The sequence below is a fragment of the Apteryx mantelli genome, chromosome 1, assembly GCF_036417845.1.
Source record: "Apteryx mantelli isolate bAptMan1 chromosome 1, bAptMan1.hap1, whole genome shotgun sequence".
NCBI lineage: Eukaryota > Metazoa > Chordata > Aves > Apterygiformes > Apterygidae > Apteryx > Apteryx mantelli.
Genome location: NC_089978.1, coordinates 181658880 through 181719827, shown reverse-complemented (window position 1 = coordinate 181719827; position 60948 = coordinate 181658880). Strand labels below are relative to the sequence as shown.

At 38.6% G+C, this 60948-nt stretch overlaps 2 protein-coding genes across 3 annotated transcripts; both read left to right on the top strand.

Annotated features, from left to right (window-relative positions):
- The first annotated feature begins 6929 nt into the window (after positions 1-6929).
- TMEM19 (transmembrane protein 19) lies at positions 6930-22632 on the top strand. Of its 2 annotated transcripts, none has more exons than XM_067313292.1 (7): positions 6930-6982; positions 7150-7292; positions 13166-13279; positions 14922-15059; positions 15383-15637; positions 16748-16957; positions 19854-22632. In XM_067313292.1, exons 2-7 carry the CDS (start codon positions 7175-7177, stop codon positions 20015-20017), a joined length of 999 nt encoding a protein of 332 aa, XP_067169393.1. In that variant the 5' UTR covers positions 6930-6982; positions 7150-7174; the 3' UTR covers positions 20018-22632. The 2 variants fall into 2 exon arrangements, with proteins under 2 accessions (XP_067169393.1, XP_067169386.1); XM_067313285.1 differs by having other exon boundaries at positions 7150-7304.
- A 24195-nt stretch (positions 22633-46827) lies between these two features.
- RAB21 (RAB21, member RAS oncogene family) lies at positions 46828-59616 on the top strand. Its single transcript, XM_067313275.1, has 7 exons — positions 46828-47202; positions 53676-53735; positions 53915-54022; positions 55598-55661; positions 56483-56537; positions 56965-57053; positions 57939-59616. The coding sequence occupies exons 1-7, from the start codon at positions 47059-47061 to the stop codon at positions 58076-58078; spliced, it is 660 nt and encodes a 219-aa protein (XP_067169376.1). The 5' UTR covers positions 46828-47058; the 3' UTR covers positions 58079-59616.
- The last annotated feature ends 1332 nt before the right edge of the window (positions 59617-60948 follow it).

The window sequence follows — 60948 nt, the reverse complement described above, 5'->3', positions numbered from 1 at the left end:
TGAAACTGACACATCTCCAGCCAATAAAGCATTTTCAGTTTTACCAAGATATACCTAGAATTGCTTTCCAAATTCAGTTCATTCGCTATTGCTGACAAAAAGACCAAAAAGAGAGATTTCTTTGTGCGTTTTTGTGCCTTAATTTTTTTTTACCTGAAGCCACCATTTTTTTTAACAAAGACCCAGCAAAACAATGTCATAGCACCCATCTGCCCTTCCTCAGGACTGCACTTCCCAGTATTCTCCCCTTAAAGGACTGCAGCTTACATCCTCTCAGATATTCAGGCACCCACGTGCGACTGAAGTCAATGGGAGCTTGGCAAACCTGTAAGAATTCAGGCCTAACTCCAATAATCTGGATAACAATATTTTTCATTAAGAGCATATTCTGTATCTATATTTAGGTTGGGTCATCCCTCCTCCCCCAGTATCTAACAAGTCATTTTAAACAAAGTAAAAATTTATGCATCTTAAATCTTGAGCATTATTTACCAGAAGGTTCTCCTCCCCAATTCTGCTAAGTAGAGACAAATATGGCATTATTCTTTTGCTAAAATCTTAAGTCTAACAGCCTGGTCTATGTAGAAAAATCTAAGTATATGTGCAGAGTTCCATAGGTTCTACGCAGTCGGCCTAAACAGATGAAACTGCTGATTTGAATCATTTGGTATGACAAGTTACACCCACTTGTGTTAAGATAGAAGTGGAAGGACATATGTTTTCACAGGCTAAAAATGTACGTATCTTAATGATTCTGAATTGTTTGAAAGTTATCTAAATCTAAAAGCCAGACATTCCTGTTCCCTTGCATAGCTATTATTCTGTCAACACAGGCTCTGCTCTACATAGCAAGATGATTCAGAACAACAGGGCAGTTTTGGAGCCAGTCCTGTGGTTGTTCTTATTTACCACATGCTAATGTTCATTTCCCAAGCAATTTTGGTGTGCAGGAGCTAATTCCTCTCGGAGGAACCTAACCTGCCAGTTCCCCTCCAAGCCCTGAGGGCTGTGACCCCACACATGGACCTGAAGTCATCTGATGCTCTACAGAGAGCCAAAAAGAGGCACAGTAAAAGGGCTTTCATATGAGAGCTTTTACATGAGTGATGGCAATATGGGCATCCCCCTTCCAGAGGGTCCCAGAGAAAAGTATGTAGACTATCTTCCTTTCAGAAAGTTTCAAACTACAAGTGTAGCAGAGATTTGCAGCACTGGGCCAGGTTATATCCCATATGAAATAAACTCCCCAGATCAAATATACTGGAGATATGAGAAGCTTGAACACCAACTGCTTTCAAAATATTGATCCTTTCCTATTTCACTGAGTTACTTGCTAAAGTAGACAGAGACATAGTAAAAAGTAGGTCACGTGTAATAAACTTCTACCATTAGAAAAAGACAATTTCCTGGATCATGTGGATATAGAAAGTTATCCTGGAATATAAAACTGTTTCTGGGCATATCATGCCATAATAAGCCTACTGAGGAAATGGGAGAAAGAAGGAAAGGAGCTCTACCTCCACAAGTACCCAAGAATCTTCCTCCAAGATCGGATAGTTTCATCTAATCAAAGGAACTGAAATAAATAGATCACTATCATCAACTGTAAGCTTGCAAACAATAAAAAAGCCTCGCAATATCATTGTCAGGTTGGAAACATTCATTTTATTTGTTAGGTAGGTGTGTAAAATGAAAGCATAAAAATCTTTTGTTGTTTACAGTTCACAGATCATCAGTGATCAAGTTAGGGAATAGGACTGAACCAGCAAAGCATTTTATCATAAACCAGTGGGACTAACAGGTTTAGAGTCAAGTATTTGCAGAAGTTTGCTAAACTGGGATAATAAATTGATATAGATTCATGAGGCCTTTCCCTACATCGCACCTTCTAACAGTTGTTTCCATTAGTACTCAAATGTGTTCACAGGCTTTACAAAAACCTCAATCCTTGTTCTGAAGCTAGAGATGGAGTCGGGGAGAAGGTGATTCTATCTGGTGAAAGTTCAGTATTGTACAGCGTATCAAGTACACAAAATGCTTATCTTGAAGTAAAATTCATACTTTTTTAAATGTGGCATGCCCAGTGAAATATCAAATCAATTTTGAAAGCTAAAACAATATTTTGCGTGCTCTGAAAAGGTCAAAACATTTTAGGATAATGCATAAATCTAATTGGTGTCATTATCCTTGGATGAACTGAACCAACACAAAGCTAAAGTCTATCAACAAATATTTAATAATCACTGCTTTTTAAAGCAACAGTCTGTGTTCTATTTTGTGCAGTGAGACAGTTTGATATTTATTTTGATCTTCACCATTTGTTGTTTTATAGCCCACAACCCAAATCCTGCTGTGAATGGTTTTTCTATAGTGTTATCACTGACATTTTGACTGCTTCAAAAATGTCATGAATTCATCTGTATAGCAACTTTTGTAGAATGGAAATGATTGTTTTCAGTTTGGTCCCAATTTGCACAGCTGACTACTAATTTTGGGTGTTCTACTTGAGACAAATATTCAACTGCAATATTATGCTTTTCCTTCTGTTTTCTGTAAAATAGCTATTATCAGCATAAAATTTTACTGTCTTCTATTTTGTATTTTCTACAAGTGTGAATACTATTTAAGGGCCTTGTAAGTGGTGATACTTAGAACAATGTTTCCAGCTTGTTAATCTTATGTATTTAACAATATGTTGTCTTTAATCAGTTTTTGATTATTGAAAAGACAAGTGTAAACGAAGAAGAATAAAGATGTTTAAATTATTATTTTTTATAAGTTTCTGGTTATATTATTCAGAATGTGCTCTATCAAACACAAAATCTGTAAGGCCAGCTGATAAAAAGTAGCAATATTCCTTCAGCAGCAAAAAAAAAAAAACAAATTGAAATTCTTGTGGAGTGTTACAAGGAAAATAGAGCATAGAAGCTCATGTTCAAGTATGGTGTTTTTTGCTGTAATAGCTAAGTAAAAGAAAGTAGTACAAATTAATGCTCTTAAACCATCAAGATCATCCATGGATTGTTTCCCTTATTGTCATAATAATTCTAAGACAAACACTACCTCTCTCCAATCCCAACTTGAATAAAATAATCTGTTCGGCTTTTAAAAAACAGTGCCTAGCTGCCTTTACCTTTCTTATTTTCTCTACTATAAACAATATTTCATATTCTGTAAAAAAAAAAAAGATTACAGAGGCAGGTAAAATGGATTACTCCATGGTCAGATCAACACTTCCTATTAATTTATAGCATTAAGAAAAAAAAAATGGATGATGGAAACAGAACCTTCATGAATATGAATAGTGTTTTAAATAGTAAAGAGAAATGCAGAATACTATCTGAGATATACAAAAAAGAGGCAGAAGAGCAAAGCAGAACAGAAAGTCTACATATAAGATCTTCAGGAAAATGTGGAAATTTTATATTATTACTAATCTACTAAATTCTGCTATATTTCTAAAAAGAAAATGAATGTTAAAGAGTTATTTTTAATTAGTATACTACGTATAGCAACATGCTATTATCTTCAGTTTGTCATGCTGCCTTTACTCATCTCACATTCCTTTCTCCTATTAAATCATCATATTTATTTTTACTTCTAGACTCTGCGCTGGTCTTGTTTTGCATCATATACATCTAGGTACAAGGTAAGAAGAAACTCTTGATCTAAATACCTGCGCTACTTATAATTTCTTTAACAAATTTTTTTAGATTTAAACTTGTCAGATTTTTCTTATTTTAGAGATGTATTTGTATATGAAAATGTAGGGAAAATGCTTTCAGATCCGTTTGTCTCAAGGAACACTTACTTGCCATTTTTTCAAATTATCTAGCTCATTAGCTACGTCAGTGTGAATAAGAATGTGTTTTCTTAAATGTAAGTAAAATTGTTTATTAAATGTTCACTATAATGTATTAAATATGCATAATACTCTCCTTACTGATTCAAGATGGTATTTTAAGTATGTGAATTCTAAATTCACAATATTCTAAACATCTAGATGGACATTTAAAAATATTTTCTTTAATTTTTGCCCATTAAAAGTGTTGCAATTTTTTTATTGCAGGGCTTAGTAAAAACAAAGGCAAAACTTAGAAAAAAAGGAATTTAAACATAATATTTGGGCCAATGCTAGAAACTGCTGTAGGCTCATTCCTTGTGAAAATGTAGCTACTTCTTTCAGTTTCTGAATATAGAAAGAAGTCTTCCTTTCTTTTTCATTTGCTAATCTAGTTGTAACATTTAATGTGTATTAAGCAAGTTATCTCTTGATCCGGTGTGCAGGAAAATATGTTGGGTTTATGTAATCAAAAACACCGGAGCAGGAAGAAGTCACATTTAACAAAAGTCTCAGAGTTGAAGGAGTTAAAGAAAGTTAAAGAGACAGAGTTAAAGTCAACATTCATGCAGTAATTGTTATAGTATCCATGATTAGAATCACCTTTGTAATGTAAAGCGCTGAGAGCAATATTCTGTTTTACTTTTCCTGCTAACATGGACTGCAAACAGCAGCAACATCTGTGGCTGTAAGCCAAGATGTAAAGTCTGTGGATAAGCCAACTTAATGGAGTCGTATTAGGCATGTCGCTGTAAATCAAGGGAAATGTTAACACATGTATGGGATCTGTGAAGGTGAAGGGTCCTTGAGAGCTCCCCAAACCTGCCCCATCTTAGCACGAGCTTGTGTGTTTGTATTAATCATAGTCACACAGTTGTACAGTCCCACTATTATCAACCAGGGCTGTACAATTTCTGCAAGAATTTTTGTTCCTCCACCAGAAATTCTAGTATCTTTCTACGTCACAGTTTAGAAAACATAAAAGTAAGTGATAAATAAAATAAAGCAACATTGCAGTTAAGAGTCTATTCCAAATAATAAATTTATGGGAACTGGTTACAGCTAAAAAAGCAGTTCAGCAACCAGTCTACATACAGTTGATCTTGTTCTGGTTTAAAAGTTTGGTTACCTAGACTTTGGTAGGAGCATCTAAGCTATGTTGTATCAATGTTATCCTTCAAAAGGTGTCCTGTTCTTACAAGGTAGCACACTTACTCAGCCCCTGATATTTAGATTTCAAATCTAAATCTCAGATTGCAGTTTAATGAAAATTTTGGAGGTAAGAAGGACAAGATATACCATAATCAGTTCATCTGCATTAGTATTAATGTTTTGGGCATCTCTACTTCAGAGAAAATTCTAGTGTTCCCAGTTTTTATAATCAACAAATGTAGTAGAAAATAAAGCCTGTCCTACGTTGCCTAAGGCACATGGTCCAAGAAATTTTTTTTTGGCCTAGAGCCCATACACTGTAAACACTTGCACAAGTACTTAACTTTAGTGGGCCTACTGTCTTCAGCTAAAACAAAGTATGTGTAAATCTCTGCAGAATATGGTCACTAGTTTAGACAAAATTAAAAAAAAAAAAGCACTGAATGATAACTGAATTTTCTTTCACAACAACACAAAATACACCTGAGTTTCTGTTGCAAAAGAGTCCAGAACCTGGATTATGGTATACATCCTGTTAGAAACTGCAGCTGCTTAATGAAACATAATAGAGCATGCCTCAAAGATGAATCAGATGCCAATATGAGCCAGAAATAGTCTTAAATTCCACAAGGAAATTATCATCTCTTACACAAAGTTTATACACTGGAATTTTTAAGTAGTTTTTAAGTACTCCCATTCCTCAAAGATCACCAGAGCCTATATCAAAATGTGCCACTTGTATAGAAAACATCTTTTACTTCACTTTTACCTATTAGTCTCTCACCAAATAAATAAATAAATGTTCTTCAAGTCTATGGAAACAAGCACACCCGAGGCTATTGATGCTCATAAAGTTACTGCTCCATACAAGTGCTTGTAAAATTACAAGTTTTTTATTATATATTCCATAGAACAAATGTTGAATACATATATATTAGTTCAAAATTATGTTATGTAATGCTTAAAATCTTGTTTATTTTATAGGTAGCTGCCCTAAAATGAAGGAAAGGTTTTTGAAAAGTTGTGGAGCTTCACATCTTTCTCTGCTTTGTTGACAAAGCCTCTTATGCATGGAAGCAGATGCTGTGGAGTCCTTCTAATAACTTGTATTAACTTCTTTACTGATAGTCAAGTGCTTTGCAAGTTATTTCTGGCACACCCTCAGAAAAGCTACTAGGCAGGTTTGGTCTGTTTTCATCTCAAGTTAATTTTAGGAAATGTTTCAAGTCTGTCTCTTCTAGTGTTAATGAATTAAGAGTTTCAAACCTTATCCAAATACTGGTCTGTATCACTAATTATCAAACGTATCACTATCATAATCTCATAGTGATGCCACTTTGTTTTTATTCCACAAAAAAAGGCAAATTAGATACATCTTTAACACATTTCTTCCTTTGGCCCGTACATTATCTGTGGTTATTTAAGCATGCCATGCAAACACCTAGAAACCCAGGCGGTGGGTGCAGCCGGCCCTCTGCCGGCACCCGTGGGCAGGGGCGATGGGAGCCGGCGGCTCAGGGACGGGCAGGCTCAGGAAGCCACAGCCAGGCGCCCTGAGGAGGATTTGCAAGGCCTGGGCAGGCCCCTGGCCGCAGGGCCGCGTCTCCAGCTCCGAACCGAGGTACCGGGTGGCATCACGAGCTCACCGGGCCACGTTTCGGGCGCATCTTTCCCGGGAGACCTGTGAGGAGAGGCCGAGCGACCGCAGCGCTAACGGCGGGGCATGCAGAAGGCCCCGCCGCCCGTGCCACCCCAGCGCCCGGCCGTTGGCGAGAGCCGCAGGGTCGCAGAGGCGCACGTAGCCCCGCGGCGAGGAAAGCCGCGCCCGCGCAGGCGCCGCGAGGCGCGGGCAGGGCGCCGGGCCGGGCCGCCTCCCCCTCGCCCTCGCTCTCGCCCGCGGGCGGTGACGCAGGCGGCGGGCAGCGCATGCGCGGAGCCGGGCCCCGTTGCGGCGGGATGGGCGGCCGCCGCGGAGGGCTGGGGGAGCAGGTCGGTGGCGGGGTCGGGCGGCGGGGCGCGGCGGGGAGGGAGAGAGCGCGGCGGCGAGGCCTCCCGCAGCCCGCCCTGCCTCCTCGCGGCAGCCGTTGGCCGCCCGGCGCGGAGCGGTGGCGGGGTCGCTGATGCTGTGCGCCTTGTGCTTCCTCCCCCCCCCGCAGGTGGTGTCCGTCTGACTGACTTCCCATGTCATACTACCAGGAGGACTTCTTCAAAGAGTACCTCAAAATGATGACGAATATTGTCATCCTGAGCTTGCTCATATGTATATCCCTGGCTTTCTGGATCGTGTCCATGACTGCAAGTACGTACTACGGTGAGTTCAAAGGCCGGGGTGCGAGAAGCAGGCCGGGCTCGGCGCCGGCCCCAGCGGCCCCTGGCCCTGCAGCCTGGCACGGGGAGAGCCGCACACTGCCCGCTGCCCTGCCCTCTCCGGCCCCCGCACTCTCATGGGGATGCGCAGCCTGGAAGGGGCATACGCATAGCCCCTTCCATCGCGTTAATGCAGCTGAGAACTTGAGTCCTGTCAGCAGCTGATAGCGGTTATTAACACCTTCCAAACTGTTACTTCACCCTTCTCTGCATCTCTGCCCAGGGATCCTGATGAATTAAAAGTGTTGGCATCCTGTGTGATTTTTCTTCCTAAAAGAAAAAAAATAAGAGAAAAACAAAAGTAACAGTGAAAACAAGGAGCAAGCTGATAGAGCTCTTCCTGTGGGGAGAGGAGTGACAGCATGTGAGGAGTCCATCAGCCTATAAAACGTATTAAGAATGCACATGCAGCCCTTGAATAGGGGTGTGGGGGAAGAATTCCCTTGAAGGAAGAAAGAAGTGGGGGAAGTGGTACAAGAAGAAAGGGATATATATGCATGGAGTCTCTGACAAGGGTGTATACAGTCAGCTCTGTGTTCGATGCAAGGCAACTCAGGCAGGCTGTGTTTTAGTTGTGTATAGTGGCAGGGACGCTAGTGCTGCTTCTGTGGTCATTTCAGTTCTAGGACCCTTTTTACAGCAATGCATGAATGCAGCAGTACTGCCTTCAGCATCAGTTCAAGCCTAGAAGAATTTGACTGCTTTCCTGGGACAGGTAAATCGGTCCTTAAGGCTTCACCTAATTTCATGCAGAAAGAGCTCCAGTGTTATTGCAATTTTGCTGCTGCTAAGAGTGCTTAGGTTTGCAGTATGAACATCCCCAACTGCCTTTATCTGGTGTCAGCTTGGATCCAGAAGGAGCCAGAAAGAATATCCCACTAGTATGAGCTGACTCTTGCAGTATCAGTTGCATGCCTCTACCATGTGTTCTTCAGTGCTTCAGGTTCTAGGATAAGGTATTAGTTCTGGTACACCATTAAATACTTATTGTCTGGACACTTCTTTGGGTCACCGTGAGATGCTGGACATGCAGGAAGTATGCAGAAGCAGGCTTGACTACCAGGTTTTGCTAACTTCAGAGCTAGCCGAGCTGGATTTAAACATACTCTTCAGTTTCATTTGTGTGTGTCTGCTCTGTGCTTTCCATAGGTATAGCTCTCTGAGTTTTTCCACTATTTAGTATATTCCAGTCCTTGTTGTCTAACGTAATTGAGAGTTGACAGCATAGAGTGACAGGGAGTGCTAGTATCAGAAGAATCAGGATGGGGACTGATACAAAGGAGGAGGAGACTGCACACAAACCCTCCTTTTTGTAGAGAAGGGTTAGGGAGTAAGAAGGATGTATAACTTGCTGTTCTCCATTTGCTTGAGACTATGTAAAGACCTTTGCTTGAGAAAGGGAATGAAACAAAGAGTAGGAACTGATTTAAGGAAGTAGGGGAGAGAGCTTCAGTAAGTTTAGCTTGCAAAAGCAATGAAACTTGCAGTCCTTAACCATAAATATACCGTAAATATACATTCACTAATTAACAGTTTATAGTTCATAATAGTGCTTAAGCACCAGTGACCAGAATATTGATATAATGGGAACATTAAAGAATCCATAAGAAATCAATTAATGTCTTCTATCTCAATCTTAACTAATTAAGATTTAGTAGAAATTTAATGCTGATCCTTAGGTTTTTCTCAAAAGAAATACAGAAAGGTCAATTTAAAACTAACCTTAAAAAGATGAAAATTTTGTTTGTTAACCCAAACAACCAAAAAAAAGAACCTCTTTGGTACAGCTCACATTTAAGTTTATATCAACTTTCTTGGTTCGTGATTAGTGAAACTGGACTGCAGTATTGCACGTTTCTTAATATACATTCCCAAGTGGTGGTTTTCTTTCAAATTTTTGAGTCAGTCCTTGGCAGTAAGACTTCCTTGCACACCTCCTACAGCGCTGTGTTTTTTCAGCACACAGAAGTTTACTCTTGTCGAGTGAATCATTATGTTTGCAATGACGAGTGTTACTGTGAAATAGGTTTGTCCTACTTTGAAATAAGGAACCTGTATATCTGCAGAGTTATAAGCACTGCTGGCAAGCATTTTTATGAAAGACTGTTATGTTCAGCAGCTTTTCATCGAGACAAGCTGCTGTGCCTGCGTGAAGTCTTTCTTCTGTGAGGTTGAGACTCACTTTAATGCTAGACTTGGGATGTCTTATATTTGTATAACTGATGCTTGATAAATAACTTCTCATCTGTTTTCATATTTTCTTTCTGGCCTCAAAAGCTGGATAAACTATTAGCCTTCCTTTTTGAAAGTTTGAGAGTGGGAGTTGTTAAACAAAAACTGTCACTTGAAATCTTGCTGAGATAGTCATCATCATAAAACTTATATTTGAGAGGCTCACATCAAGTTTAAAAGGATTGAGAAGCCTAATGTTTTAGAAGGCAGCCACACCACTTTCACCTAATAAACAGGGTTCCTTGTCGTTCTTCTGGAAGTGAAATTTCATCATATAACGGTAAGTTGTGTAGTTTAGGATATAATCAATAGCTTGCCTCTCTGACTGCAAAGATGGAAGACTTCTTTAACTGTTGTAGCATTCTAGCAACAATTTCTTCTTGTACTTTGGATTTTTGCCTTCTGTAAGTAGTATATACTTTTGCGTGTCTTTGCATGTCAATGTCTTTGCAATGGAATTTGTGTCTTCCAATTTAAAGTCAAAACAAGGTGATGGAATAAAAAGGTTTTATGTGTATTACTGCAAAGGCAGTGAATTTATTGGATCAATTATATAAAAATATATATTTTAACTGGACAGTAATAACTCCTTTATTGAGTTTATTAACTGATTTTTATTTCAGTGAGTATTTCTGAATTCTAGAAGGAAAAATATGTTTAGGACATTGATGATAAACTGTTTCCGTAGAAGACAAGTTGCTATGGACACTGCTGTTTTTATGGAATGGTGTGGAGTATTTTGAATAATGAACTTCAGAGTTTTAGATTGATGGTTTTCAATGTTGTATGATAAGTAGTGATATAATGACAGCTGAGTGGGATATTGTTTTCCTGTTCTGCAAGTTCTTTTGAACTCAAGTCATAATGACTTGAATGACTAAGCAGAGAGAGCAAACTGGAAACTCAAGAAAGAAAAGGATTTTACAAGGCACTAGATATTTTGAGGAGAAAAATAACTTGATTTTTTTTTTTTAATTCAAATTAGTTTTGTTTGCAAAAGTGAACCATTTGTAACTTTGAAAAACAGTATTTTTGTTTTGAAATTGTCCAAATAGTCTGTCCTGGCAGTTTAAGCAGTCAAATTAAAAATTGCCAATGATGAAGAAAGGTTTTAATGCTGAATAAGTGTTTTCCAAGTCATGAAACTTTTGGATGCAGCTTGCTTTAACAACCTTCTGTTGTTACCTGTTTTATGCCACAGCTGTCTATAATACATTGCATGACTGAAGAGATCAGTAGCCTGGTTCAATACAAGCAGATAATCAGGGGGAAGGGAATTACACCATCCAGGTTACTTAATATAGTCTCTTTTTTTTTTCTTTTTTTTTTTTGGAATCTGACATCTTTCATTTATCGTCAGTCAAAAAATTAATAGATTTTTTAGCACAGAAGAAAATCTCAGTATTTTTTAATTGTAGATCCCTGCTGTCTTCCCATTAGAAGTACTGCACGCACTTGTCATCCTAGCTCAACGTGTATATAGCAGAATTATAAAGGAACAGTGCAAGCAATAAAAATGATCACAGCAGGTAACAGCATCCATTTGAAGAAGACTTAGATACCTTTAGGTAAGATATTTTAGCATGGAAAGGGGACATCTATAAAGGTCATGAATGGCAGGGAGAAGATGAATAGGAAATGATCATTCAGTTGCTCATAAAATTTGGCAGATGTCTGATGAAACTTGCAGTAGGATCTTTGGTTTTTAGTTTTTTGGCTTTTTTTCTGAAAGGTCTTTTTCAGTGCATCTAAAACCAGAATTCATTTCTGAAGGTGGTTGTGGAGAGTAACATATCTGGTTTTAAAAAGGGATTGGGCATATTTATGGTGATTTTAGAAATGAGAGCATAGAAGTTCCTAATAAAACCAGCAAGATCAGTCTGTATCTGTTTCTTCTACTAATTCCTTGAGCATGTGGAGCTGGCCACTGCCAGATGGGATTCTGAGCCAGGCAGATTTTGACTTGACCCGGTTTGGTAGTTCTTGTTTTCAACCAGGTATAATGTGTAAACAAAACATTTTGGATGCCAATAAAATGAGTGTTTCTTTTTTAATACTGCAAAAGAACATCTACATGTTCCTTCTAGTGTTAGTGCAAACACTCATTAGTAAAATAAATTAGTTTAGCAGAGAAAGCAGGAAATTGGAAGACTACAAAATATGTAGTTTGGCTTAGGAGTATAGTTAAATGCTTTTCCTCCTTCAGTTTTCAATGTGAAGAGTGGTAGGAGTGTAGTGAATTGGTGAGGCCAGTCAGTAATTGATTTAATGAAGCTAAGATGCTATGATAGACTGATGATTCTTCATAGTCCTGCAGAAGGACAGAGTCAGTGTATTAAATCAGCATCAGCACAGAATTACATATGAACTGCAGGACTTACTGATAGTTTTATTACATGACATCAAGTATCACTGCAGCTGAATGAAGCACTTACATATATTAGATATTATGTAGAATTTCCAAAGTAGAATAAAAAATGATATAATGTTAATATCAAAACTGTAGAAACACAAGCAGCTAGCTAGCTTATATGCATGATGATGTTTTCTCTCTATATAGACATGAAAGTACTTCTGAAGTCTCCTGTCAACCAAGTAGAAGCAGTCCATCTATTAACGTAGTGTTAAAATTCTAGTTGATTGAATAGATAGCAAAATGACAACACTAGGCACATGCTAGGAGTAATGCAGAATGTGTACGCACTGCAAAAAGGGATGAGAAAAATTGCCTGCTCTTGGTAGCCAAGAGCTATCAAGCTAAAGCTTTTGATAAATAAGAATGACCTTTCCTATAAACGCTACTATTTAGAATGGTTTGAAAAACGATGTGAAGCTTCCAATATATTGTTCTGATTTTTATTACATTGGAGAAAAGTGCCAAAAAGCATTAGTGACTGAGGATAATGTTCATTGTCTTTATTGTTCATGTCTTTACTGAAACTTCATCAAAAATAAATTATTGTAATAATACACTGTTCAAATTTGTTCATATAGTTACCAGAGAATCAGTCGTAACATTGTCTATGATGGAAGTTCTTGGTTTTATTTATCTACTTAAAGTTTACTTTGCAGTTTCTTTATGTGCTAGGAACGCTAATGTTAACTGGCATTTTAGTTTGAATTTCATTCATATTTCAAACTGAATTCTTTCTACAAAACTTATTGTGATTATATGTTTATTGTAATTTACGTGTTCTATCCAAATCAGGTTTCAGCTGGTCTTACTTTTTCAATGTTAATTTTCAGAGCTCATAAATCCCTTTCAGAATGAAAAAAATCAGTCTTCATTTCTTGATGCATTTGCTATTTTTTAATAAATTAATTTTAGTTAATGTATTTTTTTGTTGCTGTACAGAAGCTGAACAATAGAAAATTTGAGTAGATAATTGCAAAAATTGAGTAGATATTTCTGTATTCTGTTTATATATGTATTTCTCTTCTGAAGAGTAAAGAAGTTTAACCTGTACTAAGATCAGATTCTAAATGCGTACTAGAAGAGAATTACTTTTCAGATATAAAGGCAATGAAAAGGCATGTAAGGATGATCTGTAACCATTTCATTTAATTTACCAGGCACTCTGCGACCCATTTCTCCATGGCGTTGGCTTTTTTCAGTCTTGGTTCCACTAGTGATTGCTACACAGGGTTTTAAGAAGAAGAGTCTTGATCACAGTGGTGCTTTGGGAGGTATGTTTTTTCCTGAAACTAGTAAACTAAATACTTAATGAACTAAATTAGGGTCCTTTTAAATGTATATAATATTTTTTTAAGACTTTCCTAGCTAGTCCTGTGATAACACAAAAATGTAAGTGTAAGCATCCGTATCTTGAATTCATACTTATTTTTCTTATACCTATTTAAATAGTCAAGTTAGTTTATGCTGCTGTTCATGATTTGTTTGATTAATATTGTCATTAGATGTATATAATTCTGGAAGATTGTTTTAAACTTAAGTACAATATTCATTTAAAACTGCATGTTTTAGATAGTAAAATGATTTGCAGATATGATAAGTAGACACGAGGTAATATATACTTTGGACACCACAGTGTCATGTATCTCTTGGGGGAAACTGCCCGAAACAGTTTTTTTTTGTTTTTGTTTTCACGTATTTAGAGATAATGGAGTGAAAGAGGCAGTGGTAAAGAAATACCATAAAACTGAGGCATGTCAGCAACCTACCTGTCTGGTAGGAAACCGGTAAAGACAATGTGGTTCTGCTTTTTGTAAATACAAGCAGTTCTGAGATGGTTTTTGCTTCCCAAAAATAAGAAGGAAATTTGAATTCATACTCCACTTTAGGCAGAAGACTGTTTCAAGAAAGTTTTTCTTGACCAGATGAAAATCCCCGCCAAGGTAGTGTACAGTAGTGTTCATTAAATTCTGATGAAAGACTTCTGGGTGAGGTGATTGACCTTTGTCTCATGAAGTTGTATGAATTGATAGTCAGTGGAAAGAAACAGGACCTCAAATCTTTTCCTCCCATTTTGCGAATCTTTTCTTTTGTCTGTGAGTTAAGAGGCAGTAGTTTCCTGATTAGAAACCATCTTTGCTTTTCTACTACACTTTTACCTCTTAACATATATCAGCTCTGTTAGACAGCTCATTTTGGCATTTAGTTTAAGAGCTGCCAATTTTCTTTTAGTCCTTAAGAATTATAATATCATGGTGGGCAGTGAGAATTGGACCTCCCTGTCAAAAGTGTGGAGGAGGGAGTAAGAAGGAAGCACATCTAGGAGCTCAAATACTTAAGAAACCTGCACAAAGAAAAAGATGGCAAAAAGCAATGAGAAATGTGAAAATGAAGAACTGAAGGGAGAAGCAGCAACTGTTAAGATATGGAGGGGATTTAACCAGATTATCTTAAAGAGACCCTGAAGGGGGAATTGATCCCCAAACTGAAGTTAAATTTGCTGATAGAACTACAGCCACAGCTGTATGTGTGCTTCACATACCCTGCCTGAAGAATTTTATTGTTTGTATGTAAATTTCAATTAGCTATCCTTCAGCTTTTTCTCATTGCTCTGTCTTTTATTTTTGCACAGCATTTCTGATTCTTGGCAATACTAGAGAAAGTCTGCCAAAAACCCATAAATTTTAGCCCTAGATAACATTTAAGAGAAGATGTTAAAGATAAGGGTTTTTTTAGTCAAGATGTCTCTGAAATTCTCATAAGGGTATCAGGCACTTCAGCAATTCTCTTATTGCATGATTGTCCTATTTTAGATTTATCATGCAGATATTATTGCTCATATTTAAGATATTCAAAACACTTTCATTGCTCTGCAGTGTAATAGGTACATGAAGTAACTTTTTTTTTTTTTTGTAGGATTGGTGGTTGGATTTGTCCTTACAGTTGCAAATTACAGTTTCTTCACTGCTTTGTTTGTATTTTTTGTTACTTCTTCAAAACTTACTAAATGGAAAAAAGATATGAAGAAGCAAATAGATTCAGAATACAAAGAAGGTAAGCCCTAACATTAATTCCTTCAGATCCTCTTTGAAGAATAAATGCTTCCTATTCCCCTTCGTTTCGAAGGGTGAGGCAAAATGTCACACCCAGAATAAGGAACGCTATTGTTTCCCCCACCCCCATCACATGAATTGTTAATAGGCTACTTGCTTTTGTATCTGGTCTGTTTGATAAACAAACTGTTAACTAGTTTTTGTTTTGAACGTATGTCTCTTTCTTAATTAATTTTAGGTGTTTGTGTTTTGCTTTTGCCTGATGTTGTTGCATGTCAAGATGTTTTGCTTGAAAATACTAAAATTTGTTTTTTGTCACTTTAGGTGGACAAAGGAATTGGGTGCAAGTATTCTGTAATGGCGGTGTTCCTACTGAGCTGGCCATCTTATATATGATAGAAAACGGACCAGGTGAAATTCCAGTAGACTTTTCCAAGCAATACACAGCATCATGGATGTGCTTATCCCTTTTAGGAGCGTTGGCATGCTCTGCTGGTGATACATGGGCTTCAGAGATCGGTAGTGTAATGAGTAAAAGCAAGCCAAGGTTGATAACAACCTGGGAAAAGGTTCCAGTAGGTGAGTAGGTGAACATGTCTGTCTTACATGTTCATGTCTTAATATTTTGCTGATTTGATTTGGACTATGCATCCAACTTAAAGTTGCAAAAAAGCCCGCAAAAAACATATCAAAATTCTGGCATTAGAAAATTTTAGTAGGAATTTGTTCTCTGAAATAGCAGCAAAACCACAGCTGAGTAAATGCAATCTCATTTGTGATATACACAAATATATAGCATGCTGTGAGCTAAAATCCTTAGTGAATTCTGACAATCCTTGTTTCTGGTACTACTGAAGTGTTTATATTGCTGCTGATACATAGAATACAAGCTGTCATCTGAGTTTTTTTAGTCATTAAAATTTTAATCAGTAGAAGATTATATAAAGTACATGCAGACACTACAGAAAATTCACTTCTTAACCAAATAGCTCATTTCTTATCAAGGGCAGGTAGAATAACCTTCCCTCTGTGGAACCTTGCCTCCACAGTGGGTGGCATTGCTAACTGGTGCGTGGTTTTTGAGTCTTGTTGGTATGTTGATCTGAGTTTTAGATCTTGTGGGACAAGATTTAAAAGGGTGGGCTTTTTTTTTTTTCTTTATAAGTAGTACTCAGATTTCTTCTCAGTAAGTTGTCAAATATCTTCCTTTCTTTGGATTTTGCTCTTTCTTTAAAATGTGTTCTTGATGAAATATATCTTGGTAGACCTCTTCTGAAAGAGGTATTGTTTTAATAGTATGCACACCTGGAACTCTCTATATATTGGAACAAATGTCTTTTTTTCCCTACAAATTTAGAGTAGTCAAATACCAGGTGACACTGAAAGACTAGCTATCCTGTTTTGTTTAATTTATTTTATTTCTGGTGTATATTTCTAGATAACTAGCCTTGGAGACAATGAAAGTAATAGCAATACATAGGCTGTAATGGTGCAGGTTAAGCTTCTTGGCAGCATAATGGGGATTGTAAATAAAAGCTATGGTAAGAGTTTTGCAGGTAAATGGGGGAAAGATGACCCTCAGCACAGTTCTGTTTTCATATAAAACAAATGAACAAATGTAAGTCTTTTCTATTTTAAAAAAAAAAAAAAAAAGAGGTTTATAAATTAACTTGATTGTGTTTGATTTAGGTACTAATGGAGGAATTACTTTAGTGGGCTTGCTCTCAAGTTTACTTGGTGGCATGGTAGTAGGTGCAGCCTACTTCATAACACAACTCCTTTTTGTGAGTGATCTGGATATATCTGCTCCACAATGGCCAATTATTGTGTTTGGTGCAGCAGCTGGCTTACTGGGATCAATTGTTGATTCGTATTTGGGAGCAACGATGCAATACAGTGGTAAGATTATTCTTCCCCCCCCCCCCCCCCATGTAACCTAAAAATTGACTTAAAGGGCTGAGGAGATGATTTTTAAATTGAGAAGATACAGAAATAGTAACACAAAGGCCAAAGGAGGCCAGTGATGGACAAGATAATGAAAACAAGAGCAAGGGCAGTTGATGCTTTATTTGTATCTTCCATCCTCTTCTTTTACCATGCTTTGATTTCAGTACATTTTTCATCTTATTTTACTGTCTTGTGGATGACTAAAAGAGACTGGAGATCTCCAGCACATTCACAGAATCACAGAACAGTTGAGTTTGGAAGGGATCTCTGGAGATCATCCAGTCCAACTCTTCTGCTCAAGCAGGGTCACCTAGAACACGTTGCCCAGGACCCTGTCCAGGTGGGTTTTGAATATCTCCAAGGATGGAGAGTCCACAACCTTTCTGGGCAACCTGTTCCAGTGCTCTGTCACCCTCACAGTAAAGAAGTTTTTCATTATGTTCAGCTGGAACTTCCTGTGTTTCAATTTGTACCCATTGCCTCTCGTCCTGTCACTGGGCCCCATCCTCTTTACCCCCTCACTTTGTATATTTACATGCATTGATAAGATCCCCTCTCAGTTATCTTGGGAGAAAGCATTGCTGCCTCCTTCTTTACTGTATACCTAATTATGGTAACCTAAGAGGAAATTTCAACTTAATTTATCCATTCCCTCAGACTAACTTGCTACTGCAGAATCTCCATTTCTTACTGTGAAGAGTTAGTGATAGTCTCAGCTTTAGGAATTAAAATAGAAGAGATCCAAGTAAATGTGCACAATATTTTACATTCTGTTATTGTACTGCTTGGTAGAGTACTGTTTCCTGTAAGTTAAACTTATCACAAACTAGCTGTGATTTCACTAAAAAACTACTTGTCATTGTTGTCCACTTTCTTTAAAAGATTACTGGCTGGCTGATTCTAAATGATTTCAGTATTTATTTAGGCATTGCAGAATTTTTAAATATAGTATTTCTGTACTAAAGGGGAAGCACTTAAATACTCAGACACTGTTTCATTCTCCGAATCAGGCAGACAAATTGAGAGTATGTGTTAAACCTAGTTAATGCGGGTCTGCATTTAACCAGCAACTGTTTCTTCACTTCAGATACTCTTTCACGCTCAGTAACTATTTTGCTAGCTGCATCAGGGACAGCATGCAGATTCCACAATTTACTTTCCAGCAGTACTTACAAATCTGTAGTATGTATACTGTATATACATGTATACATGTATGCTGTATATACTGTAGTATAGATGAGTAGATGCTGCTCATGGTGGCCACGGGGTGTACATAGTTAGGTTTGTGTGTCTCTACTTTAGCTCACTTTCCTAAACCCTATTCTGTGTAGCCTCACAAAGTTTCCAATCTCTGTTGCAGCATCTTGAAGAGCAATATATAAAGAGGCAACAGATAATAAATGTGGAATTATTTTTATTGTGTCTCTTTTGAAAACATTATGCTACCACTGCCTGTCCCCCCTCTATCAACGTTTTTCCTAGTGGTAATCCTAGTAGATTCAGTTTATGTGATAGAAGCAGTCGGTATCACAGCCTAAGAGAAGTTCCTTCCCTGCTGAGATATATATATATTAAGTAAAACTTTGTTTGAATACTTTTGCAGAATTAGATCCCAGTTCTCCTATGTTATCCATCTGAAGTTATGTCCATTTTGTAAATAATTAAAATAACAGAAAAATTTTCTGTTACCCTTCATATCTCTGCTCTGAATCTAGGTTTTGTCTGCATTTGAGTTATATATTTATAAAAAGTTATTCCCTGTTTTTCTCTCAAGAAAACTTTCTAAACTATAGTAAGTGTTAAGAGTTAAACTATCAGGATCTGATACTTGATTTTCTGTAGCCCTTTTCCATTAGTCAAAGCTGGATTTAAGTATATGATTTAAAGGTAATGGTAACAGCAGCTATTTACTTGCCAAGCAGATTTGTTTGTTTTTTTTTCCTAAGTTTTCTCTGACATGCTTCTTTGGTTGGTTGGTTTGTTTTGTAATGAAGCAGCAGCTCATAATGAATTATTAATGTTGTGGGTATTAGCAGATATTCAAATCTGTAGAGAAACATAATGCTAATATAAAATGTGCTGATCTGTTTTGGAATGTTTTCTCATGCCAGCATTAGGTATGTGCGTATGCACACACCCAGTTAATACTTTACTGTATAGTGAGTTGCCATTAAAATTTTACACTTTTATCAGCAAATGGAATAGTGAATTTGGACAAAAAATAGGATAACTGTGTGTACACAATAACAGCTAATGAAACACAATGCTGCAATACTGCTAGTACAGAGCAGGAAATGCCTAAGTGATGGGAAAAGATCCATGCGGCTGGTAGTATAAAATTAATGTGTACCTAGAGATGTTAAATTCAGCCTCTATAAGGAGCTTGTTTGCTGTCATACCAAGTAATTTATTTCTATTATTTAACTTTGAAAACAAATACATCTTTTTGACAGGAATATAGATGTTGCCCATCAGTTGTTTCTGTTCTCTTCAAAACAGCATCTTTTGCTTTAGAATGGCTCTTGGAATAGCTTTTTCCTCTTCTGCTTTAGCTCATGTTTCATACCTTTTCTTGTTATGGAGCTATGCAAAGAGAGAGGCAGGCCTGGTAGAACTGTAACTCTTCAAAATAAGTAACTTCTAATGTAAAGTATTGCATCTATATCCCATTCTTTGAAGCTATTGGATTAAACCATAATTTAATTAATTGGGTCAGTTACTGTCTTTTCTTACAGATGTTTAACACCATAATTTTAAACTAAACAATTTAGGAAGTTGCGTACGCTTGTTTACTAAGTTTTTTTTCAGCTTGGTTAGCCTTGTAAATGGAAGTATTATCTTTTCCCAGGTTTTGACAAGAATATTGGCATGGTTGTCAACCACCAAACAAAAGACTCCAAGCACGTATCTGGAAAACCTATATTAGACAACAACGCAGTGAATCTTTTTTCTTCTGTAATCATTGCTTTGGTGCTTCCAGGTGTGGCATGGGGTTTCTGGCCAAGAGGTTGAGGTGGCTGAAGGTTTTTCTGTGTGCGATTCAGTGATGCTCAGCCTTACTGAAAGACTCCTAAGAGTGCTCTTTGGATGCTCTTGAAGAGAGGGGTCTGCAACCTTCAGAGCCAAAGGACTTTCCATCACAACTTTAGGCTGTAAGCCTCATATGGCAGTTGCCATCTGTCACGGCCAAGAAGGGATTTTGTCCATATGCTCTTGCAGCTCTTCAAGTGGATGTTGATCACTGTCAAGCGAGGTGAAGCACTTCATTTATCCTCATGGGTCTGAAGTTGGCTTACATATTTTGTACAGTCCACAGAATCTGGAAGAGCAAGAAACTGGAATTAGAAGCTTAACCTACATCTACCAGTATGATGGAGTATTGTGGCTGCTGTCTAAGCCCGGCACAAAGTACTCTAAAGCTTTAGGTTGGCAGTGGTAACATGGGTGAAAACAATGAATTCTGGTTTAGTATTTCCCATGATCTCCTATAGGATGTAAGATTTCATGGAAATATTTTGAAATCTTAAAAAAAAAAAAAAAGTGTTTGAAGCATAAAACTAAATTTAAAATAAAAACATACCAGTTTTTCCAGTAAGAAGAATAAATGTATCTTTGTTTTATACAAATTTTCAGAAATCTTCAAATCTTTAGAATTTCCAAACTAAATATTTATAAGTGTTAGCACTGTTGTAATGTGGTACTTATTAAATTATCTAAAATTAAATGTAACAGTTTACAAATTTGGCTTTTTTTTTTTTTTTAAGAAAAATGAACATTGCTTCTGTAATATTTAGCATATTGACCAAACAATTCTCTGTGGGTTTTTTCTCAGTAGTGTAATTTCTTTCCATTTTGTTTGGGGTTGCTTTTCAGTGAGGATAACCTCTGTAGCTTCTTTGGTTGAGACTATAGTGAATGATAGTGAAAGATATTCTCATCTACAAAGCATCTCAAAATGGGAATTGAACTTTTAGTGCTTAGACTGCTCTATTAGATGAGTTCATCTTTCACCATTAATTACAGAAGATAAGGAAGTCACTTAGCCAGCACAGATTGTACTGAAAACTTATGAATACCCTCTTAACCTCTAACTGGAGACATTCAGAAGGTAGGGCCTGTACAGTTAACTTAGAAAAACCTTTTTTTCTTTTTATCTTCATAGATAGATGAGGATTTTACATTAAACATCAGATTTTTACAAACATACTGTGTATGTTGCCTGTCCTAATTCACTTGGGTTATATATATGCCACCTTTTATGAGAACATTTAAAATTATAAAAGCCCCTTCCATTTTGAGTTTACTTGTTTGAAATCTGTTCTATATAAATCTCGAATTTAGCACTGGAACTTGTAAACTGTATTATCCAGTTATATATACAAGATTTCAAACTAGTGAAAGCTTTCAGAAAAGAATGATTTTGTGGCTGCTATATTTCAGTGTTCCTGTGGTAGGTGCAAAATTATAAAAGGAATATATGCACTTTAACTATAAATACGTGAAGTTTTTATTCATTGATTGGATTTATGCTGCTTCTAACTAAGCACTATTAATCTTTTTTTAAGATTTTATTAATACTGTTGTGATTTCTGGAATTAATACACTGAATTTCTGTAAGATATTTTTTCTTTCAATTAAATGGCTTATATTTTTAAATACTTTTGATTCCTGAAACAAAATACATTTTCAAACACTGAAGTAGACTTTTAGTCAACTTTTCACTAATTGGATCATACTTTTGAAATAGGTTACTGCAGTGAGAAGACAGCTATAATTTTAAATGCATAGCAGCATGAAATGCTTTCATCTGTTATCATATGAATTAATGTGATCCGAATGAACTGCTGCAGGTAGGACCTTCAAAGGCCATTACTCAGAATTTTATCTTTGTCATGTTTTCTTAGTGATGACACTGAGTTGCTTTTGAAATTCCCACTCATAAATCTTCAGTATTTAGGAAGATCTGAGCACTCTGAAGAGGACAGTGTTAACTCCGGGCGTATTACACTGAGTGGGGGTATAGCTTATGCGAATTTTCTTACATTTGACTTGTTTCATTTAGTAGCCATAGAATTGTTAGCCTTTTTTTTTCTTTTCTTTTTTGCAGAGGAGGCACAGGGAGAAAGTTACAGTATGTGACTTAGTGCCTGTAAACTGGTGTGTCTCTCTAAGAGCAATTATTGGGATCAGAAGGGAGCAGGCAGGAATACTACCCATCCATATGATACTTGGAGAGACAGAAAATGCAGGAAGTAAAAGGGCAAGTGATGAAGAGGAGCTAGGACAAAAACAGAAGAAAATTTATGGAAAAGATTTGAAGGTGCAAAATAGGTCAATACAGTAAGCAAATTTATTTTCATCCTTTAAAAACATTTGAATATTTATTTTCTTTCAGAGCCATTGGTACACTTAGTTTATGAGAAATCTGTCCCTAATTTTCCTTTCATTCTGAAGTGGCACCAATATTTCTATAGCATTAAGAGGATATATTAGGGGTTGGGGTTTTTTTTGTTTGTTTGTTTTTTTTAACTGAAGGATTAAAATTATGAAGCATTGAACCTGGTTCTTGGTGGTTTTTTTTTTTTTTAGATGTTATATAAGTTCAACTAAAAGTGAGTTTAACTACAGTTATGACATAATTTATGCTTAATAAATATATACTTCAGTCTCTTTGTGCTTGAGAAATCTTTAGCCAGATTTGGCTTAGGCTTGGTGTATTGATCCTGAGTGTTTAAGGATACTGGTATCACAATCACTGATATTAAGAATTACTTTTGTAATTCTTTTTATTTTGCTGTTATAACTAGCAGACATTCCAGAAGACTGACTTTTTTTGTCAATAAAGGGTTGAAATGCCCTAAAATACTCTTGACAGTTTACAGAAGCTGATTTGGGAACTGAATAAATGAGGCAGTAGATTGATGTTCACATTAAAATCTGTTGGGACTGGATGTCGCAGATTTGTAAGTAGGACTTGTTTTCCCTCTGTTCTCCTGACAGTTCTTTGGACTCCACCCAGCCCTTTTTAATCTTACTGCAATTTAAGATGCCAGGTAATTAAGTCACCCTTCTTCAAGCAGGACTTAATCTACTTTGCAAAAAGTTGATTCAGTTAAAGCTTTGTAGGCACACTGCAATCTCTGCTTCTGGCAGTTCTGCCAGTGTTGTCAGATGTTTTGTTGCTTCAAACCAGACCAGCTTGTGCAAGTACCTCTGTGCCTTCCTGCTCCAAAATTGTAACTGGATAACATCTCTCCATTTAAATGCTAGTTTTATTTTTGGGGGGTTTGTGCAGCTCTCAGAATGATGTGCCCTTTGTAATGGGTAAGTAAGGGCAGGCACATGAATTCACTTGGCCTCTGTGGATCCCTGCACTGCTCCCAGGCATGGAGCCACCTTTAGTAAATTTTAGTGTGCATCCCAAATGAAGATGAAATACAGGAATGTAGAAATAAAGCTGTGAGGCAAATGACTGTTCATACTTACATACTCCCAAGTCTGTCGAGCTCTGAGTTAAAGCAAGCTCCAACAGAGTTGGAGACAACTTCCACCCACCATGAGGAACTAGATGAATCTTATCACCTTGCCACTGCAGCCAGAACTAAATGTCAAAATTTTCCTCAACGCACACAATAAGGCAGATATATAGGAAAGTAGAGGACCAAGGTTATGTGAGTCCTGACCAGGACACTTTCCGCGAGGCTGATACTATGAAGTAGTAATGTCATGTAGCTGTCGCTTTGAAAATGTCCTTAAAATAAATGTACCCTCTTTGTAGTAGAGCTTCTAGCAGGATTGTTTGCTCTGTGCTGTTCTTGGAGCAGGGGCAAGCGCCCTTCCTAATCTGAGAGGCTGACTGAGGAAGAAAAGACTGGACTTGCTGAAATGTGGAAAAAAAAGTCTGACCTGTGCTGAGGGAAGGGGTTTCCAAAAAGGGCAATACCAACAATCAGCAGACAACTCTCAGTCTGCAGGGAGCTACCTGGCTGGACTCGCAGGGCCACCTCTGAAACCTTGCACAACTTATTTGCTGTCTCTCCTGCTGGTTGCTTTTTTGCGGCTTTGTTCAAACAAGCATAAAACAAGATGAAGCACTGCAGTGTGGTCACCATCCAAATTGGGCTTGGAGGTTCAAACTGACACCTTTAGCAAGGATGGTAGCAGTTTAAAAAAAAATGCAAATGCATTCTGCATTTTGAGAACATATCAGTGGAAGGAAATAAAGCGGTAATGAAAGTGTTTTGGGTCTCATTTCTCCATATTCTCTAGCAACTTTTCAGTAACTGCATTTTGTGAGGACTTTGCAACAAAGCTAGGAAGGTAGAAGGACATCATAAAAGCTCATATTGGCCCTAGGAAGAAACATCATGTATATAATGCAAAAGTATACATCAGTGCACAAACCTTTTGTTATAAACGCTGAGTTCTGCACCACAACCTTGCATGGTTCTGCAACCTGTGGAGAACATACTGCTTTTAAGCTGCCTTTCAGTTAACCTAACTGTAGGCTTCATGCTAGCTCTTGAGTTCCCAAAGTGTTCATTTCTGTAAATGCATCAATCAGCCTCTAGCCTTACAACCCAGCACAGTGGCACATTCTTAAAAGCATGAAAATCTCCATGAAACAGCCCAGATCACTGCTTCTCATCAATACCTGCCTTCTAGCAGTCACAAGGGCAAGAGCACTGGCTACACCCTGTTGTTTCTTCTAGATGGACTCTTACTGCAATGATTTGTGCAGAGTTCAGCCTAGCACAAGAAAAGTAGTGACCTTTGTCATCCTGAATTTTTTGTTACGACTACTCATTATCCTGATTCTGCATTATTCCATTTGTTGACTTTCTAAGCCCTGAAATCATTCCTCTGATGAAAGCTGCTGTCATTAAATGCTCTCCCAAAATGATGGTGCTTTGTCTGCTCTTCTACCTGCACTGTATTGCTATGGCATCCTGCTCTGCCTTAAACTATTAAATGCCTCTGGCTTTGCTGCTCCCAATATCATCTTGCTGTATTGTTTCCTCCAAATACAATTTAAAAGGCAAAGGTGAAAGGAGGTGATTTATGATGCATTGGGATAAGAGGCATGAGTCACCTCTGGAGTTCTAGAATTGCCCTAGCTTTTGGTAGGTGCAGTAAGAAAAATAAGAAATGTGTGTCAGAGTGAACATTGCAATGAGAAGTGTCTGCCCTAGAGGCTCTATAGTTAAACCATGCAAGCTGTGCCCCCACCCCTGCAAAAAGACTAAAAAAGTGCCCAGAGCTATTATCACAAGACAAAAATGGAAGCATATTTTAATTTATTGTACTTTAGAGTTTGAAGTTAAGCAAACAAAAATATCATCATATTGGGTTGCCTATAGATTTCTGAAAAAATACAACAATTAGATGGATTTAGTTTGCACTGGATTAACATGTATTGCATTTGCACTGGAATAACATGTATTTCACTTGGATTCAGAATTCACCTGAAATAACAGTGTGATCTAGATTTTGAGCTAAATTTCTTTTTCTCTTCTCTCTAGCAAATCCCAGCCTTTTACCATATGTTTGGATTTTTTCTGCAGCAGAGAACTAGGGGCCATCTATCTTCACTTACATACCTTTTTATGTAAGGAACAGTCTTTATTCTTAAGGGATAACAAAGTCATGAGGGGAGATCAAGGGATAAGCCTATGGATAGTTTTGAAAATGCAGGGGGACCTGCTTTGTCCAGTTCTTCCTGCAGACGTTTTTGCATTGGAGAGCACAAGACTGACTAGCTTGATTACAACGGGCTCCACGTTTATTGACTTGTATTCTTAAATCCTACTTACACAAAATTCTCTGACCTATTCTAGTGACTTTTACCACAAGAAATGTCTTTTTGTTCACAAAATTTCAGCATTTTCATAGCTAACAGATTATATTTCACTCTCACATAAAGTGAGAGACATGCTGTATCTTAGATTTTTTCCCCCCCTGTAATAAGGCAGTGTTGTTACCCTTCTGTTTTTCTTGAGATTTTTGAAAATACTATTTCTATTGAAAAAAGTAAAACTTCCATGTGCTCTCTCAATACTTTTACTAAAAACTAAACAAAACCATTATCTGCCATTTTAGAAAATCCAGTGCTAAAGAACTTTTTTAATGGCCAAACTGAAAAGAAGTGGATTAATGCAAGAGCTTGTGTTATGTTAAAGAATTCAAATGAACATATCATTTAATAGCACCCTGAATTCCAGTAGGCACTTGATAATATTGATACTCAGCTTATGAGCATTGCCCTGAAGAATCAAAGGTATTAACAATTAACTGTCACTGACATTCGTACATAGCACAACAGTAAAATATTTCTAGATTTAACAGGCACATAGAAAAGTGCTTTTCGACATCTTTTCTAATTTTCAAAAATTAAAACTGTCAAGACTGTAGTCCTCTCTAAGGACTAGTCATTTGCTGAAGTTAAAATTCTGCTGTTTTTATTATTTGTTTTACTTGAAAGGGATGGTCTTTTTCTTCATACCATTACCAGGATAACATTTTGTTCAAAGGCTGCTCATACTTTTTGCCTGAGAAGCAAGCATTAAAAACTTTAGCTCAAAAGAATCTTTTAAAGTTCAAATGGAGTTGAAATTGTTGAAACTTACTGTTGAATCTATGATATCACTTAAATCTCCTTAAATGTTGTCTGTATGCACTAGCAGATCTACTTTGGTATTTAAGTTAGAAGGTGAGAGAAAAAGGACGAGGATAGTAATGAATATATATCAGTCTATACCCGTGTCTACATGGAATTTACAAATTCAAAACTACCAGCTCTCCTGTATGCTATTTTGGGCTGTTATCACTTGTCCTTGACAAACACAATGACTAAGGGGATTTTTAGACTGTTATATGTCTGCAATGTGAGAAATGTGTTCTTTCCTGTTTATTTTCTCCCATTATCTGAAGAGTTTGGTTTTCTTCATCCCCTGCTCCCTTTATCTCTTTCTGTTTTAGTGACCTAGCTCTCAGACTGGGATCTGCAGCTATTCTTTAATGCTCGTGAATGTGAATTAGAGGAACCACAGCAGACTGACTCTGTTCAGCAGCAGCAGGTACAAAGCTGGTGGCTGCACTTTTGTGCATGGTGCAAGACTGATACATTCTGTGCAATTATTTTTCCTTTGCTAGCACAAGCAGTTATTTAAAAATACTATCTGATGTTCTCTGGGGCCTATAACCTCTCCCTTCCCATCTGAGTTTAGGGAAAAGTGAAGTGTAAAGCAATAAAAGCTGACTGCCACGGATGAAAGTTACTGAAAGCTGAGCTCCACGAATGCACTAGGACACTGAGGAGTGTTAAGATACCCTCTCCTATATGAGTTTAATGCAAAGAGATTTCTTTAGATTTAAGGCAATCCTAAGGAATCAGGTCAGCATCTTTCCCCAGAAGTCAAGCATTGGTCCTGTGTGAGACAATATCAAGACACAGCAGACACAGATCAGCACCAAGATTATTTTACTTCTCTACCCAGGCAGGCACAGAATAGGCTTTCTCCCATTTTGTTCATCTAGGAAAGCTGGCAAGCAGAAAAGCAAATTGGCTTTACCAAGCCACCAGCACATATTGTCCTGTTTTTAAGTAAGAAATGGTCTGCTTAGTAATTCTTGCAAAGACTTCTTGTAACAGTGACAGCAGTTTTATCTCTACTATGCTAACGCAGTCTTAATTTAAAGTCTCACAGGTTGATTAAAGTTTTCAGCAGAGTCATTTTCAGCAGAGTCATTTTCCTACACCTTGTTTTCACCAAGAGATTTGTACAAATCTTTGCACAGTTGCTAATATTACTTCAGTTCTACCAAAGTCAATAGCATCAGATAATCTAGTGCAGCTCTAGTTCATCTGTGCTTGATCCTGCTAAGCGGAGAGCAGCAAGATACAATCCAGCAAAATATTTAAGCAGACAGTTAATTTTAAACACGACAGTAGCTCTACTGAGCTAGTACACCTAGGGGTGTACTAGTATTGTTTAAAGTTAGGCATGCTGTGTACAGCCTCATCAGCAAGCAGGCAGCACCCTGCTCTGCCTTGCCTGTGGATGTGCCCTGCTCCTGTGAGTAATGCACATGTAGTTGCAGGATTGAGTTATTTGTCACTTTCATCTTTGCTGAATGGTGCTTAATCTTCAGACATCAAATAATTAATTCACAATGTTTATATTATCACTGCCACCAATTCAGGTCATCCCTACCTCAGCACAAGTTCTCCAGGTGAAATGGGCATTTACAAATAAGACTAGAAACTTATCTGAACAAGCAGTGACTCTCAGAACAGTGTGCCTAATATTTGTGTACAAATACTCTCTTAGGTATTGCTGTATATAGAGTATTTATGCAGGGGCCAGACTCTTCTCAGTGGTGCCCAGTGACAGGACGCGAGGCAACGGGCACAAACTGAAACACAGGAAGTTCCAGCTGAACATAAGGAAAACTGTGAGGGTGACTGAGCACTGGAACAGGTTGCCCAGAGAAGTTGTGGAATCTCCATCCTTGGAGATATTCAAAACCTGTCTGGACAGGGTCCTGGGCAATGTGCTCTAGGTGACCCTGCTTGAACAGGGAGGTTGGACTAGATGATCTCCAGAGGTCCCTTCCAACCTCAGTGATTCTGTGATTCTGTGCTTAACATTGCAGTAATACTGCTGGAAGAATTTAAGCCATGTTTCCATTATTGCTACAAGTCTGTGTGCTCACAGAATATGTAAGGGAAACTCTGTGTCCTTAGAGACTTGCCATTTAATTCTGCTTGCCAAAAAGACTATTTGAATGTATTCCAACAACTTCTGAGTTTGGACTGCGACAGTAGGTCTGGGTTGACTTCTACCACTGGCAACGCCAGGGGGGTCAGTCTCTCGCAGCCCAGCTTACAGACTTCTGCTTCTACAGTACCATTAAAAGAGAGGAGAGGGAGGGAATTTCTACTACCTTTTTGATCTTCAAGAATTCTAGTTTGCTTCCTTGAATTATTCAAACTCTTTTGATTATTGCAAATAGCTTTTGTTCTTGTGTGAATTGGGAGTTTTGAGCTTCCTTAGGCAATGCCCTAGGACGGGGAGGCAGGAAGGTATTTAAATTGCCTAGTTTCGTCATCTAGTTTTAGTTGCCTAGGTTAGGAGGTCAGCCTCCCCAGGATCTCTGGGTGCACAGAGAGATCACAGGCAGGTAGCAGCAGGAGTGGGGCTGCCACAGCAGGGACAAGCCACGAGCCATGGGTGTCCCCCACACAGGCCAGGCAGTGACCCACTGGCCTGCAGGCCTGCAGCACCCAAGCAGGACCGCAGCAGTGACAGTCCCCTTCACCAGTCCCAGATAAGGTGAGGTGAGGACTTGAGGACTTCCAGGGACATCCATCGAGTTCACTCAGGAACACCAGGAGCTGGGGCCAGAGACAGGACTGGCTACAAATCAGTTCAAGGTCCATCAGACAGGACTGGAGGCAAGGCTACCTACCCCATAGGTCCAGAGTCCATCCAGCAAAACCAGTTGGTAAGCCAGGACAGCAGGGAACAGAGCTAGGCACAAGCACACCTGCGACATAGCTCAGGCAAGGTCTGGGCACCTCGGCCTGAGCTTACCCAGAGCTCCCAGGCCACAGGCAGCGGGTGGGAGTCGGGGTCCTAGATGTTACTGGACAGTGCCATTAAGGTCTGTTCATGCATGCAGAAACCTGAAAATCACCCTAAACCAGAGGCCAGTTCAGATCAGGAGGTTAACTTAGGTGTTCTGAATCTTGTCTCCTTCCACCTGTGAAGTCTACAGAGGGACAGTTCAGCTCCTAACTAAGACACTTGAAAGCAGAAGCCCAAAGTTGGCTATCTGAATACACTCATCAGTGACATGCCTAAGGTGTGAATAGCCAGCAGAGAAATCTCCTTGTACAGGTAAGCTCTGTATACTCATATACAAAGGGCGTCCTGCACCAAAGGTCCTTTTGTATAAATTACATACTGGAGATAGGCAGACACTGAAAGAGTGGTGTAACCTGGGACAATTTGGCTGTACTGATGTGAGGACCCAGGTAGGCGTCATACAGAATCAAGAGATCACAGATGGTTCCTTGATATCCTCATTCCTCAATGCTGAAATTACTCGGCGATTTATAAGGAAGTGTCTGGTATTGATGACATATATGGATTGTTGCAATGAAAAATCCCATGGAGTTTAGTGAAAAGAATAAATGTTACTACTATTTTCTAGATGAATTACATTCTGGCTACATGCTGTCTCATTAATAAGTGTTCTGGTAGGTTATAAGTTTACAGTGCTGTTCATTTCTTTCTCCTCAACTTTTCTGCACTGTAGGTTATACTGTAGCTTCCTTTCACTGTGATTCTATGATGTCTGATCATTTTATCCACCAGTGAAATTCCTCTATTTTGTACAGAAGCATAGATCAAAGTTGACAGCCAGCCAGGGAATCTTTAATGAAAAGGGTAACCTAAGAATCAGTCATTCTCTTTTCAATATTAACCTTTGGACAGTAGTTGATGTCATCTATACAAAATAAAGGCTGTCTCCTGAAAACCTCCATGAAACAACTCTTTTATTTTATTGCTATGCCAAAATCACAAACCTTCTGTTTTTACAGAACCCTTTTTTACAGCTCTTGTTCCTGATCTGCTCAGAGCCATGACCTCCCCTTGCAGTACTTCCTCTCCATTGCTGCTCCTCCAGGCTCTCACATTGTAGATATAAACATTGCTGCCTTGAAGCTGAGAAGGTCTCTTCTACCTTTGGATAGAGAAAATTGTTGTGCACAGAGGAGAGCGAGTGATATAGCATACTTGTAGCATGAGAGAGACCTTGTCATTTTGTTGATGTATATAAGCAGTTGTTTTATGTTTCCCCGTGGAAACAGTCAATTCAGACAAGCAGTTAATTTCAGCCTTCACCTTTTAAACAAGATGTTTATACTGATAGATGATTTTCCTCATGTCCTCTTTTATGAAGCTAATGTACTGTGGGAAAAACAGAGCCCAAGAAATTGCTCACACTGTCCTGGAGAATTCAGAATTACAGCTCAATGGAAAAAGAAGTGGAAAACTAGTCATCACCTATAACCTCAGACCTTTGATTTTTCTAGAATGCCTCTACTGAAATAGGATCCTTCTCTAACTCCTCCCAGTCTTCCTTTAACACTGGTGAGAGCTGTCCTGTGTGAAAATGACCCACCAAAATGGAGCCTGAGGCTTGAAGGCACTGGCTTGTTGTCTGTAATTTCCATGACTGAGCCATGTAAAAGTACTCTCTTTCCCTTCTTTGCATTCATGGCTCTTCTGTTGTCCCTTTGTCCCTTTGTCAAATGCATGGAGAGACATCAACTTTTCTAGCAACATAATTGTACCATCAAATCAGAGCAGAAGCCTCAGTATCTCTCCTGGAAACTGGCCATTATTAGATGCCTTGTAGGAAGGGTCAACATGAAGTAAGAGAATTGGCCTGGACAGTTAGGAGATGACCTGCACATAATGGAAGTTTCTCAACTCACATTAGTTAGTAGCTGAATTCCCTGAAACTTTAGACCTCCTATCATTACACTGCTCCGCAGCTGAAGAGTCAAGGAGTAGAGGAGTGAGACTTAAAGAGCTGTAAGCTTTGCAGTGCCTGTTATATAGCATTTTAAAACTTCTACCTTGCTTTCATCACCAGAAAGACAAAGATGACTGAACCTGTATCCCTTGGAGATTCACAGCATTCCCCTTGCAGTTGTCTTCATCTTGGTAAGGACAAGGTAGATGAGAAACTTCCACTATTTATACTATCTTTTGCTGTTACATGAGACAAGAAGGCACAGAAGAGAAGATACAAAACCAAGCTATGCTGTAGTGTATGTACTCAAGGACTGAAAGTGAGAAATGTGGTTTGTCAGCCTTTCCCTCAGCAGTCACCTCATGAATTCCTCCCGGTAAGTTGTACAAAACACAGCTGAATCAGATGGGATAGAGCTCCGCCAAAATGCCAGCCATCCCTAGACTGAATTACCTCTACGACAAACCCATTTTAACAATAAAGAACGGCATACCAATTCTTTACCTTGCTTACTCTGGAAGCACTAGTGCTTTGTCTGAGTCATTGCATCTGATGATGGAAAGTTGGGTGCTGTGATTTCTCCTCCTGATATCTCTTTTCTATCACTGTGCCACCACTTCAGCCCTCTCTCTGCCATGGTCACCCCCCAAAAAAAACCCCCAAAACTATTGGGAGCATAATTAGTGCTTAAGAAGATTGGTCTAAGCCTGAGGAGTCAAAGTCATGTGTTTACAGGTGTGGGCTCCCAAAGGCCAGACACATTGGGTATCACAGAGCAAATAGAGATCTTCTTTAATCACATCTTGCCTCAACTCTCTTCTAAAAGTGTCACATAACTTTATTTTCAGATATGTACTATGTCATTATGTTATTTCTCTTAGATGTGCCTCCCACTGTCTTGCAAAATAAAGCATTTGTCTTTTATGTGTAGGTGAGCTTTTGACTGTTGCTGCTGCTAATTAGAGCATGTGTTTTCCTCTCATTGAATGAGGATAGAGAAGATCATCATTAAAGAACAGACAGGAAGACAAAGGTTAAAGAAAGAGAAATGAAAATTGGCAGTGTGTAAAGAAGTCATTTCTGTGAACTCTGAGCAGTACTTTAGAAGTGTTAAGAAACCTGTCTGAACTACATGGGGAGATGTAGTGACCTAGTAGTAATTATTATACTATATTTATAATACAATTCCCTGTTTCAGAATACAGAACCTTCTTTTTTTGCAGTTCAGTTATCACCATTTGGCATACCTAAATCAGGAAAGGTCTCTTAATCCAGTTACACTGTCCTCATGGCAGTTACACTGTAGAGCTATAATAGCATAATTATATTTGTACAATTATGCTAATATATTTCCTAGCACAGAAGCTGGGATAGATATAGATATATCTAATAGGTCTGGCATAAGGACCTTCTGGATGAACTTAGCGAATAAGATAGATTGAATTTCTGCCTTGGGCACTCCCAGGAATTTTCTGTTTTTCTGCAAGTCTAGTCCATTGGTAAGTGTATATCACACATTACCCACAAATATAGGTTTGGTGTAGTTCTCTGTTTGAGCCACTCACTAATTTAAGCTAAAAAACTTCCAATGTTTGGTTCTGGTGTTCTAGATCTCTGCTACCTACCAAACAAGCTAATAGCCCTCACTATAAGTGAGAATTTAAGTTTTCCAGAAAATGCTTTCCTTTTTTTTACTTTCTAGGATAAAAATATTTGATGAGAAGAGGAGGAAATATTTTTCATATAAAATATTTACGATGGTTTTCAGCAAACTGTTTAATCCTAAAATATTTCCACTAGAAAAGAATTAGGCTTTAGTTCAAAAGTGCTGTCAGGCTGTCTCATGGAGAAGGTGCTGAACTTGAAGTCGTATGGTCTGCACACTTGGGTTAGCTGAAATTCCCCATAATATCCTGTGATTTACCTCTGAACAGAGGAAACAGTGCATGCAGTATCGTGTACATGTTAGAGAGGTCAACAGGCCCACAAGAGGAACTCAGGTATCAAAGAGAAGTGGGATATAAAATAACTAAATTTGCACTGCAGTCTTGGAAGCAACCCTATTCAAAACAATATTCTGCAGATTCTTTGAAGGAGCAGAAGGGAGAAAAGAATTGCAATAACAGTCGTGGGGAGGTAAGGCAACTTGAAGTCTTAAAACAGAACTTGTTATTCGCACAGGTAAGTGTGTTCATTAGTTATAAAACACTGTCTTAAGCTTTTGTTTGAGGCATGCATATTTTAAATGAATGACAGAACAAGTTGAAACTAGCTTAACTACAAAACATCAATAAAAAGTTTTATTTGTATTAATCATACTAGGCATGGTTTCTGTGCATTGCCAGGTGAAGCTATTAAGTAGTTCTGTTCAGATAGCAAAGTTTATTCTATGAAACAGTTCAAGATTTTAATGTGATCCTGGTGGGAATTTTCACCCTGTAAAAACAGTGCATAGTTCAAAATGGATAACATATGTTACACTTTCCCCTAGCTTGCAACAAAAACCCCTTGCTTTCCTGCCTACAGTACTCACTGAATTGAGCAAATTGGACTCCCACCAAGCCTGGTAGGCTGTGAAAAAAAAAAGCTGGCTCAGTCATCCTGCCTACTCCTAAGTGAAGAGGGGCTTCTTTCATTCCTGGAAGTAAAGAAAAAAATGCTTTTGGTCAATTCACAGTAGATCTACAATGCCCTCATTGGTAAAAAATTGCAGGAGTTATAAACACATAGAGCTTTTGTCCCACTTTAGAGAAAAAAAATACCTTGATAATATGCCTGTAAATGAATTAGAGCTTTGGGATAGCTTTGAAAATGCTATTTTACCAAGACATTGGTTGGAAACAGACCATTAAAACATTGCATGGGACTCAGAATTTTAGGTTCTAAACAGAAAATATTTCAAGAAAATGAGCAGGATGGGGCAAAGAAAGGTCAGCCAAATGCAGAAACAGGTAACTCCAGTGAGTTAACAAAATAACCCATCAGAAATCAGGGAATGCTAACAAGTTGAGGATGGAGACAACTCCACCATGCTTTATAGCCTTCAGCACCGCCTGAAGCCTCAGCAACGTTTCTTCCTTGTAAAGTCTTGAAAAAGAAGCTTAATGTCAGGTTTCAACTGCTAGGCAACAAATTTTCACATTTTTATTTGTAGCAAGCACTGCTTGTTAAACTTTACCAAGCTCCCAACCCTGTAGTCATGACATCTAATGGAATTAATAAGGAACAAATGTATTAACCAAGGATGCAATGATATTTTGAATAGAAATGCTTGTAAAAATGACTTGAAAAAATTAATTTTCCACAGACTTTTTTTTATTGCTGCATCTTGGCTGTTCTAGTTGGCAAATGCTGTTTTTTGATAGAAATCTGTTAATAAATCTGTGGGTTTTTTTGTTTTTGTTTTTAGTGAATACAACAATATGTCTTGTAGCCATCAGTGTCTCCACAGGGGGAAAAACAACAAAAACTCCACAAAGAATCCTAATCATGGATTCACTGGTTTAAATAAATGTAGTTCACAGGAGAACTGCTGTTTACAGTCCTACCAGTTGCTTTTTCTGGAGTACATATAGCTAATGTCTTACATAAGCTGTTTTACTCCTCCATATAGATTCAGGTAGAGCTTCAAATGACAGAAACTTGAGGGTCATGCTTCTCAGATAAAAAGTAAGCTCCTTGTTTCCCTTCATCTACTGTAAAAGCACAATCTATCTGGCCAAGCAAGTTTTGAGAGTGTTATCGGGGCTTACTGAAACAGTTGCTAGGTTTTGAGGATTGTAATTATTCCTTCATAACTTCATAATTTACTCCAACTAATCCATTTATAAGTGTCCTCCAATTCTGATTTTACACAGAAAGAGGCTGTGCCCAGGCCCTTTCCTGTCGGCACAGGGAGCTGGTTGCTGCTGCACTGCCTCAGCTGCCAGTCCTGCCCGCAGCCCTGACCCAGCACATCTTCTGGCAGATAATGCCAAATTAAGATGGTGCCTCTCATTTCAACCCAAGATTTTTAGTGCCACAACTCCCCATTACATATTTCCTTGTATGCTCACCGACTCTGGCTGTGTATTTCTTTTCCATCTAACTTCTTGAGCTTGTGTTGAATACAAACCTCAGGAATTATGCTTGTGCAGGAGTATACGTTCAGAAAAAGATTCAGAAGAAGACTTCGTAGGGGGGAAGAGAAGTACATGATTAGACAGTACAGCAAGGAACCTTTCAACTGTTTAATGTTGCTAAGAATAATAAATATATTTGTTGGCATCTGTCTTGTTGGCATCCTTATGTGGCAAGAGTCAAGTATGAAATAGCTGGACTATGAACAGTGCAGATTTGAGCAATAAGGGCATGACTACATGGCTGAGTACAGGTGATTGCGTATCTTCCCACATGTGCTTTGAAACAGAGGGAGAAGTGACCCCACTGTAAGCATGCCCGAAAATATGGCTGCTGCTTCCAACAAAGCTGCAGTCTACCTGGAGTTTTGTTGAGGAAATACAAAATTTGTCTTTGACAAAATCTGCCCTCTTCCCTACCTGCTTCTTCTATAAAACTGTTATTTGTTGTGATTCAGAAGGCTATTATTTTAAAGGAACAACAAGTATTGTATGAAAAAAAGCTTTTTTTTAACCTGTATGATCAGAAGCAACTGCCACCTTAAACTTATGTATAAATTCACCTACGAACTACTTGCCCTAATGGTACAATATTATTAGCATTATGTTCAGGTTAGGGAGGTCAAGTCCTCTAGAAGTGACAGTACAACAAGAGACAAGGGGTCTGTTTGGAGGTTAATCACTTCAGCCCTTTCCTGTAAAATTCCCATGAGCCCACAAAATCAACAAGGTCTTAATCCTGAAGGAAGTTTCAAACTGAGCAGCTGTCCAGAAAAAGAAACACTAAAGATTTGCATGATTTGTCCTCGGAAAGCTGCACTGAACAATCTGAGTTGAGGTCCAGGATCTCAAGGGGAGGTTGAGAGATGTTTTGTTAGAGTGGTGTTAGAGCTATTACCTTACCGTTAAAATAAAATAAAACATAAAAGCCAAACTGGAACACAGAGCAAATCAGTACTGAATACCATGCCAGTCTCATATCATTTATCTGTGCTTTCATCTTCATAGTGAGTGATAGACATATTTTATGTCTCCAGCACTAAGAACTGCTATCTTTGCGTCCAGACCTGTTCTCTCTACGGCTTTAGTTTCAGGCCTGAATAATCTGTAAAATCCCTCTCTCCGCGTGCACAGGCAGCCCGGAAGGTGTGGGAACCCGCACAGCCATTTCCCGCGAAGGACATCTTGCCTACAGGGACAAGGTCCCTCCCAACCAGAGGTGCAAACCTGCCACTGACTATGCTTTTTACCAATTAACTATGAAACTGCTTGATATAAATAATCTCTCTCCAAAGTGGCTTCCACATGAAGTGCTATATGTTGTTACTTAGATGCCTGTAATGGGCTTAATCTTACCCCTAATCTCACTTTTTATATATACAACATACACACACACACACACACACACACACACACACATAATAATCTATAATATACATGAATGCAATGTACATACCCACAATAAACTGTGCTTATTATCCAGAGGATACTTAACTCACTGCTGACATGCAGCCTCCTTGGGGGTACAACATAACAGCAAATTTGTGTAGTGCTTACATTCACGGACACGTGGAGGGTTTTGGCCAGAAATATAGCACTGCTGTTGACTCTGTGCAGTGCCTGTTACAATATGGATATAAAATATGTAATTCTGATCTAATTAGCCAACCTGGAGTCCAGTGAGAACACTCACAGCAAGCATCTAGCTCAACACAGGAAGTTTTCTGTCTCTTAGAGTACTGAACTGACACATGTAACAGCACCCTAGCTCCTCATACTACCCTGAAGCATCAGCTCCTTCAGACTCGGGGAGAAGTCATACTTACTCATTTTTCTAGGCAGAAAATTAGACCCCTATTTCTGTCTCTACAGCTCTCCAAACCAGAGGTTTTACCTTTTAAAAGAAAATACTAAATTGGTCAAAGCAGATAATTGCTTTTAATGGATGGGTTCTTCTGACAGGAATATGTAATTGTCCTTGATAAACTATATTCTTTTATTCAGTTGGGTCCATGTGGCTCTCTTGAAACTTGGTTACTTAGTGTAATAAAAAGAAGCACTAGAAACATTAGAAATTACATTAGAAAGTTTTAGAGAAAAAAAATGATGAGGAGAAGGAAAAAGCTGACCTATTCCATTTTATTTGCTCAGTCAGTAGAAACCAAAGCACCTTCTTTAAGAATTTTATATGATAATCCTGGTGTCCAGTCACCTGCCTTTTATACAATATTTTAAAATGCAGGACTGAATAGGAGTGATGCTTTAGCATGTAGATGCTTATTTGTTCACAAGTTCATTGACAGTATCTGTACTGCAAAGCACTTTAAGGAACACTGCAAAAGAAAAGATCTATGAAATTAAATGTATTTCAGTCAGAGTACCACAATAGTTTTTATACCAGTGGTATAAAACATTATTATTATATGAACATTATTATTTAAAAAAAAACAGTTTCCTGTCTGCTTTTTCCTTGTTTTGAAGGCTGCTTTAGGACAAAGTGCTTCAATTTAAACCAGATAACATAGTCTTAGAATAGCTCCACTTATTTCTGAAAATTATATGCTTAGAAGGCAAATTTTTCCTCAAAGCTTTAGAAGTCTTAGATGAATGTATGATATTTTAGTAAGATGTGATTCCCATCTGTGTCATTAATAATTTTGACCATCTTTATTTCATCAATAAATATGCTGAGTACATTATTGAAAAATTACTAAGTTTCACAGTTGACAGAGATGGTCAGTCTTCTGTAAATCAGACCTGGTGACTGTCTGTCTGAAATATAACCTCTGTCTTGCAAAGTAAGTCATTCCAGCAAGCTCCCCATCAGCTTTCATGCAAAGCTGTCAGGCGATAAGAAATCACCTGAATCACTTGGTAGCTCATTCTGGTTAAAAAACATGTGCCTCATTTTGAATTTGAACTTGTCTGGCTTTGGATTCCTGCTATTAGTTCTCTCCTTGTGCCTGTCCTTGTCGGAGTAATGATGAGCTGACCAAACTGAGTTCTTCCCTGCCCTTTGCCCAATTTTTAAACTACATGCAGAATTGCAATACCAGTTTTACTAATGCTCGATACAGAGATAAAATCATCTCATTACTCTCTTATTTCATATTCAAGAATCACCTTAGTCCTTTTGCTACAGTAATTTACTGAGATACTTGTTAGGTTTTGACTCTCATATTCTTTATGTTATGTAAGAGTTATCACTCTTGTATCCTTTACAATAGTCCTAACTTTTCAGGAGAGAGCTTTTCAGTCTTTGCTGACTGTCTTATTCTTACCATTGTATACCATACTAGCAGTGCCACATCACTTCAAATTTGATTAGCAGTGATTTTATATTTACTCCAGGCCATTTAGGAAACCCAAAGAACCTCCAAGGAAACATCCCTTTCCAAAGACAATTGTCCCACTGATAGCTATACTTTGAACTGCTCATCCCATTCTTGATGCACTGAATCTGTGCTTTACACCTTACAAGATTAGTACAGCTTTGCAATTACCTTCTAACAGCCAAGTCTGAAATCGCATCACAGGTTTGTGTGATAAGACCTATTTTTCCATTAGACTGTGTTGACTGACATACATAATATTCAGATGCTTCATTTAATTGCCAGTTGTTCTTTTGTGTCAATACTTTTTTTATTGTCTTCTATTCCTCCTCATAGCTGAAGGCAAGAATGCCATGGTGAGGATGGGTGAATCAAAGTCTGTGCATGGGCAGAAGACAAGACAAGTACAAGTACAAGCCTATGTGTGATAGGCAACAATCACTGCAAACAATCAGTTTGTGAACTGGTTGGTTGCTGTTTCACTGCTGATGATCTGGATGAAGATGTGTAGTTCATTTAGTGAGGTTTCCCTGATCCAAAGCAGCCCAGTTTTGCTCAGAGAAGCTCACTCCTTTCCTCACCTGTACAAAATCATCACTGCTTAACTGCGCTAAGTAGCACTGAAACAATTGTGATTCAGGATGTCCCTGAGGCATCCACACTTTCTTTCTGTGTTCCAGCTCCCTGTACAGTACCTTTTGGATTATTTACTGGCTGTTCATCCAGTAAGTATAAAACCTTTCTTTTATTATTACCGCTTTGACTCACCTGCAGTCAGCGCACTGCAAGGTCTCACCACTGATCAGCTTGCCACATCAATCTCTCTGAGTATGAAGGACCCTACGGTGTGACTGACTTCCCCATCATTTTCTGCACCATGTAGCAACAAGTTACTTTGGCAAAGAATTTCTTCTTTTATGTACCCCATGAAGTAAATACAGACCTGCCAGCAGCCGCATTGGTCTTCCATGTTTGAGAACACTGGCATAATTGTTTAAAAAAAGGTTTGCCAGGGACTGACATTAGTCTAGGTAGCTTATAATTACATGAGTCCTATTTTCACTTTTTTAATATTGGCATAATTTTACCAGTTTTGCCTTCCTCTAGAATTTCCGTGGTACACGAGCATGCATTTAAAATTAAAAACTTCTGCTTTTTTCCCTTTTTCATTCTTAACACTGTTATGGCATATATCTAGAAATGTGGGGAGGGGGATGTTTGCTTTTGCTCCTAGCACATTTTAAAACCCATTAACTCTACAAGCGGTTGGCTCTTCTGTTTAGCTGCCTGCATCATATTCTGCCTGTCATCATCTTAAATGTCTACTAATTGCTTAGGGGTTCCATTCTTTTTTTGCCAATATTTATGTCACTGATGCCTAGGAAATCATCTCCAATGCTATGATTCTCTTGATGTGTTAAGTCCAAAATAGGATTACCACATACTGTGTGCTCTATTGTTTAAGAAATGAAAGATGAGGCATTCCTAAAATTTAACTGGTGGTTCATAGCTGGTCTCTCAGGTCCTCCAATACAGATTTTCTAAATAGATGCCTATCACATCACTTCCTCTCCTTCTCCTCACACACACAGGCAGAATATAGACAAGTTTTTATGAAGAAAATCGAACTATTTTTTGGTTTGATTAGTGTTTTTTCACTGATTCCCAGCAATGTCCCTTTCTTGGGTTTTGCCAGTTAAAATGATGCATTCAAGGTTCTCTGTATCCAAGTTGTTAATAACTCTGGTACAGTTACAGCTTCTTCAGAACAAGTTATAGTGTTCTATACTACCCCAAATGCACTTTTTCACTATTTTTATGCTTGCAAAATAGTCTATAACTTTTTTTTTAAATATATGTTCCAGCCATTCAAATTGTCCAAGAAAACCTCCAAAATGCCATTCATAGCACATTTCTTTTCATCAGGGAAATTTTTAATTCCTCTGGTTTGTTTCCCAGGCTGCTAGTATAAATACAACATTATGTATATGGGCTTGTAATGCATTTATTCTCTCAGTATCCTTTGCCAATTTTGTCAGCATAGAATCCCTCTGGCTGCTCACACTCGTTGCCATCCAAGAGGATTAATCCTTGCCAGTGAAACCTTCCAACCACCACTGCTACAATGTGGACACCTGTACCACAAAGCCAAGAAATCATAATTGTAGCAGCTGAGCACCCAACAATTCGTACTGAGTAATTTTTGCTTTTCCAGCATCTCAGGGTGCCATGGCATTGCAGGGGCTGGCGGATCCTTGGGGCTGGCAGTGGTGGGGACTGCTGGTGGTGCCAGGACCTGTCCCCTCACCCTGAGGGCACAGGCCACCGGGGACACCCAGAGCAGCTGCAGACCCAGGGGGCATTGGGCATCGCCGTGGGGCCAGGCTGGGCCAAGGCCAGGCCAGGTGAGTGCCTGCAGGTCGGGGCTGGGGCTCGGCTCAGCAGGTCCATGGCCAGGCAAGGCTGCGACACCACTGGAGCTGTAGCTCCGGTGGGGACCAAGCATGAGAGCCTCAGCCTGTCAGCCAGACCTCACCTCCAAGAGCAGGGATGCTGTCAGGGCCCTGACACAGGGCTGAAGAGTGGGATTGTGGTATAACACAAAAAGGGATTTTTACTCAAACTTCCACAGGATGCCAATCTGTTTGTTCCAAAGCATCACAAACAGAAATTTCCATATCTTACAATCCTGGAGAATCTTGCTGTCGTATGTTGCATTTTTGCCCTGGATAGATTCTATCTTCATGTTCTTAGCTGCAAGTCCTTAATAATTAAAATTCAGATTAAAGGCCTCTGGGAAATGAAATGGTTTGTGAGAATAGTTACAGTTCAGTCAGTCTTGGGAATATCTGCACTACAGTTATGCCATTCTAACAAAAGGCGTTCTCATGGAGGACAGTGCTTGTCTAACGAACATATTTTACATCTTAAATGTTTTATTTCCTATAATAAATGGCACATCTGCACATTGTTTTGAGTAATGCTGTCAGAGAGCACAAGAATTATTATTATAGCTTAATTATTAATAATACAAGAGGAACTGGAGAGACTTGGATGGGTAGCTTTAAAGAGATACACTGATCAATCAGGTGTATTCAGGATAATGTCCAAATTTTCCAAAACTGAGGCACTTGGAGAACAATTCTGAGGTGTGAATATGAGGGGAAGAACCTTAGAAAAAAGGAACCTTAGGAAAAAGTTTTACTTCCTCCTCATTCTTAGCCCAGACCTTTATTCATTCTCCTTTTCTTCTTTTCCTTGGGAAAAGCATTAAAGAGAAAAAAAGCATATAAATAATTATAACAAATGAATAAAGCATTTACCTGATGGTTTTCTTCTGAGTGCTTCTTTTTTTTTCGGATCTTCAGCCCCTCGCTTCTCTGAGCTTGCCCTAAGCATGCTGATGCATCTATTTATCACTCCATTTTGCCCCCAGTTTTGCTGTTCCTTTCATGCAGCAGTTCCTTTACTAATTCACGAAGTAAAGGATTTGAGGGATGTTTATTTCAGGGACAGTGGCAGAAGAAGAAACACTGAACAAAATATTTAGAGCCTCAGCAGAGCCTTCAGCCCTGCAAGTGAAAATACTAAGAGGAGAGGCTGAATGAATGGCGGAGGGCAAGCTCAGGATGCTACTTGTCAGCGAGAGGAGCTATTAGAAACACATGGGGATGCTATTCAGCATTGCCATATGTGTCTCACTGTATGTATGAAAAAGATCATATAAATCGGCAAAGGATTCATAACTGCTTATCCTAGAGGGAATGACATTTACAGACAGTTTCTCTTCAACATAGAGAAGTGATTTTTTAAAAAAATAATCAGTGTCTTTTTCTTTACAAGAAAAAATAACAGTTGTCCCCTGCCAGCATTGTTTCTTACCTAGAAATCAGATTCTGTGATTTACTTGTTTCTACAAATTAGAAACAAATTTCATGCCGCACAAAGTCTCTAAACACATTACTGAACCTGTCAAGTACATCCCCATGGGTACATTGAGGCTCTAAGCATAGAGTGAGTGGGTAAAGTATGTTCAGGTTCATATGCCTTACTCTTCATCTTCAGTAGCTGAACACTTGTCTTTCTTTTTGGAACAGACCATATCTTTTTAATACATTCACACTTCTTAACATTATATTTGTGTTTGCCATCATTTAAGTAACCTGAAGTATTAATCTCACCCTAGATAAAAATACCTACTATGTTTTTTGATGGACAGGTTGATGTTACTTGTGATTGCCAGTTGGTAGAACAGTGTGTCCTATCTCTCCTTCTAGACCAGGTGTTCCTGTTAGTCATGTTAGAAACACAAATTCACACATTTCATTCATTGTAGTTTCTCTGTGAAATAGCAAATATATCTTAAAAGGTATTTTCATGCAGTTGTAATTAGCAACATAGTTAACTTTTCCGTTTTCATTTCTGTCAGAAATCATGGCCGACGGTGAAACACAGTTGTTCCACTGATGCTGTGGGGAAAAGTACATGTTGCCCAGTCAGTCAGGTGTTCCTCTTAAAACAGATTTATCTGGAACTTATCTGACTAAATGTGGGTGTCCACAAGTTAGATGAAATGAATCCACCTTAAGTGGCTAGTGACTGTATACAGTTATTTCTATCTACTGTGCAGGGTAGTTATGTTCTTGGAACTCCTGCTGCAAAAGTGCCTTTTGTCTGATTCTGCTTCATTACAAAACCACTACCATAGTGTTGCTGCCTCAGCGGCACTTAGCTACAAGAAGTTCCGTTGTTCACTGTCAGACCTCTGCAGCAAAAGACACAGTGAATCTTAGGGACAATAACAAAAAGATATGGGGCCATAAAGTAAGATATGAGGCCATCTTTACAAATTAGATTGTCTTGTAAAGTCTATTTCTTTAAGAACTGTGAAAAATGTTCCCTCCCAATGGATTAATAAAAAAATTTTAAAACAGAAGGTCTGTAAAGGTATTTTTAGGAAGCTATGTAAAAAGTCAAAGCACACCAAATTAGATGGAAAAGAGGCATTCTGTCTTCTGAATATGCTGAAATAAACACTTTCCCAATTAAATTAACACTATTAAAATAAAATAGCTTGACAACTACCACAGACAATTAAACCTGCAGATTCTAACAAGCCATGCATATCAGGTTATAGTAAAATGTAACATTTTCTGTAGCTCAGACAGAATTTTCTCTTCTCAGCCAGATGATCCTTTTTATTTTGTTTAATACTGATGTCTGCAGTTTTGGATAATACAGTACTTCAGACTTCCCATGCAAGAAAAGACAGTAATCACAAGTTCCAAGCAAGAGAGAGAGAGGAAAACAGAAATGATGAAACACAATAGTCACTTGCAGCAGCTTACCGCCAGCGGGAAGATATACCTGCTAACTGCGTGCCATGGCAGAGGATTCTTAGAGAAACGTAGTCTGCTGAAATTGAGCTGCAGCTGGTTTCTTATGCTTTGTTGTGCTTTCTGTTAGAAAAATGATGCTCGCAGTTATGCTGTCAGCAGCTGTACCCCGGGCCCATTCAGCATGCAGAATTCATATGGGGTGTCTCCCCCGTAGCCCTTCTAAAAGCTTCAGCTTCTGTGCAAGCAGTGGGAGCAATTCAAGCATTTCAAACATCGGTTAAGTCTTTCTCACTGGAAGATAGACTATATTTCCATCACAGTGTTCAATATAATAACACACTTGACTGAAGATTGATGAAAAATCACCCATGCAGAAAGTACCAAAACCCAACAGCTATCCTTTTGACCAATAAGGTTTAACCAATATACGGATCATTTCTATTTGAAGGAAAACTGAAAAGTATAAATCAGGCATATTCTTTAGTATAATCTTGTTTCTTTATAAAGAATGTATATAGAATCTCATTTCTCTGAAAACAGTAGAAAGATATAAGAACAGGAAGGTTTTTTTGCTCACAGTTTTCAAGACAGCCTTGCACACAGTCCTGTGTCACTTGGAGTGCTGTCTCTACTTCCACTCAGACTAAAGTTGTTTTCTGCTGCCCTTCTTTTGTCTTTGTTGCTTATGTAGTGTATTTTGTCTCTGATACAGGCAACAGCAGGGTCTTAGCAGATGCATTTGCAATCGGCTACCAGGGAAAGCCCCAACCTGCTTGGCCTCACAAGCAGCCTGTATTCTTGAGCGTTGACTTCCATCATCTCTGGCAACCTTAATCCAAAATTGATCTTACTTGCTTCTTTGATTCAGCCTGGAAGAGGAATAGCTAACATTCCAGTCAGTTTTACTGGCTATTCATGGAAGACACGATTAGCAGAAGCCAGTATCACTTCCAGCAAAACACAGTGTTTATAATAATTTGTTGAAATCACACATCCACAAAACTGTGAATTTATTTAAAGAAAAGATACTTTGAAGATTTTGTCTGCATTGATTTTTAACCTTTTTTCTATTTATTTACATTTGGAGAAAATAAAAAGGTAAAAAAGAAATCCATTTTGTATGTGACTGTGATACTGTTTGGTAATGAGGTTTCTTGCTTCAGGAAATGTGATCTTTGTTCTCCTGGTGGCATTCTCTATTTTTTCCTCTATTCCTTCTCACACAACAGAACATTAATATTATCTGACAGAGAAAAAAGGAAATTGCATTGTGATGCCTTTTCATAAGCATTATTTTTCTTACCACTAAATGAGCACTAGAGAGAAGTTATGTTGCAGTAGTTTAGACTGGTTTGTGTGGGTAGCTTTTAATTAAGGTATGACATTCAATTCAACAAGGCAGTAATCTAGTTCTTGAGTGTATGAAACACTGTCAGAGAAAGACCCCCATGGTCAAGGAACCTTACAGAACATTTTTTGCATGCCTTTTTCATTGCCTGCTCTCACATCTCTGTTTAAAGCATTTTATCATGGACTTTTTTTTTAATATAAACATATAAACACTAATATAACTTTATTCACATGAATAGGGCCACTGAAGTTTGATGGAACGAAAGCTGTGTTTAATTATATTCATTATAGGCGCTGGCCCTCTGCTTGTGATGAGCTCCGTAGGTACATTTACTGCATTTGAAAGTCTTAGGATGATGACATTAAAAACCAAATTCGTATGTGTGTATAAATCTTGCATGGGTTTCTCTCTCTACTGACGTATTAGTCTAGATGTGGTAAAGCTATCTGTTCCACTTAGGCCACAAATACCATTCCAGTTCAGCATTCTGTCAAGTAATTGCCGTTTATTGTATGTTTGAGGAGCAGCTTGGTATTTTTAGAAACTTTATGGAGACAGGACCTCTAGACGAGACTCCCCTCACCCAGCTGTCGACCTGGGTAAGCAGCTACCTTCGCCTGTGCTAGCCACTCCGGCTTGCCTTTATAGGCAACGGAAAAAACGGCCGCGCCTCGGACGTGACTCAGCGGAGCTATCCCTGCTGCGCCGTGGGACGCGCGGGGCCGGCTCTGAGGGGCGCCCCTTCCCTCCCACCACCCGCAGCGGCGACATTTTGTCAGGTGCACCTTCGTACGCACACATGCATCGCTGCACGTCGGCATTTTGTCAGGCATCTGTACACAGTTACACACATACGTGCGTGCGCACGCAGTTACCGAGACGCGAGGGGGCCGCAAGACCGGGCAGGCCCCGCCGCTCCCCGCAGGCCCCACACCGCCCCCCGCCCCGGCCGGCGAGCGCGGCCCCGCCCCCTCCCGTCCGGGAGGCTCCGCCCCTCCTCTCCGGGAGTTTTGGGCGGTGCCTTTCGCCTCCGCCGCGTCCACCCCTCCCATTGGCGGCGGGGGGAGGAGCGCGTGACCGAGCGGCGCGTGACGTAGGAGGAAGAAGACGCCATTGGGGGGGGGGGGGGGGAAGTAGGGCGGCCGGCCGTGGGGACGCTCTGGCTCTCACCTCCCCTCGCCTTCCCTCGCGGCCTTGGCGGCTGCTCCCCCCTCCCTTCGCCCCGCTCCGCTCCGGTTCCTTTCCGCGCCGCGAGCCCCCTTCCTCCCCCCGTCCCGCCGGGGGCGGCGGCGGCGCCCCGCGGCGCGGGCGGTTGATGTGAGGCGGCGGCCCGGCGGCGGCCCGGCTCGGCGGCGGGGCCCGGATGGCGGCGGCCGGCGCGGCGGCCGGCGGCCGCAGCTTCTCCTTCAAAGTGGTGCTACTCGGGGAGGGCTGCGTGGGGAAAACCTCCCTGGTGCTGCGCTACTGCGAGAACAAGTTCAACGACAAGCACATCACCACCCTGCAGGTGCGGGCCGCGCCGGACCGGGCCGCGCGGGAGCCTGTGCCCGCGGCTCCCGGGCAGGGGCGCGGTGGGGCTCCCGCTGCTGGGCTCCTTTCCCTCCCCCGGCGCCTTCCAGGCTTGCTGGGCGGCGTCGGCCCACCTCTTGGTGGCCCTCCGGCGCCTTACCGGGCTGCCCCTTTCCTCCCGGTGCTTCTTACGTCGAGTGCTGCTCTGTGCTGGTGTCTCTCTGTTGGTGTTTACGGTCTTATTCACTGCTCCTCCATGGCCGGAGTGACCGCTGCCTCTCTTTAAATGGTGGCTGTCCCCAGCTAGCTATGCTGACAGCCCATCTTGTTCTTTTTTACTCTCTTTTTTACCCCTTGTTTTTTTTTTTTTAAGCCTTCAGTGCTTGAATAACTCGTTTCTATTCTGAATACTAACCTGTTTTTTTTTTTCTTTCAGTTATGTATATGAATGTGTTCATTTGAATCTTGGGAGATGGAAGCATGATTTGAAAGTAATATTGTTATTGTAATCATCAGCAGTGGACTGATGACTAAGTATTTCATACGTGCTCTATTTCTGATAATTATAGTCTTCCTAGTGTTTCAGATCCTAACACTTGAACTGCATAAATACTAATCTTTGAAGAGAACAGCTTTCACAAAATGGTTTATAAAATCATGATATACTACTTCTGGTTTCATAACAGAAAAAATTCTTAAGACTTATTTGTTTGTCACTTTATCTACCTGGATTTTGGACTGGTTCTCAGTAGTGCTGTCAGCTAACTTATAAAACAAACAACTGAAAAGTGCTGTTCCAATTATGAATGTGTGACAGGATGTCTCCTTGAAAATAATGTTTGTTTCTTGCACTAACTACTAGTCTAGTATGGCATGTTTGCTGTGTTATAAAACAAAATCTCGAAACCTGATACTCACATGATTGTACATGGTCTCAGAAAACATGTTTTAAACTTTGCATCAGGGATAGTACATTAAGTTTATATTGTGGGCTGTCTCTGCTCACTTAACCTTTTATCTGCAATTTTGCAGCATGTTTTCTTAGCAGTTGTGAACAGGTTTATGAAAGTGTGGTTTTAACACTGTAATGCATACTATTTGTAAAAAACATTCTTTAAGTAAAGAAACAAATTCTGCTGCCATGTGGGCCACTGGTGGGTTTTGAACTGTTTTTTAAATTCTCCAGTGTGGAGTACAGAATAAATAGGTGGTGGCAAAAAAGAGCCTTAAGGTAGTTGTGCACTATTTATGCACGCTTTGGGAAAGATCTTTGTGGGGCTGGGTAGCGCAGAAGTGTTTAATGATGAAGCTTTCCCTTAAAACAAAGGGAATATTAGAGATGTGCTGGAAACAATGTGGTGAATGTTTCATTAACAAATACAGTTGCTCCATTTTTGCTATTAAATAGCAAAGAAGAACATATTTTAAACTTTATTAGCATATGTTCATATTCTGGTGTTGGAAGGATCTGTTGATAGGTTTACTAGGCATGAGGCATCTGGTGTGGTATTCCTGGCAGGGTAATTGTAGCTTTGATTGCCACAGAGGTAAACAATACTTCACATTACTAAAGCAATAATTAGTAACTTACAGGTGTCAGAGGATACAGCTGTAATTTTCACCTGAACTGTAGCATCAAGCAAACAAGAATTTTTAAGAGTGTATTGAAATGGTCTATGTATTCTGATATCCCAAGTAGCAGGAATAGGATTGAACACTGCTTGTCCATTGAACGCTACCTCTGTTTTAGTTAGTCATGTTGGTTAAATCTTTAGTGGAAGACTTAAAATCAGAAGTAAAAAGTGAGTTGGAATACAGACCCATGTCACAGATGTCATAAAATGGAGCTTTAAATGGCAAGTCAAAAATGCTGACAATAAAAAGCCTCTCTAGATGCTATGGCTTCAGAGCTTTGTTTTGGACTGTCTTGAATGGTGAGAATTGCTTGTAAAGGAATGAAAACACATGCTGATGCTTGAAATAGAAATTTTATGTCTGTACTTTAATTAGGCTTTTGGTTGCTACTTAAATGTTGATAGTCAGGTGATAGTGCTATTTTTAATTGATTGCACTGTATTTCTCAATTCATTTTGCTTTTTTGATTGTAAAATAGTGTCAGCTGCTGTTGAGTCTTAGTGTATCAATATGCACTTTTGAAATGTTATCACTTATTGTTTTTATTTTCCTGTGTCTTACAGTAGTAGAAAAGATCTAGTAAGTCATAAGTACTTCCACTGGCAAGTTAAAACATCCCTTAAAAATAAGCTAGGGAGAAACTAGAATATCTAACTAAGCAATGAAGTGACATTTTTTGCAAGACATCCTTTCTTTTTTTTTAGATTAAGGGCTTAATCTGGTAAAGTGGCTTTGTTTCATGGCATCAGTTCAAAGTATTTCAGCAAATGACTTTTGTTCCAATAAAGTCAAAATTAGATAAATACTTAGTTCCTGATTCAGCAGAGGGCCCAAAGTGATGAGCCATATGAAGAGATCACCAGATAGTGGGACAAGCAGCTCTTGTCCACAGTACTTTGTAGTTTTAAAAAAAAGAAAGAAGCTTTGCATTGTGCTTTATCCCAATATGATTACAACAAAAAGCAGGATGGTGGGGCTATAGACTTCTGAAAAGTTAATTTAGTGATGCTGCCTGCACTGTGAGCCCCCTCTCTGGAGGGGAATGTGATTTATGGGTGTGTGCTGTCTGAAGGGAGAGAGCACAGGAAGCCCTTGAACTGGTCAGTGTGAATCTTTTTGCTAATGTATATCTCTACTGATATTCTAACACTTCAGCATTTTTTAACTGTGAAGTTAATCTGTGTATACACAAATAGGATCTCCCCCTGTGCTAGTAGCACAAGAGTATTAGTGAAAGGGAGTTGTTGTCCCCCCCCCCCCCCCCGAGCTAGTTAGATGGAAACAATGATTTGAAACTTCCTTATATAGATAGGAACCTCTTATGTAGAGGTTAGGAGACTGCTGGGACATGTTGCTGTAGTTGTATTAGCTTGAAGTCATAAACTTAAGATTTCAAAGGACCTGTAAATTGAAACAAAGGTAGCTGCTGATTTGCTACTTAGTTGAAAGAAAACGCCCAGAATGTGGAGAAGCTGATGCAGGAAAGATAGATTCCACCCCCCACCCCCCTCCCCCAAGCCATGAGTATAACCTGTGTTATCAGACCTGGTGGGCCAGTTAGAACTGGTTCCCATAGATCCGGGTATTGAGGTCTGTTTTCATCTTAAAATTTCTCAGCTCTAAACTGATATCAAGTGGTGTATGGTGGAATTACTCTAATAATAAAGAAATTGACTCTCAAACTATCACTTTTTATTTAGGTTGATACTTTCTGTTGTTAAATTACTGGAGATGAGTACAACTTTGCTCTGATCTCTGAAATATACAGAGGACTACAAAATTTCCAACACAAGAGAGGCACTAATGTGGCACCAATCATACCATGCTAATCCTGATTGCTTTGGGGTACTTGCATAACCTGGGAAAGCTGTCATGGATATTTGTTTTGACTTTGGAGTGTGTGTCACTATGGCCATAAAATCAGTTATTTAAATGTAAATATGCCAAACTTAGCCATACCTATTAGTTCAAGAACAGAGCCTGCTAACAGTATTCTTCAGATATATAAACACAATGAAAAGGAATGAAGCATTTTGTCTATATGCAGTATTGACTGTTTCGCACAGCATCTTCATAAGGTTTTCTGCTCATTACCAGGTTACAAACTTCTTAAAGCTTTTCATACAAACTTACTTGTGATCTTTTTTCATACTGATACTGTCTTTCCTTGTTTTGGGCTAGGGATCTAAGACTTTAGTCTAAACTTAAACAGTACAGAATCATCAAGTTTTAATACGGAGAGCAAGTACAATAGCCCAATGCTAAATACCCTTGCCACTGTCTTGTCAGTTTTACAGTAGATATTGAAAAGCTTACTTGAATGTATGCGTCTTCTCAAGCTTGGGTATATAGGAAAGCAAATAGTCTACTGTTGGTGCTAAGAGAACAGTATTTCTATCAAGAGCAGTAGTGACCTGAAGGACAGATTATATTTAAGCAAAACTTATCTAGGGACATAAATCTGCTTCAGTATATGGTATGTCAGAGAGTTAATGGCACAGTGGTCTTTACTGGGCCAATATCCAAAGTCATGATATTATAACCTTTTGAATACAGACTTCTGTGTTATTAATATGAATCCTATTTCTATGAAGAGTTTTTCCACCTTTTGGTCCAGAGGTCCAAGAATGTGGTTCTCAAACACTTAACTCCGCTCAGTCTGTTTAAAAAAAAAAAAAAAAAAAAAACCTTATGCATAGGCTTAGACAAAAGCAAATAATGCTCAGAAGAGCTCTTCCTTGAGATTTGCGACAAATGTATGTAGTACAGTACATCAATAAAATATTGGCAAGTAAACTTGATTCAATGTGTTTAATCCATACATTTTGTTAATATGGCCCCAATGTTGATGAATTAAAACTTCTGAAGTCACTTCTAAGCTTTTCATTTTTAAACTTGGATGTAGTAGAACAAACTAGGATGTGAAGACCAGAGACTGATCAGACAGGTGATCCTTAAGGACAGCTAGCTAAAAGCCACAAACTAGTTTCTGTAGAATTTTTGATTTACCTGTAAACCATTAAAGCTTTCCTCATGTTTAAGACTTGCTACTGCTGTTATGTTTTGTTTCAAGTCGGATAGTGTGTTAATTATTTTTAACATGCTAGCTGAAACTGTTTCTGAAGTGGACTTTTATGCCACCTCACTGTAGACTGAAGGGGTAGCATTAGTGCTGTAAGCTGATTGGATACAATGGCCCCAATGACCAGTTCTGCTATTTGTCCTTGGAAGGAGTTTCTGGGTGTTTTCTTTTTTTGTTCCACGTCTATGGTCTGTCCTCTGTCTGTATCAGCTCTGTTATTTTTCAGACTTTATGGAATGCTTTGAGGGAGAGGGTACAATTTCTTTCAAAGAGAAGAGAGACTACTTTGAATCAGTTCCTTACCTTACATCATACAAATGCCAGAGTTCATGTTAGGGAGGCAGCAGAAGAGCAGGATTGGCTCTAGCAGCTAAGTGTTGGATTGGCTTAACTGTAGTACAGTCATCATTCCTGAGAGGTGATTTCACAGTGGTTTAGGCTGATATAAATTGAACTGCCATGGTTTTCTGTGTGGGTATTGGTTGCTCATGCGATTAAATGGCAAGCTGGTTGTGGGCCAGATCAGCTGCCTAATACTTTTTCCTTCCACACACATGCATGGTTTTTAGTTGGTTCAATGCCTGATCAGTGCTCAAGCAGAGAGCTGTTCTTGAGCTGCTATGGTCCAGCCTAAAATGATCTGGGATCAAAGTATTGTAAGATACCACTGAGACTTTGTTGATGTCTAAATGCAAACTGAGGTGAAGCTGAAAGGCAGGCTGAGTATAATTTAGGAAAAAGACAAAAGTTAACCCTTGGCAGCTGAATTGACTAATAATGTTAACCAGTTACTGCTGAACTTCAAGATGGGAGAACAGCTTCTAACTTTGTTAGAGCCTGCTTCAGCCTATTAAACTTGTATTAGGTTTGTACCCCTTTCTACTGAATTGTACACCTAGTAACAGAGGTGGTGGTTGAAAATGTAGATCGTACAGGCTCTGAGAGGAACAGACATCCTTTTGAGTTACTGAAGTCAGACTAAGCTTGCATTATATTCTGGCCCTATGAAATAGAAGACAATTTAGCTACTCTAAGAATTTATTTCATTATGCTGCTTTTGAGGCATTTTCTTATGTGCAGGTCAGTCCTGCCACTTCCCTTTTGTGTGTACACCTTTTTCCCTCGGGTACAGTTAACTGAGGAGCATATTAAGGTTGCAGGAACAGTACTAGAATGAAAAAAGTGACAGGGAGACTTGTGAGCTCATTTCAGAAAAACAAAGGAAAAAGACAAGGAAACTTCTCACCAAATACTAGTGTTTTGAGACTTCTAGCTCTAAACTAAAACTATTTTGTTCTAGTAGTTTACTAACGGTGAACTACTTCAATTCCTGCAAATTAAAAAACCTAAGTAATTGGGGTGGATCCCATCAACTTCATATACTGTAGTGAAAAATCTAAGCTGAACGCGAAGCATATCAGTGTTTTGAATTCAACCTCTTTCTGCACAACCTTCCTCCTGTCCTTCCCAAATCATTCAGAACAACAACAGTAACAAAAATAGGAAGTGGCTGCCTTAAGCCAAACTTATTTAGAAAAGACTTCTGGCAAAATGTAGTGAAATGACTAACTGGCTTAGTATTGACCCAGCCTTCTGGCTTAAGGAGTATTTTGATCCAATAACCTGTTCTTTATTGATTCAGATGTGTTTGTTAATTAATCTGAAGTCAAATAGTGTCATACTATTTGTATGACAGTGTCATACAAAGTCATACTTGTGTATAAAACTGAACTCTAATCTGTTTTGCTTTCCAGGCATCTTTTCTTACAAAGAAGCTAAATATTGGTGGGAAAAGAGTAAATCTTGCAATATGGGTATGTTTGCTTTTCTACAACTTCCCCTTCCCCCAGCAGACTAATTTCCTGAAAAATTACTTATGGTTAATAGAACTCAAATGTTACACACTTCTTAAAGTAAAATTTAGAACTAATTGCAGTCTTTTGAATACTATGTTTTGTCTGAAATGGTAATAAGCGTCTTTTAACAAATGCAGGATACAGCAGGTCAAGAAAGATTTCATGCATTGGGGCCGATCTACTACAGAGATTCTAATGGAGCTATTCTAGTATATGATATAACAGATGAAGACTCTTTTCAGAAGGTACTGTGACAGATTTCGCCTCTTTACAAGATGTAAACAGATTGAGAGCCAACCTGTGGTATGAGTATGTAACTGGGAATCTTCTGTTTTGGCAATAGCACCTCTGCTTAATTTGTTCAAGTTATGGGATTGATATCTGATCATATATGAAAATCTTAATATTAGATCTGCAAATTTAGACTGTGTAATGGAAGCATCTGCCTTAATATTTTTGAAGGCTGACCTTTTCAGTCTATTCTGGATAAAGCTCTAGCAAGGTTATTCAAAGAACACCAGAGAACTAGATATGAGTTACCTGCAACAATCTAAACATAAACCAGTACTGTTGTGATAGTATACAATGCTGATCTTAACTTTTAAGAGCTTAGTTTATACAGTAAAGTGATGTGGCCTTTGGTAGATCTGAGATGACTGAAATTGCAATACATGATACTTGGAAACATTAAGTTCTCATTGATAATGGGTAGTTGGATTTTATCTACTTCGTGGGCTTCAAATCGTAATTCAAACCTGAAATTTAATAGTTAGATTACTTTACAGCAGTATTAGCTGGGCAGGTGAGTTCTTCTCCAATTCTTTGTCAGTTTAGTCTTATCTCAGACTGCTGCTATCACTCTATGGCTTTTTCCAGCTGAAAACTTGAGAGGCTCTCTGCTAGGCGGGTTTGAACCAAGCTAGCTTGTGGCAGAAGCAGTAGTACTTCTGTGTTGAGGAGTAGGAAGCCATGGTTGTATGGACTGGGCTTAGGATAGCAAAGATGAAAGTAGTGTAAGGATATGGTATCACAGCAGCTTAAGTAAATTTAAGTCTGACTTAGGGCAATTAAAGAACTTGTGCTAGTTGTTAACGCTTGCCCCCATCTGCAGGATTGCCATGACTTGTGAGTGCTAGTTCAACTTGTGCCTTTTCATGCTGAGCTGTACTTGGAGTTCAAGGCATTTAAATTTTTCTTGAAAAAAGAGGAAAGGTAGATTTGCAGAAGTTATTGCATACCTACCTTTGTATGATGTCCTAAGTATTTTTAGGTTCTTGGAGTGATCTCTTCTCACTACTTAAATTCCCTTGAAATAGCAGTCACAAAGTCAATGCTATGAGCATACAACTTCAAAGCATGAAAACAAAGCTAACAGCTACCTTTTGCCACCAGTTAACTCAATGTTCTTGTCCCATCTGTTCTCCCAGGAAACATACATGCACTGAGTGTTTTTTTTCAGTATGTACCTCTACCTTTAAAGTACCATTTGTGATCTGTCAGTAAGTTCCTGTTGATAATCTTGTGACTGACAGAGAAATGCACAGGACCAGTGTAGTGGACTTGTTCTTTGGAGCAGGGCTAACAATGAGTGTGGTGAGTTAAATAAAATAGTTATTCCAGAAATGTAAGTCACTTGTTGCTAATTTCAACTGCAAGCTAAAACCTGCTGAATACTGGAACTAGGTTTAGAGCAACACAGATTTACCAAATATTGTTTAGATAGCTCTATTTCAATTCATGAAGGAAATAGGTCAGTTCTGCAATGCCTAAACCAGTAATGTGTCAAAGTGAAAATAAACTTACCTCTGTTCTCTATGCAGGTAAAAAACTGGGTTAAGGAATTAAGAAAAATGTTGGGAAATGAAATCTGTTTATGTATAGTAGGTAAGTCCTTTTTAATACATGGTTCTACTGACTGAGTTAGAAACACTACTTTTGATTTTTAGTGACATCTTCAGAACACTGCTTTGACACCTTGTGTATGTGAAGGGGTAAAACTTCTGTGAATCTAATATTTAAAACTCTTTTGGAGCTAGAAGCTTCAGTAGATCACAACTGAGAAAAAGCGAGAGCTTTAACTAAAGAAAACTGTTTAATGGTACACCGTGGCAGAGACATGGTACAGACAGCTGCAGGTTGCATAGTTTAACAAAGAAAAGCCTAAACCTCCATTATATATTATAGCCTTATTGCAAATACCCAGACTCCATATGGATGTTTACATGTCTTCAGAATAAAGTGCTGGGGGGAAGGGGAAATGACTCTTAAAGAAAAATCGTAGAAGAGTCATTTTTTAAACAAACTTAACAAATACTGATCAGATCTAGTGATTAAAACGCAATCTTCAGGAGGATAGATATACAAATACTCTGTAAAAACTATACTGTTCTGCAGCACAGAATTTGCCTACCAAATTATAGAGAGAAGCAGAAGGCTGAAGGAGTGCCTCATACTGAGGTATTCAGCTATCCCTGGTCTCCTTAACAGAAGTAGAACTTCATTTATAGGCACCAGTGAAGATGTTTGAGTGGAAGATGGACTCTTACATTGTTTTGGAATGCTCCAAATAGAGATTTGTGTAAGATTCAGTCCTTTTGGGGACAGCTTGTATTTAAAAAAAAAAAAGGGGGGGGGGTATGATTACAAGACCTCTCTGGAGTAATTTTGGAATACAAAGACTTGAAAGATCAACTTGTCTCCAACAGGTAACAAAATAGACTTGGAAAAAGAGAGGCATGTTTCAGTGCAAGAAGCAGAAACGTAAGTTACCATCTATTAATAGAAACAGTCATTGCAGAATTATGCTGGACCAGAACTTGTGATGCTGTTAACAATTGGCAGGCATAAACTAGCAGTGTCTGGCTTCTGTTCATTGTTCTTTTAGTATCCGAGTCCCAGAATGCCCTTAACTGAAATGTAACTTGAGAGTTGTACTTTAATAAAGTCAATACTGTAGTTTAAATGCATTTCTAGATGTGAAGTTTTATTTTGCCTAGTGTTTTTTTCTGAATCATGGTTATTTTTATCAGATTAACTCCATTAAATGCTAAATCAGCATGTGTAGATTAACTTTCAGTGAAGGAGAAAACATCTTGTAATCATCTTTATGCTTCACTTAAAATGTGGTGGTTTAGAAAGATTGAGTCCTTCAGTGCAGTGAAGCTCTTCTGTATCTGCATTCATACAGGTATGCCGAATCTGTTGGAGCAAAACATTATCATACTTCAGCTAAACAGAATAAGGGAATTGAAGAACTGTTTCTTGACCTTTGTAAAAGTAGGTATTATCTAGTTTGTTTGTAAAACACTTGGTCACAGAAAGCTGAAGGCTTGGGGCATGCTTCAAATTTTATATAAAAGCCGTGATTTAAAACATTACTAAAAACTGACTTCAAGTCTTGTTTTACTTCAAGCCACTTGTGTATCCTGACAGCTATGGAAGCTTGATGTATGAATGCTTACAATATTGCAGATTCATGCTATAATTGGACAAATGCTTTTTCTTTAACCTATTGGAAAACTGACTAAACTTCAGATTAAGCTTAATGTGGCTGGTCTCACTGTTGCCTACTTTAAGCCCTCTGTTCTAAAATCAGAACTCTTCTTCTGAAACTGTCAATTACAGTTCATAAATTTGAAAATGCAACAATGCAAATCTTATACAGAAGTCTAAGTGAATGAAAGAACATGGGATGCAGGACATGTGTCCCTTTTGGGTAGTAAACTGAGGGAAGTTGTTTGGCTTAATTTTCTGTATCATAAGAATTCCATGAATAAGACTTTGCCTGCATATCCATTAAGAGGGTGTGTGTTTTTGTTTTCTTGTTTTGTTTTTGTTCTTATACAGTGTTCTTAATATTGGTGGGTGTAGCTGATATCAAACCCAGTTTTCCAAGTCACTAACTCAGTACATCCGAGCATACAAGATCCTCCTTTAGCCAGCAGTAGCTGTTGGATCTTCAGCACATTAGGAATAGAATTTAAGTCTTTTCTTAAACTATGCCATGTGATACCTGAATGCTAACTACTGGACTTACAAATAGAGAACCAGTCTTGCTGAACTTAATATCTGTGCCTGTAACTGAAATGGATTAAGATCTTAGTCTTAAAAAAAAAAAAAATTTGCAGTGGAATGTCATCTAATAAATGTCTTCATTTACAGGAATGATAGAAACTGCTCAAGTGGATGAAAGAGCAAGAGGGAATGGTTCCAGTCAGTCAGGAACAGCAAGGCGAGGTGTACAGATTATTGATGATGAGCCACAAGTACAGAGCAGTGGAGGGTGCTGTTCTTCTGGATAACTATAAAACTGTGCATCATTGCCCTATCAATATGAAGACTGCCATATTTCAAGTCACGCATTCTTTACCAATGGAGTAATAGAATTAACAGTATTTAAAAATAATCACTTATAACACTGCAGAGACCTTAAGTGCTAAACTAGTGGCATCTGTGACCAGAGAATTGGCATTTTCTACAGTGGTTAACAAAGCAATTACCAATGGCCTTTTACATATTTTTTTCTTTAATGAGGAATAATATGCATGTAGAAAAGACCTACTTAAAGGCTTCATTTATATTCTTTTAAATCAGATCATTATTTAATAACTTATATACGTTGTTGGAATGGTATACGTTTTTGCAGCTCTTTGTATTTTGTGGTAGATTGAATTGTATCACTTCTAAAATGCAAATTGATTTTTTTTTTTAATTAGCAGATATCTGAAGTAATATTTTTGCAGGGCCTCCACAAGTCTATAACTGTCAACTACTTTGATATACTCTGTTCATCCTGTATGCCAAGCTGGTAAAATACATTGTAAATTACATATTAAATATTTTATCTGCTTTTACAAGTGCAGGTGCAGAAATATGTACATCAGTCTTGTCAGTGATTGTGAAGTGAATAAGTCAGTGAAAAGATGCAAGCTTTTCATGTGTACTGTTGAATTGCTCACTCTATTCCTCCTCCTTGAAAACAGCTTTTTTAGTATATTCATAGCTACAGCAATTTTTTTAAGCCTTTTTTCTGGTAAGCAGCAGTGTTTAGAGTACCTCCTTAGTGAGGAGGGAATGCTTCCTTAGACTGCTGTTTAAGATGGAGGTGTTTGACTCCCAACTAAAACAGCTGGAGCATGCTTATATCTTACCTCTGCTGTTACTTCAGCCTCTCAGAATATCCCCAGAAGTCAAAGCAAATTTAACCCTTGCCTATCTGGTAACCAGTAAACCAGAGGCATGGGAAACTCTTAAGGTGTATTAATAATTTGTGTCCCAAGACAGCATTATAAACTACTAATGAGCATAAGGGTTTTTTGTATTGCAAGGCTTGAGTGAACAAGTGAATTGGCATTAACTAGAACCACTTCTGATTTTTGAGTGATTATGTGGGAGATGTAAAACTTGCCAGATGCAATTGTAACTTTGGGGATATTAGACAGAGCTAAACTTACTCCTGACTTGCTCTTTCTCTTGTAAAGCTTTTTGAAGCCCAGTTAAGGTTTGGGAGGAGGGTTTCCAGAAACACAGTGTATAAATTACTATCACAGAAGGAACACAAATGGTGGCAGTTGAAACTTCAAAATGTTTGTGCTCTGACTTTTTTATCTAAGTTGTCATGCTTGGAAAAACAGTAAAGGTGACGTCTGTGACAAAATGGAATATTCCTTGGCCTTCCTTTTTCTGAAGGGCAGAATTGGTATTGCATATGAATACAGTGAAAGGTGTGGGAATGTTCTGATGCACAACAGCAGTAGTAACTAATCTGTTTGGCATGTAAGAGAAGTGTGCTCTCTTCAATCTGATTTTTCTCTGAAATAATAGATGACTTTGCTATAAACTGTTCCTGATGCATTTTTTCCCCTTTTTGCCTGAACTGTGGTGTGGATACTTTGAATTAAGCTAATACTGGGGTGCTCTTCTGACATGGTTGCGTGTATGATAGACAAAGGTGATCTGTTCTTGCTAGGGAAGATAAAACTTTCTTGACTGTATGGAACTTTGGTGTAAATCTGAATTCATGTTCATGAAATTATGGGCACATGACTTAAATACATATAGCAACACTATCTTTAGTATAGTGTTAACATCTTGATATTGTATCTAATTTACAGTGACCTTGCCAAAGTTAGGCAGGTCAGTTAATCTGGAAACAACACTTTCAGATCTGTGAGTGATACAGTATTGATGTGAAGAGTGAGATTAGTGAGGCTATGTGTTCAAGGTTGGAGTGTCTTCATGAGGAGAGTTCCAGATTTTTCAGATTCCAGTTTGGTTTTTGCAAAGATGCAAAAAAAACCTCAACTACACTCTAAAAGCTCTCATGTCTTATCTGCTTCCTTATCTGCCATAGAGCATGCATGTGTTCCCTTCAGAGTAAGGCTTTCTCCACTTTATTGAAATGGACAGCTGTGATTCTGATCTGGAAATCAATGCTAGCTTTTTACCCGAGAGTGTTATATTTGACCACTTTGAAGCAAGTGTAGCATGCTTGTGTGTGTCTGCAGCTACATAGCTGCTTTGGTGCATTCTGTGGGCCTTGTGTGACTCCTATCAACTAACCAGAACTAACAAATCCATGCTGACACTAACTCTTAAGTCTCTTGCAAAACAGACTATTCCTGCTGACAACTTGGAGTGGGGGGAGGAAGCTGGCATTTTGTATTCATTAAAATATTTGATAGTTGAAAAAAAGGTGCTGGTTACTATTCTCAGACTTGCTGTTTTTAATTTCAGTGAACCTGCAGCATGACAAATCCTGAATAGAGACTTCTGTCTAAGCTTCAGTTTGGCTGGGCTGTGTTACTCATGAAACTATTAAAACCTGTGATTAGCAGAACATCAATATCTTACAAAATTCTCTGAATATAGTTCTTACCTACTCCTCAGAAGTAGGATTTTCATTTGTATTGGATGAATACATGTCACAACCTAGTGTCTTGGGCAGCTGTCATAAAATGACTGCAGTAAGGATTCATATGACAGTTATTCATAAACACTCATGGAATGTGATTGATCCTTGTGTAAAAGGAAGGAAACAAACCAGTGAATTTTTTCTTAGCTAGGGGGTTATGTGAATTCCTAGGTAACAGTTCACTTAATTGCATGAGCCAAAAATTAGCTGGGAGCCTGTTTCCTTAATATTGCCTACTGATCTGAGGCATTGCCTAGG

What these genes read in the sequence shown, in the direction of transcription:
- TMEM19 (XM_067313285.1), top strand. Translation starts at nt 7,175, where the DNA reads ATGTCATACTACCAGGAGGACTTCTTCAAAGAGTACCTCAAAATGATG. An exon ending in GACTGCAAGTACGTACTACG is followed by an intron (nt 7,305 to 13,165) that starts GTGAGTTCAAAG and finishes TTAATTTACCAG; the next exon opens with GCACTCTGCGACCCATTTCT. An exon ending in AGCAACGATGCAATACAGTG is followed by an intron (nt 16,958 to 19,853) that starts GTAAGATTATTC and finishes ATCTTTTCCCAG; the next exon opens with GTTTTGACAAGAATATTGGC.
- RAB21 (XM_067313275.1), top strand. Translation starts at nt 47,059, where the DNA reads ATGGCGGCGGCCGGCGCGGCGGCCGGCGGCCGCAGCTTCTCCTTCAAA. An exon ending in GAGTAAATCTTGCAATATGG is followed by an intron (nt 53,736 to 53,914) that starts GTATGTTTGCTT and finishes TAACAAATGCAG; the next exon opens with GATACAGCAGGTCAAGAAAG. An exon ending in AATCTGTTTATGTATAGTAG is followed by an intron (nt 55,662 to 56,482) that starts GTAAGTCCTTTT and finishes TGTCTCCAACAG; the next exon opens with GTAACAAAATAGACTTGGAA.